The 72,089-nt window shown below is 33.2% G+C and overlaps 2 protein-coding genes and 1 long non-coding RNA gene across 3 annotated transcripts; all 3 read right to left on the bottom strand.

Moving 5' to 3' along the window:
• Nucleotides 1-47,956: 47,956 nt before the first annotated feature.
• On the bottom strand, nucleotides 47,957-49,237 carry LOC121172747 (uncharacterized). Its single transcript, XR_005886303.1, has 2 exons — nucleotides 48,186-49,237; nucleotides 47,957-48,078 (listed from the first exon to the last, which is right to left on the bottom strand). It is a non-coding gene; the product is annotated as an uncharacterized lncRNA (long non-coding RNA).
• A 1,751-nt stretch (nucleotides 49,238-50,988) lies between these two features.
• Nucleotides 50,989-54,304, bottom strand: LOC100776657 (pentatricopeptide repeat-containing protein At3g06430, chloroplastic). Its single transcript, XM_003534952.5, has 2 exons — nucleotides 53,876-54,304; nucleotides 50,989-52,427 (listed from the first exon to the last, which is right to left on the bottom strand). The coding sequence occupies exons 1-2, from the start codon at nucleotides 54,212-54,214 to the stop codon at nucleotides 51,309-51,311; spliced, it is 1,458 nt and encodes a 485-aa protein (XP_003535000.1). The 5' UTR covers nucleotides 54,215-54,304; the 3' UTR covers nucleotides 50,989-51,308.
• Nucleotides 54,305-57,015: 2,711 nt separating this feature from the next.
• Nucleotides 57,016-68,380, bottom strand: LOC100776125 (squamosa promoter-binding-like protein 1). The gene is made up of 10 exons (XM_003534951.5): nucleotides 67,194-68,380; nucleotides 66,777-66,961; nucleotides 64,482-65,134; nucleotides 64,033-64,107; nucleotides 63,834-63,941; nucleotides 63,626-63,740; nucleotides 63,362-63,503; nucleotides 60,013-60,163; nucleotides 58,740-59,375; nucleotides 57,016-57,754 (listed from the first exon to the last, which is right to left on the bottom strand). The coding sequence occupies exons 1-10, from the start codon at nucleotides 67,772-67,774 to the stop codon at nucleotides 57,302-57,304; spliced, it is 3,099 nt and encodes a 1,032-aa protein (XP_003534999.1). The 5' UTR covers nucleotides 67,775-68,380; the 3' UTR covers nucleotides 57,016-57,301.
• Nucleotides 68,381-72,089: the final 3,709 nt, after the last annotated feature.

The following is a 72,089-nucleotide window of genomic DNA, read 5'->3' as shown; positions in this document are numbered from 1 at the left end:
GAGTTTCGTGATGTTCAAGAAAGACTATGTTGACATAAATGATGATTGAACATGCAATTTATAAATGGCTGATCGTTTTGAACATGTAATTTATTTGTTACGTCCACAACAAAATTATTACTTAATTCTAAAAAAACATGTATGATATATCAGTCTGAGTTGACTACACATTTTGGAAAACCGTGTATGATAAATTATTGTCTGCATTAACATAAAGCGTGTGAAAGGACCCTGCACAGCATGACTACACATGCAGATCTGATGCAAGCTAAAGCATGTCATGTCATTCGTGTAGTTGACAACACATACATAAAACATGTGCATGCGTATTTTCAATCTTTAAAAAATGTAGCACTGATATTAAAACTCATCTATATATATGGCATAACCTAACCTTGTAAGAAAACACAAGTTTCAGTATCAACCCAAGTCTTACAAAAAACTATAGCATTCTTGGGAGAGACAAGCAGTTAGACAGTTGTGAACTCCATATTAGGTTTTATTTTTCCAAATGGATCCATTGTTCACAACGACAGTGGTGTTTCCTTTCAAGCTTCCACTCCAGTTCCCATTCGAGTACCTAACAGGTGTGATTTTCAAACGTTAAAAACCAGAATACACAATACCCTTAAGCTAACCGACAAAAAATTTTTGGATGAAATTTACTACCAGCAGCCTTTCACGTATGCAGGTAATCAATTTCGGTTTCAATGTATGCAACTGAAAGATGATGCTGATGTTAACACAATGTTAATGTGTAATCATGAATTTTCGTTTGTTGGTTCGATTGAGTTATTATGTAGCATTGCTAGAACCCCAGATGGTATTTTAAACTTACCTGAAACTACTATGACCGCTACTCATGGTGCCTTGTTATATTACAATGGGAGGTGAAACATGTCAGGCCAAAGTGAGTTTTTTGGTTACTCATTCACAGGAAAAAATCCCAAAAACTTTGACATTCCCACCGGATGTACCATGGATGAACTGAAGGATTTGATCAAGCAAGTTGCGCCTCGTGGGATTCCCCCTTATGGTGTTGATGAAACACAAATGGTAAGGCGATTGTTTTTTCGGAAACCAAGTCACCATGAGTATTCAGAAAAAGTTATAAAATTTGAAATAATTGAACTCAAAACCAACGAGGACGAGATGAAGGTGCTCATTGAGTCTAACTACTGGAAAAATATTGGGCCAATAAAAATTTTAGCTATTTTCAGTAAACCTGTACCGCAAATGGAAGACGAGTTGTCCTTGTCGCAAAATTAGCATGAGTTAGTTGTAGTATTTGATGCGAATTTAATTTCATTCGACTGTGTTGAAGTTAATGTACTGTTTGAATTCATGTATTGCATAATTGTTTTCAATTACAAGAATCTCAACTAAAAAAATAGATTACTATATATAACAAATTAATTAATGTAACAACGACATTACCAACGATAACAGTGAGAAGCACTGACAGCAAAGAATAAACAATTCCAAATACCTGCCAATGTTTATACCTCAACAACTAAAAACTAAGACGAAGAACACAAGTCTGAAGCACAAAAAACAAAAGGGGATAGTAGAAATGAAAATAAAAAATTAATTATTTATAATAAATCAATATTTATAAATATATTATAATTAATAAAATAAATATCTGTATAAATTATATTATAAAATAAATATCTTTAAATATTTTTAAATGTATAATTAATAAATTATTGTTTTTCCTCTTACGGATCAACGTACGGATCAACTTGATCCGTAAGAGGAAAAACAATAAAGGGCAATTTTTCCATTTTGTTAGAATGTTGGGTGCACCAGCAATAATGCTTGGTGCACCTAGCAACACTCGACAAAGATTCATGTCGGCCCTGACTATGTCTAGAGGGCCCATGACTAGAGGAGCCCAAATTTTGTTAACAAGTCTATATGGTTGTGTAATATTTTTTTAATATTATTTTCATTTTTATGAATACATTAGAATTATTGCCTCGTAGTTTTATGTTTAATTTTATATCCAAATTAAATTATGACATGTGAATTACATTGTCAATTTAGTTTTTTTCTTATGCATTACATAAATATATATACATTCATGTTTAATGAATTTTTAGATTATTTTGAAATATCATAATGCAATGAATCTTTGATGTTTTGTTTAGTTGATGCTATCAAGTAACAATGTTAAATAACGACACAACAATGACAACTATGTTGATACCTCACACTTATCACATTGTCAAAGAGATTGATAGGGACAAACAAATGTTTTTTTTTTGGATAAATTATGTTTCTAAATCTCTTATTTCTCATCAACTAGTATGACATCGATAAATATTTTGAACAAATGAAGATTTAAAACATAATTTAACAAAAACAATTATAGGTGACTCTTATGTCAAACTCTTTGATGAAGTAAAATGAATGAACTATAAATGATGTTGCTATGTCATGGTTAATGTTGTGTTGTTACTTGATAGTAGAGACTAAATCTTTCTCCCCCCGAAGTTGTAGGGACTACCATAAAAACAAAATTATATTAAAGACTAAAAAGAAACCTTTCTACCTTATGGGGAATAAAATTTATATAACCCTTTTTAAAATTGATTGTAGCAACTATAACGATAGGAAATATTTATTATATTTAGATATCATATTTGAAGTTTTAAAAGCAAATTTGACCTCAAATTTCGTTAAAGCAAAAATTAATTTTTAACTCGTTAATAATAAAAATAACTCATTATCTCTTCAAACAATGAAATAATATTCTTTATATTAATAAACACTTAGAAAAAAGTTGAGACCTTAAAAATAATTAGAAATTATTGTTATATAATTTTGGGGTGGTGTATATTTCTTGAGTGGTAAGAGATATGAGAGAGAATGTTAGACTTTGTTTTGGTACATATAAGTTTAGTTGAGTTAAGTCTTGAGGGCTTACGAGAGGTAGGACAGAACTCAAGGTTCAAAGAACGCTTATAGAGATTTTTATATATTACCTACCAACAAGGTTTGCACATCGACAATGACAAACCTACGTCCTTTTAGATATGAGTATGTTCCTTATCAATTAGACTAACCTTTATTGATAAGAGAATGTTACATGTAATAGAAGATGTGATGAGATAGAAAAAGAGAAAATAAACCAAAGAGAAATGAAAGAAATAAGATTGTATAAAATCTTTAGAAAATTATGTATACATATTATGTGTATTTTTCTTTCTTTTAGGAGGTAACCTTATATATGTGTATTTAATATTTTTGGGACATAAATTGAATGATTGATAAAAACATAGAAGTAGTTGAATAAAAAAATTTGATACTTATATATGATGTCTTATTATGAATAAAAAATGTAATAAATGTCTTTTTGAAATTTGAATTCATTTAATATAATAAAATATATCATTTTCAATAAAATTACATGTGTATTTTGTTTTAATAAATATATTTTTATGTTTTTAAATACTTATATATAAAGGTCCTATTTATATTTTTGTTCTGAGCCTATAAAATCTTAGTAAGCTCTAAGTAGACTATATAACTCATATTTGTTAACATTTTAAAAAAGGTGTAATTAAAAAAGGCTTAATTATACAATTATCTCTTAATTATATTTTTAAAGTTCAATTTGATCCTTCAATTGTTTAAAATGTAATAATTATATAATTTTCGTCAAACCTGTAATTATTTGACGAAAATCGTTATTTTTTGTATTGATTGTCAACACAATTAATGTAAAACATTACATTTTTTAAATTGATTGTTTAAAAATCAATGTAAATGATTCAATTTGAGTAAAACTTAAGAAACTTGATAATGTCCTTTTAGATAAGTTACATAAGTTGTGTTAACCATCAATACAAAAAATACTAATTTTTGTCAAATAATTAAGGGATCTAACAATAAAGATATAATTGTTTTATTTTAATTTTTAAACAATTAAAAAATCAGTGGGCGAAATTCCCGCCAATGGCTGAGATGTTCAGTCGACTCCTTAACCTTTGTGGGGGTCCGAGAAATGCAATGTTGAGATGCCCTTTCCCAGTTCTTTAGACATTACCATTTCCCAATGAATAACCTCTAAAAACAGATGCATGGATGACCAAACCACACAATAACAATGAAAAGCTGGAAAGAACAATAGAAATTGAAATTACATTAATAGATAAGAAGAGCAGTTACATTATAAGGGGTTTTGGCTGCTAGGCTCCAACTGAAGGGGTTTAGCCTCTCATAGTCATGAGAGGCTTTTACACTTTAGGGGGTTGATGTAGATGGAAGAAGGTGATAGATGGCTAGTAATAAGAAAAAGGGAATGGCTAAGGAAAGAGGGTTTTCCCTAAGGGATAAACCTCAGGCTTTTGATAGCTCTGAGACTCTTTGTGTCCTTTTTTTCTTCTGCTTCCCCCTCCTTATATAGGCACTAGGTAGCTTAATTTTCACGCTGACTTTGGGCTTTCACGCTAAGCACGCCTTTGAGCTTCTTCGTGGGCCTTTTTCGCGCTAAGCGTGTGTTGCGCGCTGGGCCTGTCTTATGCGCTAAGCGGGATTTCCAATTCTTCCAATTTTTCGTCAAGGCTTTTTCTTCCAGTTTTTGCATCAATTTTTCCTCTAAAGCACTTGAAATCTTCTTCTTTTGAATTTTGTTAATGTAAAATAGCAAAAATGTTAATTTCTTCATTATTTCATTAAAAACAATAATAAAGTAAAGAAATTACACTCGCTCATTATTCCAAATTGACTATCAAATTAGCTTATATTTCGCAGTTATCAGTGGTATTTATAGAATTTGTTTATAGTTAGGTGACTCACAAGTGTTAACTGTGCATTCAGATGAACTAGTAAATGGTCACTTAAACATTGTTTCAAGGGTCCAAAGCATATTTTTTTATTTATTTTGTTCTCCTAATTTGAGGTCGTTGTCGAAGGAACTGGTGCACGATATATTTTTTTGGCAAAATTGCATTTTTGGTCCCGCAGTTTATCTCTAGTTTCAGATTTGGTCCCCCAGTAATTTAATTCACAAATTGGATCCTCCTATTTTGTAAAATCGTGCAATGTTGGTCCCCAGGCCACAATTGAACGTTGACCGTTAGCAAGTGACGTTGATTGTCACGTGTCACATTCTTATTGGATGATGACTGCCACGTGTCATGTTCGGATTGGATGTCAACTCCATGAAAGATGATATGCATTGTTGTTTTCATTGATAAATCAAAACATCACACGTGACAGTCATCATTCAATAAGAACGTGACACGTGGCAGTCAACATTCATTTGTAATGGTCAACATCCAATTGTGGCCTGGGGAAACAACATTGCACGATTTTACAAAATAGGAGGACCCAATTCATGAATTAAATTACTAGGGGACCAAATCCGAAACTGGAGATAAACTGGGGGACCAAATTTACAATTTTGCCTTTTTTTTTTGGATTCTTTGATGTTTAAACTAAGGAAAAAATGTATCACAGATATTAGTAATGTATTGGACATAATTTTAAAAAATGCATAACATGGACACTTAAATATTGTTTCAAGGGTCCAAAGCATATATATATATATATATATATATATATATATATATATATATATATATATATATATATATATATATATATATATATATATATATATATTTTATTTTGTTCTCCTAATTTGAGGTTTTTGTCCAAGGAACTAGTGGATGATATTTTTTTTTAATTCTTTGACGTTTAAACAAAGGAAAAAAAATGTGTCACTGATATTAGTAATGTATTGGACATAATTTTTAAAAAAATGCATAACATGACCATTTAAACATTTTTTCAAGGGTCCAAAGCATAATTAATTGAGATTTTGTCCGTTGCATGCAGGCATTCATTGTTCAATAACATGCATTGATAATGTGTGGTGACTCGCATTAATAAAAAACACCTTTAATCGATCACATAGGGTTCGTCAGTTGTGTGCAATTGTTCACTATGCGGTCACATGCAATGATACTTGGCATGTGAGGCTGTCTTGCACATGGCTTTTGTCTGAATGTGGGGCCTCGAGATTCCAAAGGCCATTAAAAAAACCATCTTATTTTCATGCCTCATGATTCCAATTGCCATTAAAATGATAGCCTTACAGTAATGCCTCAAGATTCCAAAACCCCTCTGCACGACTGTCTTATTGTCACGCCTCTAGCTTCCAAAGCACGCTTACCATTAACCTATGATTGATAATATATTTAACTACATGACATCACCCTATACTTTGAATAGTTACATCAAAGTGTTAGTGAGCCAAAAAAGAATAGTGCAAAAAAAAAAAAGAATTCAGCCCCAATTTATGTGTTTGTTTATGTCAATGGTGAGATCACTCACAATTCAAGTGGAAACACATTCTTCACCAGTGACAATACAAAACTGATGTTGTTGTACCCAACAATGACGTTGGCCAACATAATTAGTGTAATACAATCATCAATTACAGATGCTGATGTTTCATCTACAATTACTTCAATTTGGTATCATTGTCCTATACACAAAATGAATGGGCATGTTGGGTAAGCAGCATGTCCAATTACTGATGAAGAAAATGTTTGGTGCATGTTTAATACATTCACAAACATGCCAAGTGTAATATGTATGGAACTTAGAGTTGAAGTTCATACTTCACCATCATTGTCTCACGCTAATGACCTAATTTGGACGGAGATGGAGCAGAAGTTGAATAGTTCCATGAAGTTAGAATAAACTATTTAACATATGTTGTTGTTGTATTGCTTTTGATTACTTGTTAGTTTTTATTATATATTTGGCATTTGTTTGATGTGTTTGAACAGTGTTGTTCAGTTGTCATATTTGTTTGTCATGAAGGTACTTAAATAAATTGTAAAATTAAAGGAATGTGAAGATAATGTAAGTCGAAAAGTTCAACATAAGTTAATTGGAGAATGATATTTTCATCATACAACAAATTTGACTACTTAATCCTCTCAATGGTGTCCTGTTCCACATGAAGGGCGTTTCCTATTACGTCCTGGATTTCGACACGGGCATTGATATGGTATATCATGCAATGATGGATTATTCACTTCAACATCTTGGCTAAACATCAAATTGAAACTTGGTGGAGTAAAGTTACCCACTTCGTTCTGCAGGCTATGCATGCATTCACGAGCTGATGCTGGCATGCCACAATCAGTTCCAAAAACATTGCTCAGGAAATCATCTGGTTGGACAATTGGTGGAGTGTAGTCCATGTTCGAAGGACTAGGAAAAACATAATTCGTCATTGGGGGGGGGGGGGGGAATTGGTGTGTATGTGGGTGGAACGTAATCTTTCATGGGGGGAATTGGTGTGTATGAAGGATTACATTTTGGTTGCACGATGTTTGTTGCCCTGGAGGATTGACTAGTTTCGAAATTCATTGACGATTCACTTAGCGATTGCATATTTAAAAAAAAATAGTATTACTCTAATACCACACCATGTATTCCTGATAATGCTTTGCATGCCCTATAATCAGATGTCCCTATAAAATCATTGATTGACGTTGTTGCCAATACCTTATCCACTTTGCATGTTTTTCAGCCTAATTTGTGTCAATTCAACCTCATATGTCGATTTTGTGAAGTTTTTCCATGTTTTTTGGGGGATCTGGTATGCCTTGTCGGAGGCAGAATTGAAGTTGAACTTTATCCGCTTGGTGCCATTCTACTATCGACAAACAAATTACAGGGGTGCAAGTTGTCCATATGGAGGAGTCTACGAAAGCTTTCGACTCCAAAGCATCCAAAAAGTGGAGATATGGATTCCACAAGAATTGAAATAATACAAAAGGAATAATTAATTAATTATTAAAAACAGAAAACTCAACATTATTTTTACGTAACCTATAGTTTATTATTACGTGTTCAGCTTTCATGTGGTCTAATCTCATTCTATAATCGATGACATCTCCATGTGGTGTACCAGTAAAGCTTAATCCACCGCCACCCCATCTAATAAATGAAAAATTATTAATTTAATACATACTATGCTAATCATATAACAATGAATTTGAGATTCATATTAACTCGTAACCAACGGATACAATGGTGTCTGATTAGCTCTTGCTGTAATGAAGGGCATGCAATACCATGCCCAATTGCAATAATGACACACAATCGCCCATGGTTTTGGTATCAGGGTTAGTGGCCCTACACATTTCCCTATACAATGTTGCTAGACAAGCATAGCCCCAACTATAGTGCTTGACTCGTTCGAGATGAGCCAACACACTGAGGTACATAAAATGAACTTGATTTCCCGTCTTGTCTAGCATTAAAACCCTACCAATTAGCCGCAAAATGTAAGCTCTACAATATGTTTCTAACTGTTGTTGTGTTGGTTCTGCGGGAAGCCACGACATATTATCTTGCAACCACTTAAGCTTAATGGCATAGCCTACTATTGCTTCTCCATTTGGCGGAACCACACCCAAATATTGTTCACACATTTCCTCCCAATCATAGTATGTTTCAGCAGTGACTGACCTACCGTCCACCATTATACCAAGCTGTAGTGCTACATCCTCCAGTGTAATTGTGCATTCTCTAACAGAAAGATGAAAAGTGTGAGTCTCTGGTCTCCATTGCTCAACAAGTGCAATCACTAGATGATGATCAATTTTAAAGTGTCGTAATTTTGCAACATCAGCAAATCCAGTATGAGCAAGCAAAAACTCAATTAAAGGATAAGGAGGGGGCATCAAATGACAATAGGAAATTATTATTGGTGGTTGTCCCTATAAAACAAAAGTTATATTTTTATAATTGTCACGACAATAAAAGGTTATAATATCATTTAATTAGTACTTACCATATTTTGTATCTTTGAAGCTCAGTGACAATCTTGTTTCCATAACAATGTTGCTGCCTCCATTGTCCCTTTGCACAATCAAACAATTGAAAATTTAGTTGCTGATATTCAAAAAGAACAGGTGTGTGTAATAAGCTGTATGGAATAAGCCGTTTGAGATGGTTTTTATTAGTGTGGAAAAACTGTGCGTGCCACTGTTCACGTTAGAAATCATGCAGTGTCATTGTACATGTCACTATATGTGTTAGTAATATTGTTCACGTCATTATGTGCATCAGGAATCCTACAGACACATTGTTCATGTCACTGTGCGCGTCAGGAATCCTACAGAGACACTGCTTATGCCATTGTGCGCATTAGTATACTGTTCAATTGATGTTATTGTAGACCAATTTTTGACCGCAAAAATTATCGATGCAATGTTCGCGCAATTTCGACCGCAAAAATTATCAATGCACTGTTCATGTCACTATAGAGGCAATCTTAACCATTGAAATTGTCGGTGCAATGATGACCGTTGGATCTATCTATAACAAATTCTCATACCACGACACTATAAATTAGTCTCCAAACATATTCGTCTACACACAGAAAACACTTCACAACAAAAGTTTCAAATTACTTTCAGTCTCCAAACCAAATCACTCAGTCTCTAAACCTTGTTCATATAGAACACACCATATTATCTCCATGGCAAGTAGAAACGAAAATGTCCCTACTGTAGTCTACTACGATGCCTATGTAGCTGACTGTGACGATGGCGTAGAATTTAAGGGCGAAAATAATGTACTTGTTTCAACGAATAGAGGCATGACCTTCAATGCCTTGAAAACAAAAATCCAACGTACGATAGGCCTAAACCGAGGTCAAACCATAACCGCAGTCATTTATCGATACCCTATTTTTGCTAGGTCCGACATGTTCAATTTCTAGGCTATTACCATCACTGACGATGAGGATATTGATGGCATGTTTGATGTCTATAACCGACATCAATGCTTAAGTGGATTTCAGTTGCTCATACAATATGAACAACAACCTTCTTCTACCACCAATGTTGAAACAACCATTCAATCATCACAAATTCACGAAACACCATACACTAACTACCATACTCAAACCTATCATGAAGGCCCATCTTCTTACACATCAATCCCATACATGCCACAAATGATTATTACATCCCTCATTTTGAACCCACTGAATTTGATACCCATATTAGCTTATACACACAACTGTTTATTGGATCGTCAAACTACTGTGAGATGACTCCCCAACTAAATGAGCCCTCCCACCTAAATGCCGACCCAACTACTAATATCCATGTTGTTTAGTCTCAAAGCAACGAAATTTCACATGACTATCATGCTCAAAATGGGTTGCCAGATGAAGTAGTTGGTGACTTTAGTGACGACAAAGATGAAATTTTGTTATACAACAACAACATCAACGACAACGATGATAATGACATATACTTCCTTTTCCAACCAACATCAATTGAAAATGTCTATCATCCATATCCAAATAGCGCTGATGTTGGTGACAACCAAGTGGCTGACAACCCCAACTATAGGCATTTTTTTGGACCAACAACAACAATTTGACTCACAGGATGGCGAGCTATATTTTGGTCAACATTTCGTCTGGCGAGCTAAAAATGTGGAACATTAAGAACCATGTCACTTTCAAATACAAGAGGCGTGAGAAGGATACATGGCTTTTATGTTGTCCAGCTGAGGGGTGCTAATGGAAACTTAGAGCGTTCGAAAGAAAAAACTAAAATTTTGAGAAATTAGAATGATAGAAGGGCCTCACACATGTGTCATGCTAACCATTTCACAAGATCACAATAAGATGGATTCAAAACTTGTAGGCAAAAATATCCTTGCGATGGTTGAAGAAAACGAGAAACTAACCATTCCTACATTTAGCGCATTTGTTAGACAAGAGTTCGGATACACCATCACATGTTGTAAAGCATGGCTAGCAAAACAATGGGCCCTCGAGCATGTATGTGGTAATTGGGATGAGTCATACAACATACTTCCCAAATACCTACAAGCTTTGTAACTTTTCGTCCCTAGCACAATTGTTAGGATTCAAACTATTCCAACACTGAATGAGTCGAACTAATCAATTCCAAACAACGTCATATTCTGTCGACTTTTTTAGTCATTTAAGGCATGTATTGATGCATTTGCATTTTGTAAACCCATTATGCAAATCGATGGAACATGGCTATATGGAAGATACAAAGAGATGCTATTAATTGAAGTTGCACAAGATGGGGCTAACAACATATTTCCATTGGCATTTGGCATTGTCGAGGGTGAGACAACAGATGGTTGACGCTTTTTTTGCAAAACTTGAGAACACGTGTGACACCACAACATGGTATATGGTTAATCTCTGACAGAGACGAGTCAATCAAAAGTGCATACAGATGACCTAACAATGGGTGAACAACAGACAACTCGTTACATGTGTTCTATATTCGGCACATTGGTCAAAATTACAAAAAACAGTTCAAAAATGAGGATGAAAGAAAAAGCATCTCGAGTATGGGTAAGATATTTTGTTTATATTCTAATTCACAATATTTTATTATTTAACATTAAACTAGCATTCAGATTTACATTTTTTTTCAAACTAAAGGGCATGCCATGACTCAACCATAGTTTTTTCGTCACTACCGGGAGTTACAAGAAGATAACCCACACGACACTGCCTAGCTTGATCAAATACCAAGGGAGCAATGGACATTGGCATGGGATAACGGAAAATGGTGGAGACACATGACCACCAATTTGGTAGAGTCACTAAACTCAGTGCTAAATAAAATCAAAATTTTCCAATCACTGCGTTGGTCAGAGCCACGTATGAGAAGTTAAACAAATATTTTGTTAATCGTGGGACTCAGGTTGATGCAATGATCGCCTTTGGACAAGTTTACACACTCATTGCAATAAAGAAGAAACTAAGTTCAACACTTACTTCGTTCAATAGTTTGGCCGCCAAAAATTTTAATTTCAAGTTGAGGAAATAGTGAATACGAGAGAGGCGTCAAATGGGAAAATTCACTATCAGACTGGATCAAAGAACATGTGATTATGGGAAGTCTCAAAAGCTACATATGCCATGTACACATGTAAGCACATCAATATAGATTAGTTGCAATATGTTAGTCTAGTGTACACATTGGATTACGTGTCAAGTGTCTACAAAGCCCCGTTAGCAGACATGTGTCATCATGGTTACTGCCACCATATGAAGGACCACAATTATGTGCCAATCCATCCATGAGGAGAAACAAAAAAGGTCGAGCAAAATCTACAAGAATACGAACTAATATGGATGAGAGAGAAAAAGGTCAACTAAAACGTTGTTCAATCTGCAGGCTAGTTGGTCATTCAAAAAATAGATGCCCCCACCGTCCCGGAAGTTCTAGTCAAACAAATTAATTTTTTTACTATCAATGTATTTCATTTCACATTATTCATAAATTCAAAAACATTCTTCAACTGTACTATTTTTAACTAATGTAGATCTTCAAAATTAATTTACATTGTACTATTTTTAACTAATTTTCTTTAACTTCCCAATCTTCTCTAATTTTATTAATTTCCTTTATGTATATTTCTAAAAAATATTTCAAAAAAAATTATTTTTTTTAAATGAAAAAAAATGAAAAACCACGTTGAGGATTCGGGTTTGGGGGACCTGAATTCTCAAATGGTTTTTGAATTTTTTTTTTTTTTGTAAATCACAGTGTAAATTCTGGCCCCCCAACCCCAATTTACATTGTGAATAGTGTTTATGCATGTTTGTGTAAATATTAGGGGGAGTTGTATGTTTTGGTAATTTTTTTTAACTTGTATGTTCTGAAAATGATTAAATTTATAGTTTTTAAAAATGATTAAATTTATTTTATTGATCATTAATGTTGTAATATAAGTTTCTAATAAGAATGGACTAGAAAAATCCAAAATAGACTAAAAGATTTAGATATTATCTTTTTATATTGTTTAGTTTTATTTTATATTCCTTAAAAATATTAAATTATGTTACTTATATGGTGGGTATTTTTTATAAACTCTTGTTTAATAGGATATGCACTTTGTAAGAATTATCAAAGAAGAACATCAATTTTAGGTTTATCTTAATTTTGGTAGAATGATAGTAGTGATAAAATAGAATATCTCATGCCTAATGGTGCTTTCATCACCTTACTCACCTTCCACACCCACCACCACCACCATATATGACCATTTATACTACCCTTCCCAACCACTATCGCTGTCACCACCGCTACAGTGGTCGCAATCACCACAATTACTGTCATTGCCATTATCTACTGCAGATCTCCACCACCATCTATACTATCCTTCCCATAACCCTTCACCTCTGCAAATTCAGTGCCAACAACAACAATTGTCACCATTTTTGTGCCCGTAATAGCTACAACCACCATTACCGCTGCACACAACACCTCTCTGCTACCACTTGCATTACTCTTGTTGTTCATTTCCCTTGCTGAATCCCTCTTCCCAAACCCCTTTATCTTTGCAACAATGGCCATAATAAACAAGTTTTCCATCATATCCATTTTCCCTTCCTCAGCTCACACCACACCCTCTAAATCCCTTTTACGATTCACACTCGTACCTCCGTACAAACCAATAACCAACCACTGCCATATTGTACATATTCCTCCCTTACCTACATATTTTTCAGAGCTCCCAACCTCATTTCCCTCTTACCCCCAATCACTATTACCTCCACCATTAGCTTTCTCCCCTCCCCAAAACCCCAAAACCATGGAGGAAACCTTCCAAGCTATTATAACAAAACTGAAAGCCTTGATGGAAGAAGCCGACCTTGACGACTGCTCCAACAAAGCTCAAACCCATTTTCATGTGCATACGCAGAACTGCCATAGTTGCAATCCCATTTGTCACTGTTAGCATCTTCATCGTCCTCTGAGTCGCTATCATACTCCAAGCCATCGTTGTCCTCAACCAGCCAGCAATGCTGCTTACGGATTGCACGACACTCTAACCAACTGAGCTAATAGGCCAATTATATTATAAAATAATTAATATCACTATATATAACATTAAAATTTCTAATGTATATTTAATGTACATGTAAATTGAGTATGTCTCCTTCGGTCAACATTTTCGACACCACCTCCGCTACCTCTGGCTCCTCTTCACCTCATTCCGCATCATCAACCAAACATTATGAGATGCTGGAAGCATCTTCCACCACACATACTACTTGCAACATATCCTCATCAGACATCGTCTTAACCTTTTGCCAACACCCGCATTGATTTTGTTCTTCATATGTTGTTTCCTCTATTATTCTGATAAAGTATTGAGCCCTATTGATACCCTTATTAATCACCTCAATAGATGAGGTTCTGATAAGAACACATGCATAATCGAGCCTTTCAATTTGTATAGCTTGTTCATCAACTGAAATAAGCCTTTCCCTTTCCATTGTGTTTGCTAGTTGCTCAAAGCACTCCTTGCTCTCCAGAGATTCTTAGCCATGTCAAGCGATTAGCCGGAGTGGCCTTTACGTCCCATGGGCCAATGATTTCAAACAAATCTGTCAACCATTCTTCAGGTTTCTTAATGACGTCTACAATGTCTTCTCGATCCATCGCAGTAAGCAGAACCAGGTTGTCACCTATATATCTCATCTTGAGTGAACACACCCCTTCCATAAGTAATATCTCATTATTGTTGTAAATCTCCTTTGGTTTCTTCAATCTTCCCACCAAAATTTTCTGTAAAAGTTCAATATTATACTCTGCATAGTAATGGATTGTGCATAAGATTTGCCTTTCACAACTTAGTTTCCTCGTAGTTCTTGATGTTTCTCCTTCAACCCACTTATACCAGCCCAATTCTTCTTTTTATCGCTCTCGATAGTTCTGATTTTACCATATGTTGTTGGTCTTGAAAATCTAGGCTGGTTAACAAACATTTTCATATTTTCCAAGAAAATGTTATCCAGTTGCCTCCCCAATCTCAACAGGTCATCAACCTCTCTAAACTTCACAAAACCAAACCTTTGTCCCCCCTATTCCTCCTTGGAGCAATAAACATGTCTCTCACCTTACCCCATCTCATAAAAGTCTTCCAGAAATCTTCCTCATTGTGGCTCTCTGGGAAATTTGTGAAGTAATAGCTAGTATGGTCCCTGTGTTCGTTCCTAACTCTGTTTAGGTTCTTATACTCCCCCCTTCCCCTTTCCCCTCCTTTCTCACCTCTCATTCTCTCTCTGTAAGAAAGCAAAACATGTATGGTGGACTGTGTGGGCATTGGTGCTATGGAGAATTTGGAAGTTGAGGAATGATATGAAATTTAAGGATAAACAAAGAGATCTTGATGAAACAATGGAGGCCTTTAAATTTAGAGCGTGGAGCTAGGCAAAAGCTAACGTAAAAGATTTGATGCTTCTCTATATTAATATGCATGAAATCTACAACCTATGGAGTGCTTGAAGCATTTATGACCAGCATTTATGGATGGGCGGAGTTTGTTGATTTTCACATGAGGTGAAGTGTATTTTGATCCCTGAAACCTTCCAACATGTCACCATTTTTAATAAGGCTATTAATGGGTCGGTTGAACCAATGGACACTCCTAAATCCAAACATGTTGTAAATTCATTTGGTGTGAGTTTATATAAAATTGCTTTAGTGAAACTATTTTTAGCTGAAAATGATTTAAAAATAAAGTAATTTATGTTTAAATGATTTTGTGAAAACAAATTAATAGTAAAAAGGTTAAATATTTTTTAATTTATATAAATATAGTAGTAATGTTTATTTTGTGTTTCTAAAAATTAAAGTCTTTTATTTATCTAAATGTGTGATTCTTATTTTCATAAAGAAGAGATAAAGGAAAATAATTTGCAAAGAGAAAAAACTACTTCTAACATATTTTTATAAAAAAATTTAATAACTTTTTGGTCCCTCTTGTAAAAATATTTTAGCTTAAATTCATTGGCCAAACCTCTTGCTGTTTCAACTTGGAATTCCCTTCCTAAATCACTAGAGATTTTCTTGATGATGTATCTTGAATTTCTTGGATTCTTGTCTTGAATTAAACTTGAGAAGCGCGTGATCCTTTTGAATTAAACTTGAGAAACACATGATCACATGACATCATCAAAACATCAAAGTCTTTGCTTCTACAATCTCCCCTTTTTTTATGATGACAATTTAATTCCTGAAATCAAGATTCAAGATAGAATATATTCAAGATATAACGTTCACTCATTCCATACTCCCCCTATGTTTTGGAATTAATGACCTCTTGATTTCTAAGCTTCTAATTTCTAAGTTTCTAAACCCTGTTTCTCCCCCCTTTGGCAACATCAAAAAGCCAAAGCACCTGATAAGCAACATAAGGCAGAAGAATAATAATCAAATATAACTAAAGTTCACATAATCATTCATAAGTCAAAACCAAATAGAATCCAGTCATAAAATACTAAGTGCCAAATACCGAAATATAACTAAATTTCAGAGAACGATAACTTAAAAAGCATAGCCAAATACATGGCTTAAAATAAAAGATAATAATAATCTAAATCTAGGAAGGTGGTGGAAGGTCGAAGCACCGACGAAGATAACTCACATCCTTTTCAAGCTGAGTGATGCGGGTATCCATTCCTTCAAAGCGAGCATCAATGGCATCTATGCGACCATCCAAGGAATTAAAGCGTTCACCAACATAGGTGCAAAGGCCTCGTAATTCCAAAAGAACTTCATTCATGAGGACCGAGGAATCATCTCGTTGAGGTGGAGGAGAGGGAGTACACTCGTCTTGCAGAGGTTGTGCGTCCTTCTTCAGCCACTGCCCATCTACGTCCTTACGGTAGCCAAAGGAGGTTACCGCACCAGCACCAATAGCAAAGGAGCGTTTAACTAGCACAAAAGGCTCAGAATCCAAAGGAATTTCAAAATGTTGAAGAAATAAAGTCACAAGCTGAGGGTAAGGGAGAGGTGCACCAGACCGCAATGCCTTATGCATGCGATAACGAACCAAATGGGCCTAGTCGATTGGATGACCGATCAAAAAAGCCCACATCAGAATCAAGTCCTCCTCAGAGGCTTGAGAAGGATTAGAAGAACGAGACATCAAAATTCTAACAATGATATAATGCATGATGCGACAATCAAATGTCAATGACCCGACAAGTCTGCCGGTCATATCTGCCTGGTCAATGCAAACCATGCGGCGGGCATCATGACTAGAGTAATCAAACTTCCAGTCATCAACTAGGGTACCCTCAAAAGGTGCACCTTGACTGGGTAGTTGTGTCAAAGAAAAGAAAAGAGACTCATAAATAATCATACGTATACCATGCACCTCAGAAATTAAAGTTTCATCCTGAATTTTCAAATTTGAGTAAAAGACTCGTACTAACTCAGGATAATATGGTAATTTTAATGACATAAAAGGAATCATACCAGTGTTTTGAAACACTTGATAGCAATCAAATGTTTCCCCATCAAGAAATTCAAGGTCAAGATATTTGGGATCAAGAATTTGACGAGATTGAAACAGAGAGGAATACCGGATATGCTGTTCATCAGATGAAAATAGTGTAGAGGATGACAAGGATGGTGGAATTGGTGTTGGGGATGCTCCGATGGCTCCGGAATGTGATGTTCGATGTGCCGCAGTGGAGGAGGATGAACCCATGCGCTTCTTGGATGATTCTGCCATTTGGTGAAGTTATTGAAGATTTTGATCGGTTAGAATGAAAGAGAATCGAAAATGATGAAAAATGGGCTTTGTGGGAGGTGCTTTGGTTGAGAAATGAGTGAGATATGAGGATTGGAAGTTTTGGGAGAAAGTGGGCGCCGCAACTCGTGATTTTCGTGACCGCAGCTTCTCAAACGTGGCTATTTATAGAAGATGGCGTTATGTAATCGATTACAAGGTTTGGTAATCGATTACAGGAGCACTTAGCCTTCTGGTAATCGATTACAGGATGCTGTAATCGATTATAGACTATCTGTTCTTGTATAATCGATTACACGTAATGATAATCGATTACCAGAACACTATCTAGGTTGTTTCCTCAAAGAACAACTATGTCTATGCTAAAAACATTTATCTATGTCAATTATCAATACTAATATTCATTTAATTCAGTCAAACAAGCATCAATCACATAATAACGCCAATCAAACACAATCAAAATCTTAGAATCAAATATAATCAATCAATTAATCATCAAACATTAATATTTCATTCAACCAATTAATCCTTATTTATCCAAATCACTAATATCTAAGAGGCCTAATTCTCTTCTAATTGAAAAGAATGTTTCCTTGAGGAGAGGTTTTGTGAAGATATCAGCAAGCTGATTCTTTGTATCAACAAATTCTAGCATACAATCTCCCTTTAGAACATGATCTCTCAGAAAATGATGCCTAATTTCTATATGCTTGGTTCTAGAATGTTGAACTGGATTTTTGGAAAGATTAATTGCACTTGTATTATTACACCTAATAGGTATTTGGTCAAGAAGGATTCAATAATCAGAGAGTTGTTGCTTCATCCATAGAATCTGTGCACAACAACTACCAACATAAATATATTCCACTTCTGCAGTGGATAAAACAACACTATTTTGTTTCTTACTATGCCAAGAGACTATAACAGATCCAATGAATTGAAAAGTTCCACTTGTGCTCTTTCTATCTGTTTTAGGACCGACAAAGTCTGAATCAGAGTATCCTATTAAGGTAAATGTGGAATTCCTAGGATACCATAAACCTATATTCATAGTGCCTAACAAATATCTTATGATTCTTTTAACGGCACTAAGATGTGACTGTTTGGGATTTGATTGAAATCTAGCACACATACACACACTAAACATAATATCAGGTCTGCTAGCGGATAAATAAAGAAGGGATCTGATCATACCTCGATATTGCTTAATATCTATTGACTGACCGGTTTCATCTTTATCTAAATAGCAAGCAGTGCTCATTGGTGTAGCCATGTGCTTAGCATTTTCCATCCCGAATATGTGAATTAACTCTTTGCAATACTTGGATTGATTGACAAATATTCCAGTCTTGGTTTGTTTAATTTGTAATCCAAGAAAGAAATTAAGTTCTCCCATCATTGACATTTCAAACTCACTTTGCATGTCATGAGAGAATTCCTTGCACAATAATTCATTAGTAGATCCAAAACTAACATCATCAATATAAATTTGAGCTAACAACATATCATGTAATTTTCTTTTTATGAAAAGGGTAGTATCTACTTTTCCTCTAGAGAAATCTTTTTCTAAAAGAAACTTACTCAGACGCTCATACCTAGCCCTAAGGGTTTGCTTTAAGCCATATAAAGCCTTTTTTAATCTAAAAACATGATTAGACTTGTCTGAGTTTTCAAATCCAGGGGGTTGATCTACATATACTTCCTCTTGAATTAAGCCATTTAAGAATGCACTTTTTACATCCATTTGATAAAGCTTAAAATTCATTATGGATGCATAGGCTAATAGCATTCTGATGGCTTCTAATCTAGCAACTAGAGCATATGTCTCCTCATAATTTAACCCCTCTTCTTGATTATATCCTTTGGCGACTAATCTTGCCTTATTCCTTATAACTATGCCATTTTCATCTAATTTATTTCTAAACACCCATTTTGTTCCAATGATTGGGTAGTTTTCAGGTTTCTCAACTAACTCCCAAACATTATTTCTTTCAAATTGGTTTAGTTCTTCCTGCATAGCTATTATCAAATTTTCATCTATTATGGCTTCATTTAAATTTTTAGGTTCAATCATAGACACAAAAGCCATGTTATTGCATAAATCTTTGAGAGAGTGTCTAGTTGTTACCCCTTTTGAGATGTCACCAATAATGTTGTCAAGGGGATGATCTCTTGAAGTTTTCCACTCTCTTGGAAAATCATTATTTGCTTTGACTTCTGCTGGAGGATCTTTATTGCTTCCTTCTCCTTTTCCTTTAGAATCTTGTTCATGAATGTGCATTTGTTCTAAAGATTCTGCAATATCATCTAAAATATCCTTTCTTGGAGAGATAACATTAGACTCATCAAAGGAAACATGAATTGATTCTTCAATTGTCATTGCTCTCTTATTATATATTCTATAAGCTTTACTATGCAAAGAGTATCCAAGGAAAATTCCTTCATCTGACTTAGCATCAAACTTTCCTAAGTTTTCTTTTCCATTGTTTAATACAAAACACTTGCAACCAAAAACATGAAGATGCGAGATATTTAATTTCCTACCATTGAATAGTTCATATGGAGTTTTCTTTAAAATGAGTCTTATTAAAGCCCTATTCATGATATAGCATGCTGTATTAACGGCTTTAGCCCAAAAATATTTTGGAAGAGGAGTATCATTTAATAAGGTTCTAGCAATTTCTTCCAAAGACCTATTTTTCCTTTCAACAACTCCATTTTGTTGAGGGGTTCTAGGTGCAGAAAAGTTATGTTCAATGCCATGCTTTTCACAAAATAAATCAAATTCTTTATTTTCAAATTCACCCCCATGATCACTCCTAATAGATATAATTTTGAGATTTTTCTTATTTTGAATAACTTTTGCAAGTTTCTTAAATGCTTGAAATGCATCATTCTTATGAGTAATAAATAGTGTCCAAGTATATATAGAATAATCATCAACAATGACAAGTGCATAATAGCTTCCACCAAAACTCATAATTCTAGAAGGACCAAACAAATCCATATGTAACAATTGTAATGGTTGAGTAGTTGAAACAATGTTTTTGGATTTGAATGAAACTCTAGTTTGTTTTCCCTTTTGACATGCATCACATAGTCTATCTTTTTCAAATTTCAATTTAGGCAAACCAACAACTAAATCTTTTGAAATTAATTTATTTAAGTGTTTCATGTTTATGTGAGCAATTCGTTTATGCCATAACCATGGATCATCATCTTTGCTAAGAAAACATTGATTATTATCTAGTTTATGGCTTAAGTCTATCATATAAACATTGTTGACTCTATACCCTATATGCTTTATATTAGTATCATGTTGATGTTCTATGATACATTTTTGAGAATCAAATGACACTAGATAGCCTTTATCACATAGTTGACTAACACTAAGCAAGTTGTGCTTAAGGCCTTCAACAAGTAGAACATTTGCAATGGAGTTTGAAGAATTCATACCTATTTTTCCTACTCCAAGAATTCTACCTTTGTTGTTGTCACCATAAGTTACATGCCCGCTTTTCTTGGGAGAGATATGTGTGAACTTTGATGCATCTCCCGTCATATGTTTTGAACAACTGCTATCTATGTACCATTTCTTCTTCAAAGATACCTACATGATCAAGTTTATGACTTAGGTACCCAAAATTTATTGGTTCCATGTGTGTTAGTGTTAACAAAAGATCCTTTAGGGACCTATATCATTTTGATATTGTTGCAATTTTTCTTAAAATAACATGTAGATGTGCCATGCCCTTTTCTTCCACAATAAAAACAAGTGATGAAAGGAGAGTTATATTTTTGTGTGGAAGCAAATAAATTTTTGTAAAATTTTTGTTGTTTTCCAGGTTTATATCCTATTCCTACCTTATCAAAGACACATCTTTGTTTTCCTAATATGACATCTAGGTTATTTTTACCAATAGAAAATTTAGCAAGTGAGTTTTTCAAATCTTTAATTTCCTTTTCATACTTGCTACAACATTTACATGAATCAGATATTACTTTTTCATCAGAAATAGTAGAGACATAAACTTTATCAATTGAAACTTCAGTTTTAATATGATTTAATTCTTTATTTAATTTTGAAATTTCATTTTCTAAATCTGAATTTTTTTTCTTAGAAGATGAAACTAACTTTGCAAGTTTGATTGATTCTCTATGCAAATCAGCAAATGCATCTTGTAATTCATCAAAATAAATGGATAAGTTGTTATTTGAAGATGTTACCTCTTCATCGCTTTCATAACTTTTAGCCATTAGACACATGTTTATCTCTTCATTTTCTGAATCCTCAGATAATTCCATATCATTGTCATCCCATGTGATGTAGGCCTTCTTCATCTTCTTTTCACTAAAATTTTTCTTTTTAGATTTCTCCATTCTTTTCTTGAAAATTGGGCAATCAACCCTCAGATGTCCAAGTTGATTGCATTCAAATCAGCAAATGCATCTTGTAATTCATCAAAATAAATGGATAAGTTGTTATTTGAAGATGTTACCTCTTCATCGCTTTCATAAATTTTAGCCATTAGACACATGTTTATCTCTTCATTTTCTGAATCCTCAGATAATTCCATATCATTGTCATCCCATGTGATGTAGGCCTTCTTCATCTTCTTTTCACTAAAAATTTTCTTTTCAGATTTCTCCATTCTTTTCTTGAAAATTGGGCAATCAACCCTCAGATGTCCAAGTTGATTGCATTCAAAGCATTTTGGAGTAGAGGATGAATCTTCTGTCCTTCTTTTAGGTTTAAAGTTTGGCCTCCTTTGATTTCCTCTGATTCTCAGGAACTTATTGAACCTTTTAACAAAAAGGCTAAGATCATCATCTTCATTCAAATCAATTAAGTCTTCCTCATCACTTTCTTCTTGGATTGAAGATGAAGCTTTAAGAGCAATTCCCTTCTTTTTCTTATCATTTTCTTCGTGTTGATTTAATCTCAACAGTTCCATTTCGTGTTCCTGTAACTTTCCAAATAGTGTAACAAGAGACATGTTAGATAAATATCGTGATTCAGTAATGACTGTTACCTTAGGTTTCCATTCTCTGCTTAAACATCTCAATACTTTATTTATGAGATCTTCATTTTGAAAATTTTTCCCTAAAGATGCAAGATGATTTACTATGTGTGTGAACCTCTTTTGTCTGTCTTGTAAGATGATTTGCAAGATGATTTGCATTCATCCTAACTAGTTCATATTCATGAGTTAATGTGTTTATCCTAGATCTTTTAACATCTATTGTGCCTTCATGTGTTACTTGTAGGGTATCCCATCCTTTGCACTTTTACAGTTTGATACCCTAAAGTATTCATCCATTCCTAGGCCGGATGTAATTATGTTTTTGGCTTTTAAGTTACTAGTCTTCTTTCTTCCTCACTCCAATCTTCCCTAGGATTTTCTATTGTTGTATTTCCAGCAACCATGGTGGGAATATAAGGCCCTACTTCTATTTCATCCCAGACATTTAAATCTATTGCCTCTATAAAAATTTGCATACGGGTTTTCCAATAATGGTAACCCACTCCATTGAAAATAGGAGGCCTATTTATTGAATTCCCTTAAGGAAATAAATAGTTTGATGAGGCCATTATTCTTGAAGCTTCTAAACTTTATACATGAATGAAGCTCTGATACCACTTGTTAGACAAGTGACCTCAGATATCTTAAGAAGGGGGGGTTGAATTAAGATATCACAAACTTTTTCCTAATTAAAAAATTCTATTTTGATTTTAACCCAAATCCCAAGATTCCTTTCAAAATGAATTCCTAATTAATTATGCAAATTAAAATTACTGAATAGAAGTAATAAGCAATAGTAAATAAAAGAGTTTAAGGGAAGAGAAAATGCAAACTCAGATTTATATTGGTTCGGCCACACCTTTGTGCCTACGTCCAGTCCCCAAGCAACCCGCTTGAGAGTTTCACTATCTTGCAAAAGCCCTTTACAAGTTCTGAACCACACAAGGACAACCCTTCCTTTGTGTTTAGATTGCTTTACAACAAGAGACCCTTGGTCTCTTAATCCCTTTTCAGAAATAAGATGAAGAGAAGAAGAAATCTCTCTTGAAAGAGATAGATTGAACAATGGAGCACTCAAAATAATTCCTTATTGAATTGCAAGTGTATTGGCCAAGGAATTTTTAAGAGGATAAGATAATTTTTCTTTTGAGAGGATAAGACTTTTTTGTTCTGAAAAACTCTAAGCAAATTCGTGTTCCAAATCACATATAAATAGACCTTTGATGGTCATTCAAAAACCTTTTGGACAGATGTGACTCTTGAAAATATTTTCTGAAAAGCTCCTCTGATAATCGATTACAAGACTTGTGTAATTGATTACAGGCTTTAAAATTTGAATTAAAACATTCTGTAACTGCTGGTAATCGATTAACATACATGTGTAATTGATTACACATTGTAAGATTTGAATTCAAATTTCCAATGATTGTTGTAAATATTTTCAGCTGCTGGTAATCGATTACAATCCTCATGTAATCGATTACATGCCTTCAAGAATATTCAAAATCATTTTAAAAGCGTTTCAGGAAGTGTTTTGGCCACTGGTAATCGATTACATCCTCTGGTAATCGATTACCAGAGAGTAAATCTCTTGTAAAAATATTTTAGCTTAAATTCATTGGCCAAACCTCTTGCTGTTTCAACTTGGAATTCCCTTCCTAAATCACTAGAAATTTTCTTGATGATGTATCTTGAATTTCTTGGATTCTTGTCTTGAATTAAGCTTGAGAAGCGCATGATCCTTTTGAATTAAACTTGAGAAACACATGATCACATGGCATCATCAAAACATCAAAGTCTTTGCTTCTACACAAAATAGAAGAGCTCATACAAGTTGAGCATCTAGCTTAGTTTTTTAAGAGGCCAGACAATCACCAAGCAGGAGCGAGACCCGGAGGACACCAAGAAGATCAACACAGGAATCACAATGCAGATAGAAGAAGAGACATAGTAGAAGATCAAGGAAGACAGAGACACCACTAGCAAAGACCCGATCAACAACCTTCATAAGAACAAGAGTCTGCCCTGCAAATCATAGGTGTAATCAACACCATTGCGGGTGGATTCTCCTATGGAGGGCAGTCCAGCAAGTCTCACAAGTATCACCTCTATGCCATCCGAGACATCGACATCAACTATGTCGATACACCATCACCACAAAGTCTCCCTCCTATCACTTTCACTAATAGAGACTTCAAGGGTATCAACCTTATCAACCAAGACGACCCCATGGTTGTCTCCATCGTAATCGCCAACTTCATGGTGTCCAAGGCCGTCATTGACCACTGTAGCTCCACTGACATCATATACCAGAAGACATTCCAGAGACTTGAAGTTTCTCCTAACACCATCTAGCCTCACGTTGGTCCACTCCTTGGCTTTGCAGGAGAAAGAGTAGAGACCAAAGGATATGTTGACCTAATGACCACCTTCGGTCAAGGCCATCTATTGAGGAGCTTTACAATGAGGTATTTAATTGTCGATGCAAATACTTTTTACTTTGCTTTGATTGGTAGGAAAACGCTCGACGAGCTTGGAGCCATCGTGTCCTCACTGCACCTGAAGATGAAGTTCCCCACCTTGACGAGAGAGATCGTGACCGCCAAGGCAGATCAAAAGTAGACACAATAACGCTATGTGGAAAACCTGAAAATGGCACCTTATCCTCCCACCAGGGAGCCTACCAAGCCTTACCCCATAGTGGATGGTACTACTTAGGTCATGAACATGGATGAACGGTCTCCAGTATAAGACCTCATAATCTACCAAGCAAGCCTTAATGATGTATTCGATGTAGATCCACACGACGACACTTCTAATAGAGGCGCAAAGCCTATCAAAGAACTCGTCAAGCTGCAACTCGAACCTAAATCTGAGCAGTGTACGCAGCTCAGCAAAGACCTCACCAGCTATGAGCAGAGACGCATAGTTGATGTCTTACACAGGAATGTGGACTTGTTTACTTAACAACCATCTAACATGCCGGGAATCCACCCCAGCATTATCTACCACAAGCTCGCGATCTTTCCCAAGGCCAAACCGATATCACAAAAGAAGAGGAAGATGGGAGATGAACGACGCAAAATGGTCAGAGAAGAAGTGGACAAGCTCTTAAAGCCAACTTCATCAGAGAAGTTAGGAATTCCACCTAGCTTGCCAATGTTGTAATGGTAAAAAAGGCCAACGACAAATGGCGAATATGCACTGACTACATTGATATGAACAAGGCGTGTCCCAAGTATGCGTACCCTCTACCTAGCATCGGCAGGCTAGTTAGTGGAGCATCCAGGTTCCAAGTACTATGCTTCCTAGATGCCTACTCCAGATACAACCAAATCTGTATGCACGCTATAAACGAGGAGAAAATGACATTCATCATTGAATAATGCCAACTTTTGCTACAGGGCCATGCCCTTTGGCCTTAAAAATGCAAGCACTACATACCAGAGATTGATGGACCAAATTTTCAAACAGTAGATCGGACGAATGCACAACCATATGGAGATGCATAGTCCTACTAAAATCCAGGAAGTCTTGAAGCTGAATGGTAGATTAGTGTGGAAGCAATGACTTCCAAGATTATTTTGATGATGCCAAAGAATCAAGAGTTAAGCAAGTTCCAAAGAATCAGGAGTCAAAAAAGCTTCAAGAATCAAGTTTCAAGATTCAATCAAGTTTCAAGAATAATCAAGATCAAGATTCAAGAATCAAGAGAAGACTCAATCAAGATAAGTAATAAATTTTTTTTTTTCAAAACATTGAGTAGCACAAGAATTTTTCACAAAATCTTTTACCAAAGAATTTTACTCTCTCGTAATCGATTACCAGAAGGTAATAATCGATTACCAGTAGCCAACATTGTTTTCAAAACTGATTTACAAAGCTGTAATCGATTACTAATGTTTTAAAACGTTAGATTTCAAATTTCAAGAGTCACAACTAGTGATAAAACATTTTCAAATCATTTTAAACTTGTGTAATCGATTACACAATACTTGTAATCAATTACCAGTGTTTCTAAATGTTTTGATTTTCAAATTTAAACATGAAGAGTCACATCTTTTGATGTGTAATCGATTACACTATAATGGTAATCGATTACCAGTGACTGATTTCGAAAAATAAATTTTCAAAAGTCACAATTCTTAAAGTGAATTGTTTTTTAAGATTTTTTCAAAAGTCACAACTTTTTAAGTGACTTGTTTTCAAAAGAGTCACAATTTTTAAAAGGTGACTAGTTTTAAAGAAATTGCCAAGAGTCACAAACTTTAACTTGAGTCATCAAATGATTATAAATATGTGACCATGAAACGAATTTAAAAAACAACTAAGATTGATTCCTTTCATTAAAAAAGACTGATTTCTTTCATTCATTTCTCTTCATCTTTCTAAGTTTTTGTTCAATACTTTCTCTTTCAAGAAAATTTCATTGACCAAAAACTTGTGCTATTTTTTTTCTTCATTCCCTTCTGTTTCTTACAAAAGATTTCAAAGGACTAACCGCTTGAGAATTCTTTTGTTTCTTCCCTTCTCTCTCTTGACAAAAGATTTCAAAGGACTAATCGCCCTTGATATCTTTTGTATCCCCCTCACAGAGAATTCAAGGGACTAACCGCCTAAGAACTCTTTGTCCTAACACATTGGAGGGTACATCCTTTGTGGCACAAGTAGAGGGTACATCTACTTGGGTTGTTATACTGAGAACAAGAGAGGGTACATTTCTTGTGGATCAGTTCAAGTGGAAGGTACATCCACTTGGTTGTTCAAAGAGAACAAGGGAGGGTACATCCCTTGTGGATCTTTGGCTTGTAAAGTATTTTACAAGGTTGAAAGAAATCTCAAGAACCGTTGGTTGCTTGGGGACTGGATGTAGGCACGGGTTGTGGCTGAACCAGTATAAATCATGTGTTTGTCTTCTTCTTCCCTACACTTTTTAATTTCCGTTGTGTATTTTTAATTGCCACTTTTACTTTTTGTTAAGTTATTGTTTCTATTCTTTACTTTCTTAACTTAGTAGTAAAAGCCTAGTTGAATCTAGTAGCATTAAGAAGGATCAATTTTTAATTAGTCAAGACACATTAATAATTAATTTAACCCCCCTTTTTAATTATTCTGAGGCCACTTGATCCAACAATTAGCATCCTTGTCTAGATTCCTCCCCAAGCTCTACAAAAAGGCGAAGCCGTTCTAGAAATTGCTCAAGAAAACTGAGCCATTCCTATGGGATGAAACCTGCATGCAAGCCTTCTTAGCCTTAAAAAAACCATTGCCACACCGCCAGTCCTAAGTTGACCTCGGTCAATAGTACCCTTACTCCTATATATCTTAGTAGTTGATGAAGTCGTTAGCTCAACACTCGTACAAGAGGAAAGGAAGCACCAACTTCCCACTTACTTCACCAGCAGCATACTTCATGATGTCGAGAAGCGCTACCAAATGATAGAGAACTATGTGGAAAGACGAACTCCCAAGTATACTCAGGGCCTACTTTTGTTCACCCCATACAATGACCAATGAAACTCCTTATCGACTCACATATGGCACAGATGCCATGATCCCCGTTGAAGTCAGGGAACTATTGATAAGGAGACTATTGTTTCAGATACAATAAAATGAAGAAAGAAGTTGAGACAATAGATGAAGTTCAAGAAATGGCCAGAATCAGAGAAGAAGCTACTAAGCTCTGAGCATCAACAAGATACAATACAAATGTTCAACCATGAGCTTTTCAACCCAACGACCTCGTATGGTGAGTCCGAGGCAAAGCCAGAAAAGATCCTTGAGTGGGAAGGCTTGGTTCCAACTGGGAAGGCCCATTCAAGGTCACAACAAGCCTAGACAATGGAGCGTACAAACTACAAGAACTTAATGGCAAAGCAATTCCAAGAACACGGAATGCTACCCATCTGAAGTTCTACTTCAATTGACCTAATGCAATATCGAATGTTGTACTCTTTTTCCTACTGAATTCTTTTGTCCCAAAAGAGAGAAATTTGGGTTTTGGCTTGAGAGGTTTTAACCAAGCGCATCTAGGATAGCAAAGGGAATTTGTACTCAATCAACTACATTGAATAAAATTCTAAATACCTTCATTTTTATGATTTTCTTGTGTCAACTTTGTAGAGGCTTGTTAAACCCAAGGTCCGTCCTTGGTAGGTCTTCAGGACAGGTACCTCCCTGATCGTAGCTCCATAGGCTCGTCAAACCCAAGGTCTGCCCTTGGTGAGTCTCGCCAAAATCTAGGATGTAACGCCTTTAAATTTCACTTATTATAAATCGTTGTTTAATTGTATTTATTGTGTTATTAGATTATATGATTGACTTGAATGAGTTGAGGTATGGTTTGAGTTAGTCATGCATGATTTTCTTGATGTGGATGTTGAGTTATGTGGAGTTTTATTGACCTAAGTTGAAATTATGAGATTTCAAATTTTACCTAAACATATTTCAGTAAAATCATGATCTTAGATTTGTTAACCGTTGGATCATCTTCAAATTTTGACTGTAGGTTCCTAACACATTTCCACACAGTTTGACCATTGGGATTTTCAAAATAAAAGATTTTGACCTCTCTCTTAGCGTAAAAAGCTCGCTAAGCACAATTTCAACCCGAGAGGGAATTGCGCTGAGCGAGAATTGTTGCACTTAGCGCAAGAGGAATTGCACTCAGCGTAAATCCCAACTCGAGAAGAATTGCGCTAAGCGCAAAAAGTCACGCTTAGCGCCCAAATTGGACTCCTGCTTATCGAGATGAGCTCACCAAGCGAGATCTGCAGATTATAAATACGTTCTTCAGCTTGAAAAATATGATTTTTCACTCTCCTCCTCTCCAAACGCCCACCCAAACCCTAACACCTTCTTCTCCACCACTGATGAGCATCGGTGGTCACCATAAGTCACCATTGCTTGCTGCCGAACCACCACACCAAGAGGAACGTTTTAATCAGAGCAGAATCCTTAAAATCCAATTCAAGGATTCGATGGAGAAAAATCCCTTAAATCCTTTCTTTCATAGCTTCTCTGAGGTAATGTTGACTTCTAAGCCTTTCTCCTAGTTAGTTTGAGCTTCTCTTAGTGTCTCTTGTGTTTTGGTTACTATAATAGGGTGCTTTTATAGTTCCTTTGAAAACCCTTGAAAATGAGACGTTGTAAAAAGTTATGTTTTTATAAAATTGAGGTTATTTTCGTGATCTTCACTGAACCCCGATCACACTGGCGTGATCGGAATTTCAAAATGATGTCTCCTTTTAGTAGAATTTGAAACACCCCTTAGCCGTTTATGTTTTGACATGGGTAATTAACCCCCGAATGTTGTTATTAACCTTGTTTTTGAAATCTATACTAAATTTCCTTCAATTTGTTATATAGAATCTTGTGTTTAGACTGGCGAACATGAACGAGAGAGGTCTTTGAGAAACGCAAAGAGGAACTGATGTAGAGCTCATGATAGGTGAGGGAAGTTTATTATAATTTACCATTTTTGATACCATAGTTGGGGTCAGGGAACCAATGGGATGCGATACGTCAGTTATTGATAAATGACATTATTGTTTTTATTAGACTTGTGTTGTCTAAAGACATGGGGAGTGTGAATCTCAGGCATGAACTATATGTGTGTGTATATGCAGAATGTGATTTATTGATGATATTGTTATTGATGATATTAATTGATATGAGGTGATGTTGATGTTTATGATAATGTTGATAGAGAATGATGTTGTTATTGAAGATGATATTGATAATAATTGATATGAGACGATATTGGTGTTTATGATAATGTTGATATGAGATAATGTTGTTATTGATGATTATGTTGATATGAAATGATGTTGTTGTTGTTGATAATGTTATTGAGATGAGATGATGTTGACGTTGAGAATGACATTGAGATGAGATGATATTGATGTTGAGAATGACATTGAGATGAGATGATGTTGATGTTGATAATGACATTGAGATGAGATGTTATTGATGTTGAAAATGTCATTGTGATGATGTGTGATGTGTATGTACATGGGGGGTGCAGTGACCATGTTGGATATCCCTGGTGGGAGAAGTAGAGTGATTAAAGAGTTTTGAGCATCTCTGGAGGGGGATGGTTTAGAATCTTTAATTATTCACGATCGGTGCATTGATGGTGCCCATGTTTCATACTTCATATTTCATTATATATATATATATATATATATACTTCAATAAAAATAATTGCCGTGCATGTATATTTCAAAATATGGAGTCTTTGTTTATTGAAAGATTGTTATTATGAGTATATAAATGACAATATATACATGAATGCTGATAAGGTGGAATAGATGAAATCATTTTGGCTGCGACATTAATTAAAGTGTAATTCGAGAAACAAGTAACTTTATTATGCGACCCTGCTTCAACAAAATGTTATTGTACTTCAAATTTCATATATATCTAGCAATCTGGATTTTATGTTATATTTGTTTATTATTTCAGCTGATGCAATGGTGTCAACGGGGTTTGCTACTTTGGGGTACCAGTATGTAAATATAGGTATACAACTACTTCTATAACTAGGAGTAATAATCCATTTATAATATATAGATATGAAAACTATATAGCCTATACTAGTTAAATGTGACCATGCTGATTTGTTATGCCTACTCCATTATTTTCCAAGGGGAATGATTCCATGTTTAGGAAACCTTAACTGTGTTAAAAGTAAGTTAATAAGTTATAAACTTCTAATATTAATATCTAGCTAATGCTTTATTATTTGAACATGTTCAATTTTATAGCTATGTTGACATGTTAATAGTAAGTTAACTGATGATATTTTTCATAGATAATCATCACTTTCTAAATATGCTTACAATATAATTATTCCAACAATTTCACTGGCAATGACCGCAAATGCTGCATTTTTCCATATTCCCCTTTCTTTGGAAGTATTTATAATTAATTTCCTATAACTTAGATTTGCATTTTGATTTAATAAGGAGGTTCAGATTCACTTACAACTCTTGGGAACTTTGTATAAATTTATATTGGATTTGATATGTAATTTTGTGCTGATCTTTGCTCTATGAGGTGCAAGTGCTTTCCATATTTTGTATTTGTGAAACACTTACACAGTTAAAAATTTAAACATGTTGGTTGTAGAACTAAACGTTTTTTTAGGCAGGTTGTAGAACTAAACATATGCTCCCAAAACTAAGTGTTTCATATCACTTAGTGTATATCGGTCTCATGCTTGAGATTTTTCTTTGTTTCCTTTATTATTCTTTTACAAGAGTACAAATCTTATAAAAAAATTATATTTTATTGCAATAGTGAATCACATAAAAAATCTTATAAAAAATTTCATTTTTCATTTTTCATGAAATTGGTTCTAATTGTCTAGAACTCTCACATCAACTTTTGTATGTTATGTCATATTGAAAACTGGTAATAAGAAACTACCAAAGCTAAGAGGTGTATAGATCTGCAAACTGGCTTATTTAGCTTACGACAAATCAAAGCTGTGACTAAAAACTTTGATATTGCCTTCAAGATTGGAAAAGGAGGATTTGGTCCTGTGTATAAGGTATTTTGGACATGCAACGCATGACCCTATACTCTCTCCTCTCTACATATATCTGACCACTCCTCACTCTCTATAACTAATTTCCCTCTATTATTTCTGGTTTGGAAATATGGGCTCAGTTTCTTTGGCCTTCTGTTATAGACCTGTAATGGTTTCTTTGTTGAAGCCTGCTGGTGGTTCCTAACAGATTTACATTCCCTGATTAATTAGCCGTACACATAGTTTCATAAGTCCTAATAAATTTCAACTAATAGTAGATTATGTTGCCAGCATTTCTTGATGCATAATAAGCACGCCATCATTTGTAGCAATTTACACATTTGATGATGTTTTTTAATTTAATCAACATCTCATTTGAGCAAGTTGTCCATGCCTAATTTAACTTAGAGTTTTGTTCTAAGATTGTAGGAACTTACTGCTTAGTCAATGTTTTTGGAGGGTTCAATATATTTCTAGATTGTAAATTTAGTATTTCGGTAGCAAATTTAGAATTTGATTTGCTGCATTTGATAGAAACTCAACATTTCCGGGAAAAAAAATTGTAGGTTCAAATGCATTGATTTGGATGGAAATGGAGTGCTGACACCTAATGAAATACAGTTCTTTTATGAGGAGCAGTTGCATCGGATGGAGTGCATGGCCCAAGAGCCTGTTCTGTTTGAAGATATATTGTGTCAGATTGTGGATATGTTTGGACCAAAGGTTTTTCTTTGTTCTTGTTCTTGTGTCTTGATTCTTTTACTTGTTTTTGTTTCATTCCTCTGCAGTATAGCAAGTGGTAACTGTCCTACGTTTGCAGAATGAGGGATATATCACATTACGAGATGTTAAAGGCAGTAAACTTTCTGTAAATGTTTTCAATATTCTTTTCAATCTCAACAAGTTTATTGCTTTCGAGACTTGTGATCCATTTCTCATACATCAGGTAAAAATAAGATTAAGATCCTATATCACTAACAATTAAGGCTTAGTAATGCTAGTAAATTCTGATTACAACAAGGGTATTTTGTTTAGGAACGTGAGGATTCACATTTGACAGAGTGGGATCGTTTTGCACATAGAGAGTATATTAGGCTTTCCATGGAAGAAGATGGTGAAGATATGCCAAATGCCAGTGGAGATGCCTGGGAAGAATCACTTGAGGCCCCTTTCTGAGGTTAAGGTAGGTTCAGTACATCTATATATTCATTTAATCAATTCGGTTTAGTTTACACTAGCAAATGGATGTTGATGTCTCTTATAATTACATTTTAGACTTGATTTTTTCGCATAGCGAAGAGCCTCCGGGCAATGGGGTACAAAGTTTTTATTCATCTTTTGTTAAGGTTTTTGGTATAAATTTCTATGTAGTAATCCAGCACCTAACCCAAGTTCATTCTCTATAGTCTATACATTGAAACAGACTCACTTGTAAAAACTTGGGCTAATTGTGAAACACTATTATAATTATAAATTTTTTCCTGTCAACATTTTTGTTATGAATGTAATATTCATGAATATGTGACTGACATAATACTAATACCCTCAACTTGCGAAGGTATGACTGTATACCTCTCTTTAAGATTTTTGAAGAAAGTAGGCCTTTGAAATAATATTTGGTGCTTGACTTGGTCGCAAGTGTTCAAACCTTGTGACCTTCATTTTTCATGATTAAACTAAATTTCTTTGTGAGATAAAAAGTGGTTCTTGGCATTGCTACACTATAAAGCCTTATGGCCTCTTAAATGAGAAGATATATGTTGGAAAAATATAGAACCATCCTTGGACTTCTACCTAAGAATTTTTAATTAAGCAAAGTTGGTTCTCGACAGTTTGTTTGGGAAACTTGCTTTGGATTGTATTATAAATTATAAATCTTAATTTATATAACATAGCAAAACTTGGCATATTATAACAGTGGATTTGCTATCTCATGCATTTGGTTTTTGGCCTAAATGGATATAATCATAACTGTAGATGAATTAAAGGCTATGGATTCCAGCCACTGAATATGCAAGCAGTATAATATTTGAAGAGGCTATGTTGCGGTAAATGTCTACTAATAGTGTGCTCTAGAGAGGTTCCCCTCGAATATGTTTAGTAAACCAAGAATAGCTAGTGCCTTGGATAGGGTACGAGCAGGTGCAGATTTATTTGTTCTTGTTCATATACACATTTCTTACAATTGTCCGTATCAAATTCAATTTCTGTAAAACAAATTATGGAGTTTTTTCTTCTTTGTATCATGTTAGTTATTTTTTTCCTTACAAATTTTATATGTACGTACATACATGTATTATTTTATTAGAATTTTTATTTATTTTAAAAAAACATTCTAAAACGATTCTTTGAAAAATCATCTTAAAATCCTTAAATTTTTTATTTTTTTAAAGAAAGAGGATTCTAAGACGATTTTTTCAAAAACCATTTTAGAATTTTCTTTGACGATTTTTGAAAAACCATCTTAGAATCCTCATTTTTTTTAGAAAATTCTAAGACGGTTATATGCCTAAAAATTGTCTTAGAATGATAGTTTTTCTAAGACAATTTTTTGAGAACCGTCGTAGAAAGTTTTGACTTTTCATGACATTGGCTTCAAAGACAATTCAAAACCGTCTTTGAATATCTTAAAAAACCGTCATGGAAACATGTTTTTTTAGTAGTGAAGGTGTTAAAAGGTCATCTCCTTTCATTGAAGTACTAGTGTACTACCACTACCATATGTGAGAAAGCATTTCATGTTTTGTGTGGCAATCAACAACTTTTTTTTTTTTTACTTTAATACTTCCATTTATTTCTTATATAAAAAATGTTTACCAAAAATGTGTTCCTCAAAATATTTCTTTTATTTCAATTTCATCAAGAATGAGGATACGAAATATCACACATTGATCAATCAAAGAGAGATTCAACATTAAAAGAAAGAACTATTCTTTATTGCGATCCTTCAAATTACTCATTTTTTCTCCTTGAAAAATCAACCTTTGTAAATCGAATGTTGTGTGCGAATGAAAATCTATAAGTTCATTATTCTATATGTAATTTGGATGTTTCTCGAGCATAGTAAAAATCTTCCAACTTCCGTTTACCAAAGACATTTGGTGAGTTGGTGGCCTTTACCATATGATCAAACATTTTACTGCACACACCACCAAACCATAGAAAAACACTTTTTCATGGACCAAAGCAAATTCCGTGAATGGAAAAACAAGAAACACACACTTGGTATTGGAAAACAAAAACATAATTGTGCACGGTGCGCATCATCGATTCAATTGTCCGTAGGGTTTAATTAACAAAAAGGAGAATTTTTGCTCTTAGGAATTGAATCAATAAAATAAAAATTATGCAAGGAAACAAATTAGGTCATATAGTTTTAGGAAAAACATAGAATAATTCAACAAATAAATGTAAAGTTTATATGATTCAAAGAATTTATAAATTTAAGGAATAGTGTAGTCATGACAATTGCCAAGTTGACTGTCGCATGTGTCGTGTGTAGGCATGACAATTTAACTTGCATTCGCCTTGAGTTTGATGGGGGAAAAACAGAGTTGATCAGGGTCGGGGTATGATTTCCCTGCTTGAAAAAGTCGGGGGTGGGATTGGGCATTGTGATCCTCGCCCTGCACCTGCACTTGCCCCTACACCTGCTCCCTACCTCGATATAAAAATAAGTAAATTACATAAGTAGGCTTAACCCTAATACATAAATAGATTGATTCTCACTCTATTTGTGTCGCCTCCTCTCACTCTCACTCTCGCACCATTCATCACTCAGATTGTGCCCTTCATCGCAATCGCACTAATGTTGGGCCTTCTTTGTCGCTATCGGGTCGTTGTCGTGTGGTGCCTCCTTTATCAGGTCGATGTCGTGTGGTGCCTCCTTCATCATGCCTCTTTTGTGCCTCCTTCGTCATGTTGTTCTCATGCCTCCTTCATTGCAGATTCATGGTCAGTGATAACACAACTTTATCGTGGAGTCAGGCCATGTACCCTCCTTCATCGAGTCATTCTCTGCGTGACTTCATCTTGTTTTGTCCTTCATCGTGTCAGTCAGACATTTCTCTATGGGGACGAGGTCAAGGCAGGGAAACCCAACACCTTTTCAATTGGGAAAACTCTGTAGGGATTAAGGGCACAAATGATTTAGGATGTTGGGGGGATTGGGGAGGCTAAACCTGCCCCTGCCCCATTGCCATACCTAGTTGTGGGTAGGGACAAAACCAAGAATATTGATTAGGGAGGCAAAAATTTAATTCATAAAAAAGTTAATAGCGACTAGTTTTTATTATTAATAATTGTCCAAAATCAGTTCAATAAAAAAATCATATATCTTATGAAAGTAAATATAACAATACATCAAAATAATTATTGTTTTTCTTAAAATATTGTTCATCAAGTTTACAAGTATATGACGAAATATTTAAAGTTTGTGACATAAGAATAAGATGAAATAGATCGAAATCAATCATTTATTTGTGAAGAATAAATACATATTTTAGTTCTTTCTATTAATATAAGAAAAACAATGCAATAATAGCAACTAGTAGAAAAACATGTTAATTAAGTTGAGAGGACTACAATAAAACGGGGGCAGAGGGGGCTAGATAAAAAATTTAGAAGAAAGTATATTATATTAATATGTAAGTAACAAGGGCCTAAGGGGACCTGGATAGAACTTTAGAAGAAATAAAATATACTAAATTAATATATTAGTGTATATGTTCATAACATTTCATGGATCTAGGGGGTGACTGCTCCTATTCCAGTATGAGTAGAGTTTAGACTGATTGTGTGCGATTAAGAATATAAAATTAGATATGAGAGTTTTTAAATTGACTAATATGATAAAATAAAATTTTAAATAAAGTAATAAAGATAAAATTAATAAGAAAAAAAACTAATAACTTATATACAAGAGAGACAAAAAAGTTTATCCTGAAAAAGAGGGACAAAATTGAGAAGAAATAAAGGCTACTAAGGATAAAATTGAACAAGAGGGTATTAGGATTGATCCGAGTGAATAGGCAATTTAGTCCCTGAGATTGTACCCATTTTTCATATTAGTCCCTAACTTAATATTAAATTCAAAATAGTCTTTATCTTTGCATAAGTGTTGCAAAATAGTCCTTCCATTAAATTTTAAAGTAACACCGTTAGTGAGGTCAATTTTAGTGCCACATGGACTATCCAACGTGGCACTAAAGGATGATGTGGCATGACACGTGGACGTGGCTCTTAAAAGATGTCACGTCATTTGATGATAACAAAACGAGTAAATAGACAATTTAGTCCCTGACTTTGTACCCCTGTTGCATATTAGTCCCTAACTTAATGAAAAATTCAAAATAATCCCTATCTTTTGCATAAGTATTGCAAAATAGTCATTCCGTTAAATTTTAAAGTAACGCTGTTAGTGAGGTCAATTTTAGTGTCACGTCATTTGATGATGATAGAATGAGTGGCTTTTTCAAATTTGATGGTTCTGAATCAATTAAGGCATATATACAAAAAAGAACCTATACACACTTGCACAAATAAAAAGAACCAAAAATCTACAGCAACAACCTTATCTATGTAGTCGTCAACACCAATGGGCGAGGTCTGCATAACCATTCTCTTTTCCTTTTTTTTTTCTTCAATTACCATCAATGTATCATTCCGGGTTCTGATTTTTTTTTTTGTGTTTTGAATAGGAAGAGAAAAAACCAGAGGAAAACAAAGTGGAGGAGAAAAAAGCAGAGGAAGAAGAAAAGAAAGAACCAGAGGAATCGAAAGATAACAAGGAATCCAAGGAGGAATCTATGCTGCCAGAAATCATGCAAGGCACAACCTTTGCAATGCATGGACACTTTAAGCCCGATTTCTGACATCTTTTAAGTTATGGACTATTTTGCAACACTTATGCAAAAGATATGGACTATTTTGAATTTTTCATTAAGTTAGGGACTAATATGCAACAGGGGTACAAAGTTAGGGACTAAATTGCCTATTTACTCGTTTTGTTATCATCAAATGACGTGATATCTTTTAGGAGGCACGTCCATGTGTCATGCCACGTCATCCTTTAGTGCCACGTTGGATAGTCCACGTGACACTAAAATTAACCTCACTAACGGTGTTACTTTAAAATTTAACGGAAGAACTATTTTGCAACACTTATATAAATATATGGACTATTTTGAATTTAACATTAAATTAGGGACTAATATGCAAAATGGGTACAATCTCAAGGACTAAATTGCCTATTCACTCATATTGATCCTGGAAAAAAGTTGTTTGGGACAAAAAATCGCGTGATGAAAAGATTACAGAAATAGCCGTTGAGTACCATTGTCCCCATCTTGAGAGATGTTCCCCTTCGCATCAAATACTTCTTTATCAAAACACATTAATCAAGATGACATTATAAAGTATAAATTGCAAAGAAGCAATAAATAAAAAAGAAAAGGTGTACAAAAAAGGCTAAGAGGTACCATTATCTCTTCTAAATGTATATCATCACTTCATCAACTTGCAGCACATAATATCCCTTGCAAGTCGAAAAAGCCACGGCCATATAGTACGTATAGATAATAAAGTATAATCGAGAATGGTCGTCAAGGGAACACAAAATATTTTTGAAGGAGAAAAGAAGAATTTTGTAACGTAAAATTAATAAGTCTTAAATAATTTCATATTTGCCATATATTTTGTTTAGTTTTTACTGTACCCTGGTCTCTTCAAATTGGATAGCTCAGCTGTTTGGTAGTTTAGAAAGTTTGTAGAATTATATTTAATCAGAATTTACTCAGTGTAAATTTTTCTTTTTATATTTTCATCTAATTATAAATGGTTATATATAGTAAGTTTAAACTAAAAGTATATGAAAATTAATATAGTCTTACAAATTTTTGAATGACTGACCATGTAAAAATATCTTTACAGTAACAAAATATGAAAATTAAATTAAAAAAATTTAATTGTATTCACATCAAAAACAAATTGCAGGCGTATTCTTATAATTTTAAAAGCTTAGGGTTAAAATGATAGGGATTTTCTTCTATTAAATTTAAATATCAATCTTGTCCGGTTGTCCTCATGTGGGTTAGAGTTTCTACACAAATGAACTCTGTAAAATCATCAAACCGATACATTGACTCTTTAAAGTCATCAAATCGTATTTTAGGTGTGATTGATTCACAAAAAATAAAAAACAGGATAATATAAATGTTTGATTTAGAAAAAGATTAAAAAATAATATAAAATAAAAAATAATGAATCGAAAAAATACTTAAAACTTATAATTCAAAACTCCCATAATATTTTTTATCCATTGTCTAAAAAAAATAATCCAATATTATTTTTATTTTCTGATTTTTTATTACTCCACACCTAAGCGACTCAAAGGGTCTTCTCACCTCGTACCGATCCGAACCTTCGTGTTCTCCCACGAAGACGTACCTGCGAGGCAACAAGCGTGCAAGCTGACATTAGAAAATCTTCCCGACAAGGTTTACGAGACGGACTGGGACAGGATAATGATTGATGCGTCGAAGGGGTATTTTGCGGAGGCGCCAGCGAGGATGGCGGCGGTGTTCTCCGCCACAGTGATGGCGAGGAACAGGAAGGGATCGGGTGTGACGCACGTGTTTTTGCATGACGGGGATCGGAAGGTGGAAAAGGTGTTCGCAGAAGAGTTTCTTTGAAGGAAGAACTTGGTCAAGGGTGTTGGAAGTGCTCTCCTTCTAACGACACATATGCTTCTCGTTTCTGCTAGAAACTTTGTTCACCTCCTTCGCCAACAATTTCTATGATGCGTCGTCATCATTTTTGTATCTTTCTTCTCTTGTTAATTTATTTTGAATTGTTTTTTAATTTATAATATGATCCTTATAACATATAGTTAAAAATATATCAATATAATTAATAAATTGTAATTTTTTATAACAATAAATATAAAATAATATTTTAAAATATATTACAATATTAATAAATTATAAATATTAGTAAAATATGAGGATATATTTTATATTATATAATAAAATAATTTTAAAAACTTTAAAGGAAAATCAAACATTATGCAATATAAATGATATTATAATAAAATTTATTTTATTTTGTCTCTAAGCACATCAAATAAAATACAACATAAAATTATTTTGTCTCTACGAGTCGAGTATATAAAACTCTCACGAATCTGTGTAAACTCTCGAGTTTGATAACCTTGGATGGTTGTTGTACGTTTATGGGTGCTTCGAGCCTTAGGGTTCAATAATAATTTTTTTCTTTCCCTTTTACATTTTAATAACATAATATTAATATTCTAATTATTTACCTAAATATAATAAAACTTATGTGTCATGTAAGTGACATACACGTAATATTTAATTTACCTTATTTCATGACACTTCATTACTTAACAGAGAACATTAACGATAATGACTATTTTTAATAACAAAATTTTTTTTAGGGAACAAATTTAAAAAGATTAGATACTAAAAATGCAAAATCTCATAATTTAAGAACTAAAAATTTAATTAACCCTAAAAATAATGTTTAGTTTCGGTGATCAAAATTGCAGTTTGTAGCGGCTAGTTGTCCATACATGTTTTGGAAAAAGAGAACTTGAAAGGGGCTTGAATGAAAGTTTCTATAAAATCATACCAAACATATATTAATTGGTGAAGAGATGGATTGGTAAAATCCTACCAAACTAGTAAACAAGTAGTTTCTTTAACTCTAAGCTCTCCGGCTAGAGTAGCCAAAACTCACAAAGTGTTTACATAAGTTATTTAATTTTAAGTAATATGATTTAACTTTTTTCCATTAGAGCATATGATATGACATTGCTTATATAAGACCATTGCTTAATAAATTTATACCATAAATAAAATATTTTTCAAGCATTGTAAGACCCGTAAAATTATGTTAATCACTCACTTTAATAACCTTAATATTAGAGTGAATTTCATGTAGGATGCATTTCATTTGCTAAAAAGACAGGATAGATAGAACAACATTGGACAAGTAGCTGAGTCACATGATAACTTTTTGTACTATATATTGTTTGGTGGTCGATGCAAAGTACAAATAATTTGTATTGTATCTTATTTGATGTGCTTATGTACTGGACAAAATAATGTAAATTATACTATGATACATTTTGTATTGTGCAATATTTGGTTTGCACTAGGAAAAAATACAAAACAAGATTTTGAAACTTTTTAAATTATTTTATTATTTAACATAAAGTTTATTATTTTATTATTTCACAATCATACAATGTTATTAAAAATATAAAATCTTATTAAGATGATTTTGGTAATATGTAAATTCAAGCTTTCTTAATTATTAAATATTGAAGGAGAGGATGGTGGCGTTGGAGGGGAAGTACGGTGCGGGGGAGCAGATCGAGATCACGACAGATTGGGAGTCGTGGGTGAGGTTCACAGAGCCGAAGTTGTCGGTGGCGCGGCCAGTGTTTTGAAGGAGTGTGGTGATGAGCTTGCCAGAGGGGTAGAGGTCGGACTAGGAGAGGAATTGGAGGAAGACATGGTAGAGAAGGACGTCGACGAGGGCGGCCGAGGAGAGGTGGTCGTCAATGGTGAGGTAGGTGTTGAGGATGGCGAGAATGGAGAGGGAGGAACGGTCCGAGAGATCTGCGACCAGGGCGTGGCGAAGGTAAGGAGGGAGGTGAATTGGGAGAGTTTCGGCACGGTGGAGAGGAGGGCAGTGAGGTTGTTAATGTTTGGAGATAAATGTTTAGAAAAGGAGGTACATATGAAAAAAGAAAAAAAGATGTGGGATAATGAAAGTTAGAAAATAGAAATAATATTATATTTTTTTATTTTTGTTAGACATTGAACAAAACGTTGTACGATTAGTGAATTATAAATTTTTTGGTATTTAATTTATTCATTCCATCATTCTTTATTTTGTATTGTTCCTCAATCATTTTTAAAATCAAATATTGGATAAATATTTTTGTATTGTCCAGTCTCTTATTTTTTAGCAAATAAAATACACCCATAAAGTATTTAAATTTATGTGAAATTATAACATCCCACCAAATTATAATAAGCAGTTCATTTAAATAATTGTTTGTTTTAACAAGTTTTACTTACGTTACATGATTATAAGGTAAGAATACCCGACCACACAATATGGAAAGAGTGACACAGGTGAATACTCCAACGGAAGCATAAATAAATGATGATTTTCTTCCTTAGACCCTTTTCTCTCATTTGATATTTTTCTTCTTCTTAATTATGTCGAGGTTTAACTGTTTAAGGGACATTTGGGTAGCAATAATCTGAAAAACTTTTGGAATGTTTTGAACATATGTACTATTTTACTATAGTAAAATACATTTTTGGTCATATGATGGCTCATCTTAACTGTGTGAGCTGAGCTGGCTCATGTAACATTTCCAAACAACAGCTAACAATTTGAATTACTTGGGCAAATTCATTTGTTGTCATTTCCAATCTTTTGTTCTTCTATCATGTTACATCCTGAAATTATGATCTTCAGTGAGCTCTTCTACATGACATTAGTTTGTCTCTTCTCGATTTTTGTTCATCTGCCTCCAAAAGCATTCAGCTTATACCACATGGGAAATCATATGATTTGATCTTCATTTTCTTTATTATATACGTAAAAGCATCACTTCAAATAAAGAAAGATCTTCACTCTTTTTTTTTTAGGGTAGATCTCTTTTTTTTTTTTTCTTTTGACTTAACTTGTTTCAACTAACCAATGTTTTTAAAATCGGATTGATGATTGAATCGATCAAAATATTAGTTCAAAACTTAATGACTTAATCATGTTTGAATCGTGGTTGACTAGTATTAATAAAATATAATAATAATTAATACATAAAATTATACTACTAAATAAATATAATACCACAACTTTATAATATTAAAAACTAACATAAAAACATCATTTCTTAGGTTCTTAACATTTAAAGTAAACATAAAATTATAAATCAAATATATCATGATATTTAGGTTTTTATTTTAATAATTAAAATGCAACAATTCATTAACTAACATATAGAATAAAAAATAAAATGAGAAATTAATATAACTAAAATTATAAGAAATTAAGATATAAAAATATAAATTAATATAAATAACTAAATTATATATTTTATAAAAATAATAATAATAATTAATATAATAAAATATAAAAGAATTTAAACTTTATTAAATGTCTTCTTATTTATCTGAAAAATATTTTAGATTAAATTTAAAATTTTAAAAATGAAGATTTTTTAAAAAAAAAAAAGAAATACCAGTTCTTGACTGGTTCTAAAAATAACCGGTTATTTTGAGTAAATAGACCAATCAGCAGGCTAATTTCCAATCAGACCAATAGAACCAACCTTTCCATCCAGTTTTCAAAACAAAGCAATTAACTTCATAGCTTGATAATGTTTTTTTTCCCATTTACAAATTTGTATATTAGTTGTCAATTCAAACATCTGTCAAACAAAATCAATCTCTTCCTCCCTTTGTAGCCACAACAAAAAGTGAAGTGTACTGAAAACTAATAAAACTTGATCTAATTGATAAGGAAAAAACTCCTATCTCAAAAAGACAAATTTGATTTTTGTTGTTGATGTGAGGAACTTGTTGATGAGTGACTTATAAGTATTTCTGAGCGTTCTTTAAGTCTTGAGATCTTTCCTGATCCTAATAAATCTCTCAAATCAAACTCGCTTAAACTTTTTGTCGGCAAAAAAAATACAACAAGAGTGAAGGATTGAAAAAATTGAATGGATCCACAAAGAAAAACATTTCTTCCTGTGTTGAGCTAATGCAGTATCTTAAACAAATTGCGTTGAGCTAATGCAGTATCTTAAACAAATTGCATTCTGCAATCATTTCTAAGGAACTCTAAAGAGTTGCTTGAGCAACAAGTTATACTTTCGTACTATTAATGGCATATTTGGCACGATGAAAGAAAAAACAACTTATTAATCTTTCTATTATAAAATAAAGTATAGACATTATTTTTATATATACAACATATAATTGAAAATATTAAATAAAATAATAATAAATTGTTTTAGTTTTAGAATTTATTTTCAAAACATATATGATAAGTTTGAATGAAAATGAAAATGTGTTTCATGTGCTCAAATTTTGACCTTAGATTTCATATAATCTGATTTTAGTGTCAATTTTTTAATATTTAAATAATGAAACTACATTGGTTGAAGTAGAAATATGGCTATTGACTATTTTTGTTAATAGTTGGACATGATGTTGTTGGTTATTTTCTATAAACCTTATAAAGTACTAAATGAACACCATAACACATTACGTTAGATTATCAAGAGATTTTAAGGAATACCTGGATCCATAGAGCTTGATTAACACGCAGCGGAATCTCACAGTGGTCACGAACAATTGGTTTAATGACCTTCCTAAATCAAATTACCTTCTTTTTTATGGGATCTTCATTTTCTCTTCAAATGGGGAGATGAGAGGAGAAACTGTTTATTGATTTGGTGTATTGTGGATCATAACCATGCCTTATGTTTTAAACCTATTAGGGTTTTCCATTATCCCCTAATGGACCAAACTAGTTTCCGCGCATTAAGCCCATATCAATTTTATGTTGTCAGTCTAATGAGCTCACTTAAATAGATCACTTTATATTGAACCCATTTAAATGTAAATAACTAATATAAATATTATAATATAATATGTAGCCCATATTAATTAATTAAGAATTATAAAATTCTTAACAATCTCCCACTTAGGCATCATATTAACCTTAGACATTTATATCACAAAATTTTTTAGGCACACAACCGTATGTTATTTACTTTTATACTCCTTTTATACAATCTGGTTCATCTCATATAGCAACAGGAAATCACTGTAGTTTTCATTACAATTTAACTTGACTAAGCCACAATGATCACCACTGTTATTCATACTCGATGACATAGATCAAATATGGATAAGTGGCATCGAAATTACATACAATGTGATCTTAATCATGTCTATTTCCAACCAGTCCAAACTTTATTCTTTATAGAGATCAATCCAAAATGCAATACAAACATTGCACACAAAACAAACTCAAAATAAAATGATAAACATCAACTTTATTTCTGCAGAAAATCCAAATAACAAAATATTTGTAAACCGTAAGATATAGAACATGAGTAAGACTCCCACTAAACTAAGGTACTGTCAGGAATTATACTCATATGAGCAGTGTGCTCGTAAAAAAAAAAAAAACTTTAGTGTCATACCTTTAGTGTGAATCAACTAGCATGGAATGAGTTCCTATATGTTCTATACAAATATGTACTTTCTAAATTCTTTATTCAATAACCAAATACTTTATGTCAACCAAAAAAATACTTTTACTTAGTTGAATCCTTAACAAGACTGCTAAGATATTGTCTCAATAAACACCTGATGGCTACTTAATGTTGACGACAACAAGCAAGTCAGTTACAATAATTTCAATCATAAATTCTAGTATAATGTCTCATAGCAAAATATTAACTCTACCAACATGGTCAAATGTGAATCCTTATGTGAAGTGATTGTTATTAAGACATTTTGAAATAATCGAAGTCAGAATACCCAATGATCTCTAAACTTCTAAACTTTCGATATGAAAACATGTAGTTCCTTATTCTCTTCAATTAATGCATAATGCACTTTACTACTTTCTAGTGTTGCATACCAAGATTACTCATATATCACATTAGGACTCCCACAAAAATAATTTCAAACTCCAAATTTTATATATGCAAATTTGGAATTCACATATGAGTAATTTAAATCATAGTAGTAACAACAACAACAATTAAAGAAGAGAACAATAAACATGTAATGCACAAATAATCTTTATGGTAAATTTCAAGACCCAAACAAGATACCTAACGCACCATTAATCCTCAATCTTTGGATTGAAAAAGACTAATTGCAAGTGGTACTCTCAATGCATTGATCAAACATTGGTGATAAGTCTTGTCAAACAAAGATTGTCTTTGGACACTCCATTGCTCACATGGAAAACTTATATGATGATTATTTCGGTCAAATAATGATTGTCTTTGAACATTTCATTATTCACATGGAAAATCACACTATTTATAATCACCATATGTTTACCATTGCAAGCATGTAATTATTCTGTCAAATTGTGTCTTCCTTTGGGCCGAGCACAATTCACATGAATAATTCCATGCAACATCCATGTAAATTCAATCAAATTAACTCACGCAGCAAAGGTTACTTTGGCAACATGTTGTTTCAATCAATTTAACCAAAAAATACAAGACAATTTAGTATAACAAATGGGAGGTCTTAAAATTACACAAATTAACCAAAAGAATCTTTTAAAAATACTGGAGAAAAGGTTTATTTATAGTCAATGTCTTCCTTCTGAGTAAAGCCTTTAGCAACTAGACGAGTCTTATATCTTTCGATATTACCCTTTGAATCATTCTTGAGGTTGTTGAGGTTGCTCTAAAGGTATTTGAGGGAGAACCTCATTGTTGTCTTGTTTTGGAACAATGTTAATAGTTTGAACATTGTCTTCTATTACTGGAGTTGTGTCTTGAACAGTAATAGGTACGAGGATTTGATCACTGTAAATAGCAGGTTCTTCCTCAAAGACAACATTTCTTATGTTCTCTTCCTTCCCAAACTCAATTTCCTCAAGAAATCTCGCATTTCCCGTCTCGAAAAAGGATCTTAAGGTGGGATTGTAAAATTTATAGCCCCGAGAGCGTTTAGCATAGCCAACAAAATAACAGCTAATTGTTCTTGAGTCCAGCTTTCTTTCATATGGCCTATAAGGTCGTGCCTCAGCTGGACAACCTCAAATGTGAAAATGTTTAATGCTTGGCCTTTTACCTGTCCAAAGTTCATAAGGGATTTTGTTAACTGCTTTACTTGGCACCCTATTAAGGATGTAAACTGTGGTCTTTAAGGCTTCTCCCCAAAGTGACTTTGGTAAAGAGGAATGACTAATCATACTTCTCACCATATCCGTAAGAGTTCGGTTTCTTCGTTCTGCTACACCATTCATGCTAGGTTTGTCTGGCATAGTGTATTGTAGAAAAATTTCACACTCTTGAGGAAAAGTGCAAAAGGTCCTAGACGTTGTTCTCCTGATCCATCATATCTGCCATAGTACTCACCACCACGATCAGATTTGACAGTCTTAATTTTCTTTCCAAGTTGAAGTTCAACCTCAGCCTTGAAAGTCTTTAAAACGTCTAGGTATTGGAATTTCTCATGTATCAAATATAGGTAACTGTATCTAGAGTAGTAATCTATGAACGTAATGAAATATTGTTGTTCATTCCAAGAAGTTGTAGGAAAAGGACAACAAATGTCTGTATGCACTAGTTCTAAGACGTCTTTAGCTCTTTCGACACCTAATTTCCTTATGTTTGTTCATTTTCCCTTTATACATTCAATACAGACCCCAGTCTGATAAATTCAAAGGGTCAAGAATTTCATCCAACACAAGTCTCTGAATTCTTTGTTTAGAGATATGACCCAAATGCTTATTCCATAAGGTGGCTAAATTCATATTCAATTTTCGTTTTCTACCATGTGAACTTATTTGCAGTATTTCATTATAGGAACTAATAACATCAAACATGTAAAGATTATCGATTAAAGAACCAAAATCAACCATATTTAAATTTTGGTATAGACTAACTTTATTATTTTCAAATGAACAAGAAAATCCAAATTTGTCCAAAATAGAAATCAAATTTCGTCTAAAAGACGGTACAACAAAAGTCTTAAATAAATTCAAATAAAATCCAATTTTTAACTGTAATCTAAAAGTTCCAATAACTTCCACTGCAACCTTCTTGCCATCACCCACAAAGATGAATCTTTCATCATTACTTGGTAGTTGGCTCCATAGGCAACCCTGCATAGTCATACTTATGTGAGTAGTAGCACCAGAATATATTCACCAAGTATCTTTAGGTACAAAAGCCAAATTAACTTCTGAACAAACTAGAGTAAGAAATTTACCTTTCTTCACATGTCATGTGGCATACTTGGAACACTCTTTCTTCATGTGTCCCGACTTCTTGCAGAAGTAACAGGTAAATTCTTCATTCTTATTTTGTTTCTTTTGCTGAGAAATCCCTTCCGCAGCACCCTTAGTCTTCTTCCTTTTCTTATTCTGAGAGGTCAAAGTCAAGTGAGCACTTTCAGTCCTATCTCTCTGCAGCCTCTCCTCCTCTTGCACACAGTGAGATATAAGTTCATTGAGGGACCATTTGTCCTTCTGAGTGTTATGACTCACTTTGAATTGTCCAAAGTGTGCAGGAAGCGAGATCAAAACCAAGTGCACGAGCAGGTCTTCACCAAACTTTAACTTAAGTGGCTTGAGTTTTGATGCGAGATTGGACATCTCCATAATGTACTCCCTTATGTTTCCTTTGCCTTTATACTTCATGAAGTTGAGTTTAGCCAAAAGGTTACTCGTCTCTGCCTTTTCATTTTTGGCAAAGTATTGCTAAATTTCCTCAATGAATTTCTTTGCACTTTGAGCCTCAGAAATAGAGCTCTGAAACGCTTCTAGAATAGAGCGCTTCATGATCATAAGGCACATTCGGTTGGACCGATCTCACTTCTCAATTTTTACCTCATTAGAGGTTTCCGGAATGGAAATGGGTCATTCCGTCCTCAGTGTCAAGTCTAAATCCATACAACCAAGAACAATTTCTACGGTTTCCTTTCAGACCTTAAAATTTGTCCCATTCAACATTGGGATAGAATTCACTTGGGCAACATTTGCAGCACTGATAATATTAACTAAAGAGAGAACAAAAATAATAACATGTTCACAAATAATCAAGCAAGTCATATAAAGTATCTATATAACAAGACATGCAAATATTTCCCATAACAGATCCATCACAAGATACCCAGCACAACTTAATTCTAGTCTTTGGACAGAAATTAATTTGTAATTAGTACCAACTATTATTCACAAAAAAAAAATTATAATTGTCACATATTTATCATTGCAGGTATGTTATTATTTGGCTTCCTTTGGGCTGATCACAATTCGCATAAATAATTTCATACTAACATCCATGCAATTTAATTAAATTAATTTACACAATAGAGGTTACTTTGGCAACATAATGGTTCAATCAATTTAATTAAAATTACAGGACACACAAATAAATGAAAAGGATCCGTAATGGTTAAATTTGCACCCAATTATGATAGCAGTAAGTGTTTGAAAACAACATCATGATAAACTAATTACGCATCCGAAACAAACATACAACGGTACTATCACAAATTTATACTAACCACATGAATAACATAAATTATTTTCCTATCACCGATTCATTAAAAAAAAACAGTTGGAAAATAAATAATAAATTATTTATATAAGAATTGTCTTATTACTGATTCATATAAACAAAAAAATATATATATTTATGAAATTGTGCCACATACTAAATGTCAACATCAGATACGTAGAACCTTTATTCCAAATAGAATAATATGTCAGCAAACGCAACACAAACAAAAAAAATTGTACAACCCCGTAAATCAAATGCAGAGGCCTTTTATTAATTATAAAGAGGAGAAAAACTTTATGGCCATAACACATAAATTTAGGGGTTTTACAATTTTATTGATCAAAATAGTTTCTTCCCAAAATAAAATTAGGGTTCATATAACTAAAAGGATCCAGATATAATACATATCAAACATAACTTTAAATCCTAATAATCTAATAGTAATGGTGGCTCTGATACCACTTATTGATTATTTTCAATAAATCTTATAAAATACTAAATGAGCACCATAACACATTATGTCAGATTATCAAGAGGTTTTAAGGAATACCGGAATCCATAGAACTTGATTAACATGCAGTGGAATCTGACAGTGGTAACAATTGGTTTAATGACCTTCCTCAACCAAATCACCTTCTTCCTTATGGGACCTTCATTTTCTCTTCAGATGGGAGAGGAGAAACTATTTATTAATTTGGTGTATTGGAGACCATAATCATGTCTTATGTTTTAAACCTATTAGGATTCTCATTATCCTCTAATGGGCCAAACTAGTTTTCGCTCATTAAACCCATATCAATTTTATGTTGACAATCTAATGGACTCACTTAAATAGATCACTTTATATTAAACTCATTTAAATGTAAATAACTAATATAAATGTTATAATATAATATGTAGTCCATATTAATTAATTAGGAATTATAAAATTCCTAACAGATGTAGCTGTGATATTTGGATTGACGAACCAAATCGATACTGCATAAAAATATGATAAGTTTGCATGCAAATGAAAATGTGTTTCTTGTGATCAAATTTTGACCTTAGGTTTCATATCTGGCCATTAGCTAATTCTCACTAACCTGCTGAAAATGCGTTATTATTGGATTGCATGGTTGAAACAGTTCAGATGCTGTATTGATAATTGGTTGAGAATCTGTTAGACACTGATTTGATTTATGCAGGCTTAAATATTTCTGGAACTAGTTAGACTATATGTTGAACAAAAGCAACTCATTTCAGAGCATGAATTTGCATATAAATACTAATAAATAATAATCTAGGTTAACTATCAGTGTAATATGCCAAATACAACCCCAACCTAAAAACAATACAATAACATTCGAAGAGTTTCTGTAGAACAAATTTTCTACTAGATTCATCATAAGGGGAACAAATATATATCAAAATGCAGGAATTTCATAGCCTTCTACTGATGCAAAAAGTGAACCGAAATTCAAGAATAAAAAAAAAACCTTTGATTATTCTATTCGTTGTCAAATGTATGCTTTTGCTTTCAAAAGAAATTTCATCGTCACCAAAACTTTATTGTCATTTTCAGGTGTTCAAGATTCCATTGCATATCAGAAGAACCATACATATATCGGCATCAAAACACAAAATGATACCGGCTATATTTACTATAAACCTACATCAAATTAGGTAGGAGTCATCACTCATTGTGAAAAAAAGAAGCATGACTACCCAACTGGTTGATTCTTTCACATCAAATTAAAAAACTCTCAACCTCTACTTCAAAAGGATGGAGGAGAGGCAGATGAATTAGCAGCCTGGCTTCTAAACAACAACTCAACCAAGGATTTCCGCCTCAGTCCCCAGTCTCATTCAATTTTTTGTCATCAGACATCATCATCCGTTTTTCCTGCTCCAAATAGTGTATTTTGTCATTCATACCTTCTTTTCTGTATGCTTCAATCATGACAGAGTATGTTGTGTTATCTGGATGACATTCTTTTTCTTTCATATGCTTGAAAAATCTTTCCATTTCCGTCAAAGCATCGTCCTTTGCACATGCAGATATGATTGCATTGTAAAAGGATGTATTCACACGTATCTGAAGCTTCTCAGCCAAACTAACACTGCTGATTACTTTATGGAAGATACCTGCATTAGCATAGCCATTAATAAGAAAGCAGAAAGTCTTAGTATCTGCTTTCAAACCCTCAGCATACATTTGATCAAATGCACGTTCCATGTTTTCAGCATCACCAACAGCCGCAAATGCCTCAATCACGTTGTTATAAGTTGAGGTTGTCCATGGACATTTTACCCTGCGCATACACTGCATAACTGATGACATTTTGTCATACATTCTTTTACTACCATAAGCTGCAATTAAAATATTAAACGTGCTCCTTTGAGGTTGTATCCCAAAACTACAAAATTTGTCATACCATTTCTCCATTATATCAATCTGACCCTTATCACCAAAGACACTGATGACTGTGTTCATTGTCCAAACATCAGGCTTGCAAGTAGTGCCCTCCATCATACTTGACACTATTTTCTCCATCTGATCAAACCTCCCAGCCTTACCATAACCACTCAGGATGAGGTTCTGGGTGTAAGTGTTTGGCACAATAGATCTTTTAGCCATTTTATCAAACAGCAACTCTACCATTTCAAATTTTAAAGAATCCACAAGAGCTTTTATCAAGGTACTGTAAGTGAAAATATCAGGCTGGCAACTGGGGAGGTTCATCATCTCATCAAGAATTGACAACGCCTCATCAACCAGGTTGTTCTGGCAAAATGCTGCAATTAAGGCTGTGTAAAGTTCAGTACTTCCACAACCATCTTCGTGTATAGAGTTAAACAGCTCATGGGCACGAAGCGGTTGACTGGATTTTCCAAGCAACACAATGAGTTTCATGTAAGTATCTTCCCTTGGTTGGTAATAGGGTTGCTCTCTAAGCATGTCAAATAACTGTGCATACAAAATACTAATTTGAGTATAATACTCATAAGAACGGAAGATATTCTTATGTACTCCAAGAGCTATACACAACTATTGAAATTTGATCTAAACTCTAGTAAATAACGTTTTAAATTTAATCCAACAACAGGCGTGGACTGTGGTCTTGCTGCCCATACGTTGGAATTTTTGTAGACCAGTCACAAATCACAATCCTTCGGAATAAAACAAAAATCTTGGTTTTAGCTCCTGCACATTTTTTTATTGGATTTACTCTATAAATTTTAAGATTTGAAAATGCCAAATGGTCTCAATTATGAGGTAGCATACATCTAAATATGTCACATTACATGGCATCTTAGAGTCGCCACTGGTATATTTAGATGCATTTCACAACATCATTGAATGGTGAAACTAACCATAAAAAAAATTAAAATTATGATAAACAAAACCAACAACAAAAAATTGCAGAAACTGCAAGAGAACTGAAATATATTTAAAGTTTTCTTTTCAATTAACTCAGTAATAAAGGAGAAAAGGGATACAAAAAGGACAAAACTCAAACGCAATACTATAAAGTACTTGGTGTTGTTCTCCAATGAAATTGGGAGTTTCACTCGGTAATACATGATGACATTTAACGGAATCTTTTGTTAATATTGAAGTGAAACTCCAATTTTGATTGAAGAACACCACCAACAGTACCTATGGTATTGCATCTGAGTCTTGTTAATACTTAAGAGTAAAGATATATGGATATTTGCTACAATGCAAACCATCTATTAACACCTCTTATTTTTTTTTATCTATGTCATTTTGTCACATCATGTTCCCTATCACATCGCATCTACACTTCTCTCTTCCTCTAGGTGTATATGACAACTATGGATAATTTTCTAACTTTAAAATTAGGATAAATAATTAAATTTGTTCTTAAAAGTGTAAGACACTAACAAATTAGTCCGTGAAAGATAAAAAAATTCAAATTTAATATTTGATTGTACAAAAAGTGCGATAAATTAATCCTACAGATAATTTGATGACAAATTGGTCCTTAAACTTTACAACTTAATGCAAATTGGTCATCAAAAAATACAACTTATTGTTAAATTGATATTTGAACATTAAAACTTAATGATAAAATGGTCTTACAAATTTAACTTAAGACTAATTTGTCACACTTTTTGTACATTCAAAATTTATATTTTTCATCTTTCAGGACGAATTTATCATCGCAACACACTTTGGGGAACTAATTTGGCTATTTACCCTAAAAACTAATAAAGGCAGTAGTGCCATACTACTGCAGTACCGAAATGAAATCATCTTCAATTAATTGAACATAAGAATATCAAAATTCAAACATTCAATTAACAAGCACAGTTATACAAACAGAAGTTTCTCAGCCTAAAAAAAGAAAAGGGTAATTTTTTTTGAAGCAGAAGGTGGTAATGACATACCTCAAGGGCTATGCTCCAGTGCCTCTTGTGAATTCGATAGGATAAGACTTCGGGGAGAGAGTGGACCCAAGCCTTACCACTCTTCGTTTCCTCCTTCATCTTTTTCTTCTTCTTAATTCGTGTCTTTTCCAGATTCTCAAAAAACAATGTTTGGGGAAATTCTCTTACTTTCGGGGGCTTCGGTGCCGGAGCGGGTTTTCGGGTAGAAGATGCAGAGACAGAGGTTTTCGACGCTGAAACTGAGACGAGGGTTGTGAGGTTGGTGTTGGGTTTGGGTTTGGTGTGGAGAATGGGAGATGGAAGAATGGAACAAGAAAGTGAGAGGGACATTGAAGCCATGGAAACAGAGTCAGAGGACAGATAACTAGAGCTCTTGTGGAGTAAGCAAGATTGTTCCTTTGAAGTTTGAACTGTGTCCAAACCATTTGATTTTATTATATTCTTTGTCCTCAATCTCTTTTATTTTTGACAAATTTTATTCTTAATTTTTTAATTTGACATATTTTATTTTCAATTTTTTAAAAATTTATAAATTTTACTTCACACGTTTATCTATTTATAAGCATAAAATTGAGAATAAAATTTATAAAAAAAAATATAAAAAGTTAGGATAAAATTTACTAAAAAATAAATGACATTCTATACCTCAACACAACAAATTAAAGTATCATTCTAGATATCATATGACCATTAGAGTAATTATTATTACTTAGGTTAATAATTTTCAATAATATGATAGTTTAAATTTAGTTAACATATCTTGACATTTAGTAAAACAATAAAACACATCTTTATATATTTTTACTCTTTCATCACAAATATTTTTCTTTAGACAATCAAATCTTGTTTAAGATATTTTCATGTACTAAATATAAATATTATGATGTTAGATTTTTCCGAATCTACGTCCAGGAAAAAAAATATTTTAATTTTGTGAGAAAAAAAACATAATAAAAGTTTTACAAGAATAAATTTTAAATATTTTTATATTTATAAAGGTGAAAAGAAATTAGTCAAATAAAAAAAATATTATCATGTCATTAATTCTGTTGATTTGAGTGAAATTGAACTTGAATTTTTTAAGTAAAGTTTTAAATTTTTATCTTGTAGATAAAAAAGAAAACGTAATTAAGAGATAAGATTTTATTAAATGGTCAAACAAATTCTTCAATGGAATTAAGTCATTAAAAAAATTTGACTTGTGAATATTTTATCAGTGGTACAAAAATATGTTATATTAACTATTAAATATGAATATTTTTTGTAAATAATAAATTCAAACGTTATTTCATGTTTATCATGTGAAAAATTAATCTCTAAGAAGAAAATATGATTAATTTATTCTTGAAAACAATTAATTTCACCATCATTAGTGATGGGAGGAATGCCAACTAAGTGATAGGAACACAGTGACAAAGCAATATGCAGTGGAATAAATTTCCTTCCAATTTGCTAGAACGTACCAGAAGCACTAAACAATATAACAAAAAATAGAAAACAAAAATGCATGCAACATTAAGATTTTCCAAGTGAAAAACTTTTCAATGTAACGATAAAAACCACATGTCATCAAGACAAAAAAAAAAATCATTTCACTATGATATATAAGGGTACAAAAAGAGTTTCTAACAAGTTCATAGAACAACCAAAATAACAGAGCACCATCGTTTACAAATGAGAAAAGTAAGAAGATCAACACGCAAAAACATTGTTGCTCCTGTGAACAATTTATCTGGCACTCCAGACCTCTAACTAAACACTAATCCTACCGTTGAAAACCAAGAATGTAGTCTGATGAACCTGCTGATCAAATTTAAGCATGATCCAACAGTGAACAGATTTCTACTGTGAGTTGATGGTGGCTGCTAGATGAGTATGCTTGTCCTTCCTTCAGTTCACCCATGCTAAACTCAACATTCGCTTCTTTATCAGAAAAAGGTAATTGGATGAAAGAGAGTCCTCCTAAAGAGTAGTTTTCTATTTTTCTTTTAATATCTTGTTTTATAACTAAGACTTAACCGTTTTTAACCTTGGAGCTGCTTTACCATTGGTTCTTCAAGAGATGCCTACCTTGGTTTTGCCAAAAAAAAAAAAAGAAGTGATATTACGAGTAGATGCAATTGTTTATTAAGAAAACAAAGATAAAAGGAAGCCCTAATATATTGTTTTATTTGTTTTAGGCTGAGGTGAATAAAGAGAAAGAAAAGGTAACCATGGAAAAAGTTGTCATTAAAACACTTCACTTGATTTCTCTTTATAGAAAGCCTGTAGATACCTCTCCATTTTTGGTGCCTAAGGCTTTATACCACCTTCTTGGTATCTTTCTTACCTACCACATATTGTCCCATTTTTTAAGCATTCTTATTTCTAACACAAGGACCATGCGTAATAAAAGTTCCCTTTTAACTTTAACTTTATTTTTGCACACTTGTATCCCCGTCTTCATCCTTAGGTTCTTAGTCTTCACTCCCCCGAGAGTCCTAGTGTCCTACATATCATTTGCACTTCGTTGTGTCTTTGAAGACCCTTCATTCATAACTCTTCCTTGAAACTCCGTTGTTTTGCTCCTTTCAATTGCTTCCACTTAATCCTTAAAATTCTATCCTGAAGTTTGCTCTTTGCTACCCTTTCAACTTACATCAAGGACCAATTCTTTGTGTTGAGTTAGTCAAGTTCATCCCAGGTATCACTTTATTTTTATTGTATTATCTATAACTCTTACATCCATGACTGAGTCTCTGAATTGAGTGGTCAAGCTCCCTCCAAGTATCACTACTGTATTGTATTTTATTGCTATAACACTCACGTCCAAAACTAGTGATTTTGACAAATTTTGAATGCAAGATATTGAGATTATAATCCTTCATTATAAATAGATAAGCAAGGAGGAAAATATGTGGGATAACTGGATAAGTAATGAGAATCCCAATTCACAATATTCAAGATAGAAAAAAAATTACATAAAGCTTCATACATAAACCAATGGTTGAAAACAACAGGTGTACATAATGAAACCCAAATTCAATATGAAGTCCCCTGCAAGTTACATAATTCTCTTGTTACTAGTCAACTACATTTAGTTGCTTATATAATTTTCATAATAACATCAATAAATAAGATAACATCAAAGCATACTCACCTGTAGTAAATCTTATATAATTATTGATTGATACAAAGTACCCTTCTAAATACCGGCAAGCTCCTATTATCTTTGCATATACGTGAACTAATAGCACCATCTACCTAATATTTGATAGATAGCACAGTGAGCATTTTATGCTGAACATCTGAAGTGAAGGTAAACAAACCTTCCCTACATATTTTGATGACAGCTACTATCACAGATGTATATACTCAGAACTAAGACTTTCACACTCCAAAAAACAAAAGTGCATGCCTACTGCAAAGAATACCTGATATACAACATTAGATTGACCCATACTCCAATGATTCCCAGCTGAATGGCTGGAATACATAGTAAACTTTGGGTGAACTTTTGAAGAGCAAAGCCACACAGACACACACGGCTGCAATGGCCACCATTGACAGCATTGCTGGCCTATAAACCAGTGCCCTTCTCATGCCACCGTACGCCAGCTTTTGCTGGCATAGCCCACAACGACGTGGCATTGCTGTTGTTTCAATCTTCTCAGTCTGCAAACTTGAAACTTTTGATGATCTGTGCCTATCTGATTGCTTCTGCTTTGTGTTACTATCTACAAGGGTGCCTGGGATATCAAGCACGTGTTGGCTTTTGCATGTGTTGCTTGTTTTACTCTGGACAAGTTGAATGTAAGAGTAGTAGCCCCGCATGGATGCATAGTCATAGGGGGTCAAACCTGTAGCATCCTGAGCACTTTTCCATGCCTCAGTTCCCACCTGAACATGGAAAACATAGGAGTAAAATATTTTATACTAATTCCAGCCACATGTAAATTAGTTAATAGTCAATTGACTGAATCTTGCACAGGAGCTTGCTCAAGAAAATGAAAAATGGGGAACAGGGAGAGTGCTTTTATGTATTAAAAGAACAACGGGAAAGTTTGTTTCCCATACTTGACTTTTTTTTAAGTATTAAAACATTGTTCCTTGAGAATTTTTTAGCTATCTTTAATCTTTCTCACAAAACTGTTCCCGCGGAAGTGTGAATCTAACATTGAAAAAAAAAACATTACTGCAGTAAAAGTACCACGTTACTTTTATGACCAATCAAATAGATTATAGTCATTTTTAAGAATCAATGATTCTCAGAATTTATGATTTTCAGATATAAAAAAATCTTTCCTTATACCAAACGTCCGTCTAAGGGGTGTTTGGAAGAACTTGGAGCATATTTGAGCTTATCTTATCCTGAGCACCAAATAGGCATTTAGAAGCTTATAAAAGTGGTTTATGACCCTTCTCAATTCTTTTTTTTAACCCATTTCAATAAATTTCATGGTGAAACTTATCAAAATAAGCTCTCTTATTAAATAAGCAATTAATCTTATGCTTACCTAATGTTCCGTAAATGAATATAATTTTGGATTTCAAAACATAAGTAGGGATATTTTAGTCAATACACCTGAAATGTTTTAAATCCCCTCCTTTTCCCTCCAAATCCCCCCAATATTAGAGGCAAGCAAAAATTGGATGTGAAGGGATTCTGCTCCCCTCCCCTCTTAAAAAATGAAATAAACAATTAAATTTTATAAAAATCTCTCCTCATCCCTCCCCTCCTATAAATTGAACTAAACAATTAAATTTTATAAAAATCTCTCCTCATCCCTCCCCTCCATTTCCCCCCACCCCCAATCAAACACAAGGTAGTAGGTACAGTTAAAAAATATATATGATGCACACAGAAGAGAAGGAAGGGAATTACCATTCCTGGATCATCAGTTAATGCATCCAATACATTCTCCGAACCATGCATACTTGCTGCAACATGAAGGGGAGTCAACCCAACAGGCCCAACAGTATCAGGTCTGAATATGAATCTGTCAGGGGACTTGTTGACTTGCTTCTCATTACTGTCTCCACCATCTGAAGCTTTAACTGGCACAAATTTTAATAGTATTTCCACCATAGGCCGACAATTTCTTTTTACAGCTTTGTGTAGAAGACCCATCTCTAACAAAGCTAACTCAACAGAGGCATGATCTCCAGTATCAACAGTGCCCTCAAAGATAATGTTCAAGAGCTTTTTCATCACAGCACACCAGTCATGGTCCATAGAGAAGCCAACAAGCCATATGAACCGATTAAAATGGAAGCGATCTTGGACAGGTGCCATGGGACCTAGCCTAACTTTCACACGACTTCTATGAAGGAGCCAACCCATTTCTTGTATGAAATACAATGCTTGAGTCTTTTCTTCCATTAGGTTAGTTTTTATCTGGTTGTCATCAGCCATCTCTGCTGCCTCAATGACATTGTCTAGCGTACAGATCTCTAAACAAATTTCTTGCTCTGCCACTATGAATGGAAAGGAACAGCTGCTAAGACCATTGTCTTCCACCTGAGTAAAGATTATCAAATCAGATATGCAAATATAACTTATATCTGATTTGGGCAGAATATCTTTTATGTGATTCTAACTCTTGACAATTCTATGCTTCAACTTCAGAAATCATCAATCTCCATGCTTGGTATGGTATGGATAGGTTACTTGCCTCCATTCAGCCATTTGTTAAACCATTTTCTAAATGATTTGAAAATTTATAGTTTCGCAACAGGAATAAAGCATCTCTTTAACATAACTAGTCATGCCTAAGAAAAAGCCACAAAATTACATATTAATCAATGTCTCGAGACAGGAAAAGTGGAGAGGTGATGTCAATTTAGGACTCACTCTCATTTATTGAATGGTTTTCAACAGTTCATACTTCATAACAGAACCTAAAACTATACAGGACTTTCAAAGTTTATTAAAGTTACCAAATGCCAGGCGTCAACAACAGTATATACTATAGATCCAATCACTGAGAAAAATTAATGAAATATCAAAAAGTATGCTCCATTTCTTTCTGAGCTTCAGCTAGGCTAAAGAAGTTCATATTGAAGAAAAGAAAAATTACTTTGTGAACTTTGCTGAAAGGAATGCCAGCGCAAAAAACATATTTTCAAAAATAATTATGACCATGAGTAGATACCACCTCAATAAACCCTCTTCCAGTCACATTCGGTACATGACAAGAGAAACTGAGATGCTGAAGCTCTTGATGTCCATTGACTGCATCAGCACTGTCAATCAAATCATAACAACTATCTTGTACCAGATACTTCCCTTCAAGTGCACAGAGCAACCTGAAATCAAAAGGAATGGATTAACTTCTGGTCCAATTGCAGTAAACAAAATCCAGAACATGGATCTTCTTCCCTTCCCAATTCTATGAATATACAAGAGAAATTGTCTAGCATGGTCTCTAATCTTTTGCCATGTGGATTTTGACAGTTCCATTTGGCAAGAACTGATATATTCTTCAATTGTATCATTAACACTTAAATTTTCAAAGCCAATATCTACTATATTTATTACTTTTTACCTCTTTCTTAAATACTTCATGTTTATCTCTTTCTTTCTTTTCACCAAATTACCCATTAAATTTATTATGTTTTTTCTTCCATTTTTTTCTTCTCTCAAAATATATATACTTCAAAAAATGTGAAAAGTTATTTTCTAAAATTTATTCAGGATTACATGTTGCTTGAACAATCAATCAATAATAGTTATATTTATTTATTTGTATAACAAAATTAAATACATATTTAAAAGACTAAAAAGACAATTTAAGAATTCAAAAAGATACTTACCTTACATTAAAACAAATATTAATCACATAATAAATATTAGTATTTCTTTTTTTCCATTTTCATCAAATATATAAATTAGATATATTATTTTCTTCAATCTTTTTAGCAATAAATTCAAAAATATTATTAAATTAGATGATAAAATAATAAAAATTATGGCATACATAATGAATGTTATAAAAGAAATCATAACATTCCTTAAATAATTGATATAATTTTCCATTACAACACAATATTTATACGTTTTATTATCTTTAATCTCATTATTACAAATTTTAATGAAAAAATATTGAACAGTATTTATTCAATTTACATTTTGAATGTTTGATTAATAACATTTTTATTTTATAAGCCAAAGTTTTTTTTTAAATATATACAAGACTATGTTGGAGGGCGAGCCCTGGTGCAGTGGTAAAGTTGTGCCTTGGTGACTTGTTGGTCATGGGTTCGAATCCGGAAACAGCCTCTTTGCATATGCAAGGGTAAGGCTGCGTACAACATCCTCCCCCATACCTTCGCATAGCAAGTTTTTGAGGGCGAACCCTGGTGCAGCGGTAAAGTTGTGCCTTGGTGACTTGTTGGTCATGGGTTCGAATCCGGAAACAGCCTCTTTGCATATGCAAGGGTAAGGCTGCGTACAACATCCCTCCCCCATACCTTCGCATAGCGAAGAGCCTCCGGGCAATGGGGTACGAAGTTTTTATATACAAGACTATGTTGAATTCGATAAATGTTAATTGTTTAGTTTGTTAGTTTTTGTTAACGGGAGGATTCAAACCCACGACCTATCCCTCCCTCCCTCTCTTCACCCTTTACCACCAAGCCAACCTTTTTTTTATCAGCAAAAAATATGAACTATATATTATATATACTATAGATACATCTATATAGCACCAGTGGTGCTGGTATACACAACCCATAGGCATCCCCCCTCACGAAATCCAAAGAATCTTAACAAATACATTTGAGATGTATAGTAGAAAGATTCTGTGGATTTATCACTGAATGATAGCCCCAACCTCAAAAAATGTTCCCACAACAAAAAATCCCCCTAGTGCTTTTCTACCCCACTCCTCCCCTTACAAAATTCATCCTAGCATTACTACTCCATACTTGGAATGGGACATTAAAACCCTTTTCCAGTGCCTTCAGCCACGACCAAATGACGAACATCGCATTATCCAGGACTGTTTCCCCTCGAAATTCCTTGTTGTTAAAGATGTACTTGTTCCTATGACGCCAAATACACCATGTTACAGCAGAACCTTATATCTCCTTATATTATATTGTATATATATGATTAGATAATTTTTTTAAAAATTTCAAATATTTAATTATGGTTGAATTATTTTACTTGAAGAAAATTATTTTTAATAAAACAGTGCAAAAAATTAAAATTTGAACATTAAAAGTTAATTTAACTAATTATTGATAAATATTGGATTTACTTAAATACCAATTTTTAATAGCAATTATTCATAAGGTGTTACTTAAAAGTATAAACACGTCAAATGAATTGCCAAATAAAATCATACTTACATCATTCACATAGAAAATCGGGAGTATTATATTATAATAATTAATCAAGTGAAATTATTATAGAATTCATTTTGATTACCCACCCATGGTTTTAAATATCACCAATAATTAAATACGTGAAAAGAGAAAATTGTTTATTGGATATTTAGATACAATCTATCTAATTAATATAATGCATACTTCTTTTATTGTGTTTTTTGGAGTTTAAGTTTTTTTTTTTTTTACAAATGGAATTTAAGTTAGAAGGCGTTAAATACACACTGTCTGATATTTTTAATTACTTAAAAAATAAATATTAAATATTTTTAAATATAAAAAAATATTTTATTTTAATAAAAATTTACACTTATTTACTTAACTTATACATGATGTATCAGATAAAAAAAATGTTAATAAACATTGGATATAAAGGAAGTGAAAATCACTTGAATTTTGTTTATAACTGTAGTTCAAAGATCGGGTTATAAATTTCAAATTAAACATCGTATATAAAATATTCATTCTAAAGAAAATAACTAATTTTTTAACAAAATTGTGTTTAATGATTGATACTCTTACACTGGACCTTAACATTTTATATACACCCACACACACATATATATATATAGAGAGAGAGAGAGATAAATAATTTTCTCATTATAAGTATGTTATTATCTTATGTTTCATTATATTTCTTTTATAATAATATCTTCTCCAATAAGTTTTAAATAAATATAATTAAACATGTTTTACATTTTTAGTTATTTTTTATTTAATTCTACCATACAACACACAAGTGATATACTAGTTAGGAAAAACTATACACCTGGACATTTAAGAAGTGTGTGTCTCTCTCTCATCCATTTTTGAAACTGTTTCAGTGCCTGGAAAAGTATTGCATATCATTAACCATATGAAGTTATATTTTGTTTGAAAATCCTATCTAATCCTATTGCAAGATCTAAGGCATACAAAATATCTACAACCATATGAAGTTATGTTTTTCCTTTTTCTTAATTCCTTCTTATGAATTAGTATGTCCTGCAGTATAATAACTGAGGTAAATAGAGCTCAACATATGCCTCTGCGGCTCCATCTATGCTCTCATCTAGAGCAAGAACCTCTTAAGTCTAAACTAAGCAAATTCAAATCATCAAGCATATAGAGATTTACCTCGTGTTAGACAGCAAAAAATTGAATCCTTTCACAACAAATTGAGCACTTGAACTTGCAGAAACAGCAAGTGGTTTAACGCATAAAATTTGACAATTTTGCGGACTTTTGAGGCGCAATGGTGCATCTAAGACCACCTGACCTGCAGGAGAGATTTATGAAATAAAATATATTTTAGTCACAAAAGTAAATAGAAGATTTTAGTGCTAATTGAAATATAATCAATTGAGAATAATGCAGACAACACAGTGATAGAGAGCAAACCATTATACAGAAAAGCTACAGAGTGCTGCACTCTTGTATATATCCATCCTGTTCTCCAGAAAGAATCATTTGGCGCAGCAAGCTTTCTCAAGCTGGATTCTAGATTGTAGCATAGCTGCATTAAGAAATAGTAATAAATAAGCAACATTTAGTATTGTTCCCATGGTTCCAGTAGGCAGCCTATATATGATATTATATCAAATTATACCTCTTCCCAAGCGGAATTTTCTAGACGGAGATATATAGTCAATATGATACAGCCTGGCCTTATATAGCTCTCTATCTCTGTGGGACTGTGGGATAACCAGTTAAGGATCTGGTAATCAAAGAAAAACATAAATAAAACACCATTCAAAAAACAGTGTAGTGAAATAGTTTATAGCAATTTCAAGGCAGCAATGAAGTACCTGTGATCGGAGAGCATGGGGGAAATCATTTGGAGCCTTGCCAAATAGTTTGAAAACAATTCGATCTGTACGACTCTGTAAACAGAAAGCAAACAAATAAGATGTCAATAAATACAATCTTTTGACAGGCCACCAGAAAACAAAGTTACGCTATACATGGTAACCAATTAAATGTATATTCGAGTTGACAAATACAAAAGCATGACTTTTCGAAAATTTACATCAGGTATCCAATTCGATGGATTTTCTATGGCCGAGAAACCTACATGAATATTTGGATAAGATTACAGATAAATAAACCATGAAAAAAATGAATTGTAAGGTTGTTTCCCAAATAAATATAATATACCAATCCAAGCATGCTTTATAGTCTACCCATAAAAGTAATAGGAACATTATAAAATTATACAGTAATGAGGAAATAAATCCAAAATATTAAAATAATATACCTGAGCTTCTCCACTAGAACTAGATGGTGACTGGGTAGAGGTTGAATCTGAGTTTCTACTTGTCTGTGGTGGACTTGACTTGAGAGAGTCACATTGGATCCATAAAGGATGATCAAGAGACCCATTCCCTGAAGGCAGAGGAGGACAAGAATTCCTCGTGTTCTCAACATAATCCTGTACATCATCATATACATTATTCAGGTCAATATTACTTAACCCAATTCTTCCAACTGTAGTCTGTGCTGCAACTGATTGGGGTGGAAGGCCATCCCTTGACAGAAGTACATTTGAGGACTGCGGTACTGAAGGAGATTTTAAACTTCCTACTCCATCACTGCCTGAAGCTATACATTTTTTAGCCATATCATTAGCAGGAGTCGTCTCACGTTGTACCATAGACTCTGGAGGGTCCCGATGGATTAGACCATCATCCATTTTGATAAAAGAATCGAAAGGTCTGGATGGTTCAGGGCCATCAGAATTTGTGTTAGGAACATTCTGCGCAGCTCCAGATGTCCCAGCTTTTACCAAACCTTGAGATCCCTCTAATAAAGACACTATATTTCTTCCATTAATTGTACCAGCCAGACTTGCCAGGTTCCTCAAAAGATGTGATAGAACATCCTGGTTCCTCATATTATCCGAGCCATTTGCTGCAATTTATAGAAGGTAGAATATGTTGAGTCAAAAAAGTATGCCAATAATGAAATCCAACATTACAGTAGATAGACATAAAAAACCAAGAAGCATAGATAATTAGAATAAGTTCAAAGGGAAACTTTCGTCTTTTCCAATAAATATTTTAGCAGAACACACACTCACTAGAAGCCTAAACCTTCCAGCTTTCTAGTGATCCAATATTTACGTGCCCAAAACATGGAAGGCAAACCAAAATAAAAATGGAATGATAATGATAGTACGGTGAATCATTATTCTGATGATCAATTTGGGCTAACTTTCATTACACAAATGATTTTCCTATCAATGCCATCAGAAAAAAATAGACTCTTAACATCATCATAGCAACTAAGCAAGTCCTTCATTTAAATAACCCTTATTAACATCATTAAATTGTCACTACTACAATCAGGCCACACATTATATTCATAACTTAAGGTAACACATTCCAAATCATCCCTGTTAGCATTAGCAATTCAACACTGAATTACCTTTTAAGACTTTACAAATTCAACTTTAAGTTATAAATGTTGGGAACCTAAACTCACTAGTACTAGTTACAATAATACTAAAATACTACTAAATACAGAGATTCAGGTGCAGAGAGCCTATTAAATTTTTATGGTTTTTTTACAAGTAATACTATTAAATTCCAGCTAGCTGAATTAGGAAAACAATCAATTAGACAACCAACCTAAAGAATCCCATTGGTCCTGAGAATTAAATTGGGGCCAGTACTAAATTTCATAATTGGTATGCCTTTTAATTTCAGGATTAGAGTTCTAATTCTGAATGATAATTCCTAGAAAATAAAAACAACTATCTACTGCACTTCTTAACTCTTAACCTAAGCACCAATCTTATTTCCAAGAAACAAGAATAAATAAGATGCAATCTACATCCCACATACATATCATATAACAACTCCAGCCACCTAGGTTTAATACTTCAACAACCATCACCTCCACAACCTCCATTGCTTGCCACCACTACTTGGTTACTTGCACCACTGCTATCCAATATACTGTCTTTATTTCATATATCAAACAAGAAAATTAGAGCTAAACTCAGACTATAGTTTTATTTCGCAATCTATTATGCTTTTGCACAATAGCAAGGTTGCTACCATGTGACTTGGTGGCCATGGGTTCCAGTGACTGAAATAATCTCTCCACTCATGAGAGTTAGGCTGCTTATATTTGACCCTCCCCATACCCCAAAATAGGTTCCAATGCACTAGGCAATTCAATTCATCATGTAATGCCCATCAAACTCAGAAGTTGATAATGTTAGCTATATATATAGGTACCGTTTCTTGAAGATAATAATTAGTTGTTGTTTTTTCATTTTACCCCTTCAGAAAATTTATTTATAGTACCAAAGTTTCCGCATTAAAGCATAAATCACAATTTCGAAGATATCAATTAACGCCTGTCAGCAAGTTGTCATCCATGCAGAAACTTCCACCTTTTTCTAAAAACAATAATCATGATAATCAGATTTTGTCTCATACAAAGGATATACCAACAAAAGAATAAGCCAATAAGCAGCCAAATAAATAAATTAAGGTCATGACAAATGCCAAGTAGATAAATTTCTGAACACACACAAACTCACAATGCATATTGGACAGTATCCTTAGCAAACTCATTAACAGATAGCTACTGCCCTTTTCTTCATTCAGAGAGCCTCCATTAACTACAGTTGCATCAGGAAGTGTTTTCCTCCTCCTTTTATTGTGGCCTGCCAGACGCCTACGACAGCTTCTCTTCCCTTCATCAAATTCTTGAAGAACATGAAACCTGCCATAATGTTAAACAAGTTGTACCAACTGCTAAAGAAAAAATGTTCTGGAAATTAAAAATGCACGTAGAGCAGGTTTTAAACAATCAACTACAAGTAACAGGTTTGAAAACTTTACAACACAGACCCCCAGATTTTCCATCCATATATGTTAAAAAAAGTTAATATGATAAAAAGATCATAAATACGAAATGACTCCCCAAGAAACTATAATTTCATAACCTAACAAACCTGCTACACTGTTGACAGAATCTCTGCATAACATTTCCAACTAGTGCCTGGGTAGCCTTAGAATGCATATCACAAACTTTGTGGCGGCGATGGTAATCCTTCGCATTACTAAGATCAGCCCTACAATCTTCCACCTGACAAACAGCCCGGCTCGAAGTACTCGCGGTCATCTTTGTCTTCTTTCCACTTTTCTCCTCCCCTTCCATGATAGGGTATACTTGACCCCCAAGGTTCAAATTAAGAGAACCAGCTCCATCATTCATCTCCACCCCTCCATCGTCATTAACACCCCTCCTCCTCTTCTCCAATTCTCTCTTTCCTTCCCCGAGGTTAGCATCATCATATGCAGAAGACAAACTGTTAGAAGCACCGCCGGTTGCAAGAATTTCAGGATCAGTAGGAAATAACTCGCGGCTCCTACAATCTGATGGCACTGAATTCAGTTGCCTAGCAGTAAAAAGATCCCCATCCCACTTCCAATCATTCAAATCCCACTCCAAACTTCTCTTCCCAACACTCTTCATCTCAGGCACCACAGGTCCATACAAATACTGGTTTTTCCCCTCTAATTGAGACTCCATGAATCAAAATTCAAAACCACCCCCAGAAAAATAAAATTCAGCAAAATCACAAACACCCAGATTCCAAATCCACCAGAACACAACACCCAATTGGAGAAATTACATAAAAAGAAAAAAGAAACATAAAAGACTTCAAACCCTACCTACAAAAACACTAAATTTAACCACCCAGAAACACCAAATAACAAGCTCAGCCCACATGGATCCAAACAACAGCTACACACCCAAAACCAGCAAAGATGCCAGAATCAACCCTGAAATCATGGAGAAGCAACCCATGATTGCAAAATCCAAACATGCAGCATCATTTATCATGGGTAAAGAGCTCAATGTCACGGGTTTTGAAAAGGGGGTGGAAGAAGTTTGCAATCAAAAAGTGAAGGGAAATTGAAAGGAAGAGAAGAAGAAGAAGAAGAGAGGCAAAATAGGAAGTGGAGAGAGATGGGGGAGAAAGAATAATATAGAAGGTGGCCACAGAAAGCATGCGTCTCAAACAGAGGGAAAATTAGGAAAAGGTTAGGAACGAATGTGATGAAAATGCTGTTTCTGTGCTGAGACAGTGCCTCTCTCTCTTAATTTGTGTGTGATGCCATAGTAAAGGAATCTTAGAGGCTATATAGTCTTTTTTTCTCTCTCTGGTAAAACTGAAATCAAGAAATTGTCAAAAAAGTATCAAACATAATATGCAATTATGCACACACTGACTGAGGGAGGTAACTACTGACTATGTTCATACGTTGCCATTGTTTTACTTTGATTAAATAGTAAAATTTACAATAAAAGTGTTATTAAGTGAAAAAATGATTCTCAGAAGATAAAAAAATTAAATTTAAATTTAATATTAGCATGTAAAAATAAAATAAATTAGTCTGATTTTTTAATTTATAAAATAATTTTATTATTAAATTATAATGTTAATGATCAATTTGTTAATAAATTATATTTTTTAGGATTAATTTACCATAAATGTATCTTTAGGATAAATTTATCACATTATATATATATATTTATAAACTAAATTTATTAATTTATTGATGTTTTACACTTTTATATTAATGAATTTGATTATTTATTCTTTTACTTTTATCCATTAACTTAAAAAAATAATCATAGATACTTTTTATAAATATTTTTGTTTATTAAATAAATACAAATACAATATACTACTACTAGGATAGTTTACTTGCAATTTTTTTTATTTTTATTTTTTGTTTTCATACTTTAATTATAATAAAATTGTCACTTTATTTTTATTATTCTAAATCAGTTTTAAAAGATTTCTATAAGAAACACGGAAAACAACTTTATTTTGTTTTCTATTTTTTTTATAAATCTTTAAAAAACAATAACAGAATCAAAACAAGGTGACAGTTTTATAATTAAAAAGTAAAGTAGAAAACAAAATTGTTAATAATTGCTCCCATTCTTAGCTAATTAAAAACCATCCTATACGATCAATTATATGATAACTATTTTAATGATATAGTTTCATATTGGTTTGTTAATATAGAAGAATTTATTAGAAAATACTTTTTAAGATGTTAAATATATTTATTCTTATATATAACTCATTTTATAAAATATTAACAAGATTAAATGGATGATATAACAAAAAGGATAAAATATTACTCTTTTTTCAAGAAAGGTTCATGTATAAAGTTTATTTTACATATATTTTTAATGTAAAAAATGTTACACGGTGAATCAGTATACTATTAACTCTTTTGATTATATTAATGGAAAATTCTGATTGTATCATTATTCACTTTTGATCATATTTCTTCATATATAAATTATGATATTTCGAATGAAATGATATAATTTTCTTCCATAAAAAAAAACCCAGTCTTTAATGATTCAGGCAACTTTGGGAAAACTTATTTAGATTTATTAAAATATATTTTTTAACTTGTTTGAATAAGTTTCATGAAAATTTATTAAAATAATTTTTCAATCAAAACTATAAATAAGCTTTTTATAAAAATTTATTAAATAAATAAGTTTAATTTTGATACACGGTGATTTGTAAACAAAATATTATATTGTTAATTAATTAGAAATCATTCTAATATAATTTTTAAAATAATTAATAAAATATTACAATGATTTAATTAAAAAAAAAATTTGTGAGCTTAATTAAAATGTATTAACTGTGCTTTTATATTATCATCAAATTATTAATTCATCAAATGATCATTTTATTAAGCAGAATATTAGCAAAGAAAATCAACTTATACTATTAATGTAGGTCATACGTACGTTAAGGTTTGATAGTTTTAAATATTATTGTGTACAAGATAGATTAATTATAAACTCGACATCTTAATGCACTAATTAAGTCATTAATATAAGTGCTAACTACATTTTTTTTCAAATTTTATAATTGTACAATTTTAACTTCTCAAGTTTTAATTTGAAAAAATAGGTCATTTAAGTATTGCAATTGTACAATTCTTATCCCTTAATCTTTCTTTGAATTCTTAACAGATTTTAATGATGTGACACTGAATAATAATATCCCAATTGATATGTTATTTGACACATATGCTAACGTGACTTAATTGTACTTTTATATAATTAAGTCACAACATGCATATATATGTTAAGAAATACATGAGCAATCACATCATTGACATGTTATCATCCAATGTCATGTTAGCAAATCTATTAAATATTTAATGAAACATCACCAAAGGGAATAAAAGCACAATTGTAATACTTGGAAGACTCAATTCATGCAATTGGAATCTTGGGAACCAAAATTGTACAATTGCAATACTTTATAGACCAAAATATAATTAAGTCATTTTATAATGTTAGAAATTACTTGCACTAATGACTAATTAATATAAGAATTTTAATTAGGATGTCTTAACATAAATATATTTTACATTATCATTTGATAATAGGTTGTCATGTATGGCAATGTTTTGGTACAAGTACAAACAAAAAAAAAAGTGATTATGCACCTACAGCCTCAAGGAAGTGAGTTGATTCCTTAATGGTGGTTTTCTCATGTTTCATAAGAGAGGGGTGTATATGCAGGAATTCTAATGTTCAAATCAATTTAGTCAAAGTCAATAGGTTAAAAATGAAATAACATATCCTCTTTTTGTTGTTAAATTTGAGTTTTTGTAACATTTTCTCTTTAATTGGAGGGTGTATTGATACATACTATGACAAACACTTAAGTTGCATGATAACTTTTTTTTTATTTTTGCATTTTTTGGTAGACAATGGACAACACAAGTAGTAAAATAATGTGACATTTATTGCAATATCTTTTTAATATTAATTATCTTAACATGACAGTGGTGGTAATGGTGGCGACAACAACAATAATGGAGGCAATCGTGACATCAGAGGCAAAAATGTGATGATGGCAACAATGATAAGTAGTGGTGACAGTAACGATAATGGTGGTAGCAATAACAATGTCATTGGTGGTAAGGATGGAAAAGTTGGTGGAAGTGGTAGTAGTGACGGTGGTAAGGTGGAGGTGGTGATGGTGGTGGTGGTGGTGGTGGTGGTAACATCAATGATGGTAGAGATTATGGCGATGACGACGATTGTGATGGAGGTGTGACATTGGCAATAGTGTGGTGGTGACGACAATGGTGAAGGTGGTGGTGACAACCATGGAGGAGATGGTGTGAGAGACAATGGTGATGAATATTTTGTACTTGGATAAAAATTTGTTCCATAATTTGGTAACAAAAATGAACTTTTGTTCAATTGACCTTTATTTGATTTGTGTAATCCTGTGATATTTTTTAAATCAAATATGTAACAAGTATATTTGTATTGTCCGGTATCATTCTTTTGAACAAATCAAGTATACCATTAGTAACTAATGAAAACAAGTCATTAGGTTGGACTTACTAAGGCATGGAACATTTTAAAACATGTAAGTTTGTTGATTTACATAACAATTATTTGATCAAATTAACACCCATACTCCTTCTGTTTTATTCATATTATGCCTAATACTTATTCGCTTTTTTAACTTACAGAAAACCTCATAATTCCTTGCTTCTTGATGTGTCATGTGATTGACACATTATTTTAAAGTTTTTCTAATCCAAAACTCCTTAATCTTCTCCCTTGAGTTTGGTTTTAGTTGTAGAACTTATGGGATGAAATAGATGTTCAAGCATTTCCTGAAATTGCAAAGATGTGCTTTGGACGACAATAGAGAATGAAAAAACTTTTATTGTTGTAGTTTGAAGGATATCACAAAATTTCAAGTCCTACATTGCTTGGGATAACTTTGGCTCATGTCTTTATATACCATTTTGTGATATAGGTTTTCAAA

Source organism: Glycine max, chromosome 9 (assembly GCF_000004515.6).
Source record: "Glycine max cultivar Williams 82 chromosome 9, Glycine_max_v4.0, whole genome shotgun sequence".
In the NCBI taxonomy this organism is placed as follows: domain Eukaryota; kingdom Viridiplantae; phylum Streptophyta; class Magnoliopsida; order Fabales; family Fabaceae; genus Glycine; species Glycine max.
This window is presented reverse-complemented; position numbering and strand designations above follow the sequence as displayed.

Coding starts and splice junctions, on each gene's coding strand:
- LOC100776657 (XM_003534952.5), bottom strand. CDS start 54,214: ATGGCTTCAATGTCCCTCTCACTTTCTTGTTCCATTCTTCCATCTCCC. Junction 52,428..53,875: donor ACTGGAGCATAGCCCTTGAG/GTATGTCATTAC, acceptor TTGTATGCACAG/TTATTTGACATGCTTAGAGA.
- LOC100776125 (XM_003534951.5), bottom strand. CDS start 67,774: ATGGAGTCTCAATTAGAGGGGAAAAACCAGTATTTGTATGGACCTGTG. Junction 66,962..67,193: donor TTCTGTCAACAGTGTAGCAG/GTTTGTTAGGTT, acceptor ACATTATGGCAG/GTTTCATGTTCTTCAAGAAT. Junction 60,164..63,361: donor TTTTTGCTGTCTAACACGAG/GTAAATCTCTAT, acceptor TTTTGATTTCAG/GTTGCTCTGTGCACTTGAAG.